This window comes from Tinamus guttatus, unplaced genomic scaffold (assembly GCF_059628265.1).
Source record: "Tinamus guttatus ecotype Peru unplaced genomic scaffold, ASM5962826v1 Tinamus_guttatus_pri_ptg000459l, whole genome shotgun sequence".
NCBI classification, from domain to species: domain Eukaryota; kingdom Metazoa; phylum Chordata; class Aves; order Tinamiformes; family Tinamidae; genus Tinamus; species Tinamus guttatus.
This window is the reverse complement of record NW_028288993.1, coordinates 108574-164651: the sequence shown is the minus strand read 5'-3', so window position 1 is coordinate 164651 and position 56078 is coordinate 108574. Positions and strand designations below refer to the sequence as shown.

Genomic DNA, 56078 nt, shown 5'->3' with positions numbered 1-56078 from the left:
AGCCCAGCAGCCCGAATCCGAGCAGGGGGTGCCAGCCTGGGAACCCCGGTGCAGGGGTCCAGGCTGGAGGGCGTCGCGAGGCAGCAGCTGCTGCTCCTGCCACCGCCAATGCTGGCCAGTGACAGCGTGAGCAGAGCAGAGGCTGCTGCTCCTGGGGTGGGGGCCGGGCACAGGGTGAGGAGGGGGCGTTGTGTCCCTGTCCCCCACAGCCCACAGCTGTCTCAGCCATTTGGGTGCCACTCGGCTCCCAGTGCAGGGACACACGGAGCTGCCAGCGACAGCGGGCGCCTGGCGGCAGGGCAGGCTCTGGGGCTGCAGGCCGGGAAAGCCGCTGCAGGGGGTTGCGTTTAGGGAAGCATCTCCTGTCCCACCGCTGCCGGCCTGTGCGGAAAGGCCCTGGGGGGCAGAGTGTCCCAGCCAGGACAGGGCAGGGGGTCCCGGCCTTTCCTGGAGGGCCAGGAGAGATGGGGAGACACATCCCGGGCACCAGGGGCAGGAGCAGAGCTGCTCTGCTGGACACCAACGCGCAGCAACCAGCAGGCAGCCGAGGGACACGTGGCCCTGCTCTCACCGCTGGGCTCCATGCCCAGGGGACACCGAGGGAACCCGCTGTGGCCTTGTGCAGCTCAGGGGCACCCACCCGCCACGGCCCTGGCAGCAGGAGCAGCCTCCAGGCCTCGCAAGGGCCACCATAGGCCCCGTGGGCAGCAGGGACCTGCAGGTGCTGCCAGCACAGCTGCAGGACACGGCGCTCGCGCCGCAGCCTCCCCTCATGGCACACACAGAGAACACACAACACAGGTTTCCAGAATTGAACTTTTATTGTATGCAGGGGCAGCTCACAAGCGGCAGCTGCTCCCTCGGGGAGCATCCAGCCTGGAGCCTTAGCGGATGCTCCCTGTTTCACAGAGGTCAGACCACTCCGAGGGAGGGTTTCGAATCCCTGGAGTGGCCGAGCTCCTGCCGGGAACTGGCCAGGGCACGGGTGACACAGAGCCGCAGGACGGAGCTGGTGTCAGCGCTCAAGAATAGGCTGCGTGGCCTGAAAGGGCCCCGAGGAGCCTGGGAACAGGCCGTGCTCATGCTGCAGAGGAAGGCAAAAAACCCCTGGGCACCAGGGCCAATGTGTGCCAGGGGAAAATTCCTTCCTGACCCCAAAGCTGGCGATCGGCTGCTCCCTGAGCATGCGAGCACGGCCGCCTCCCGGCCACGGCTGGCAGGGTTCCCCCGCCAGCGACACCAGCGCTGCCCGCCCTGGCTGCTCCCCTCCGGCCTCCTGGCCGCATCACGGCCCTGGCCACGCTCCAGCTCCAGGCACTTGGGCTCCTCGCAGCTCCTCTCAAAGGGAGCCCCAAGGAGCTTCCAGAGCCCTCCCCAAGTAGCTCCGCCTTCCCAAGGAGGCCGCCATCCCTAGCAGGCCTTGGGCCTCTCCCTCTTGGACACCCCCATGGTTTACGCCACTGGAAGGGAGTCTCCATCCCTTGGGAGAGCTCCCTTCCACCCCCCACACCCACTGAACCCCCTCCCTGGGGCATCCTTGGAAAAGCGGAGCTTTCCCTCCCCACAAATTCCCTCCCTCCCCACAAATTCCCCGTTACCAGTTGTTAGCAGGATGACGTTGTCCACGAGGCCGTTCTCTTCACAGGAAGCCTCCTGGGATTTCTCCCAGGCAGCAACCTGACTTCCCGCGTGGATCCTGGTCCCAAGGAGGCTGATGATGACACTGCTGTCAGTGGTGCAGCTCCACCGCAGAAAGCTCTTGCCGTTGGATGCACCCAGGACTTACCGTGGAGATCCATGGAGTTGGATTTGCTTCTGCTGGGAGCAGCTCCATGCCCAGCAGCTGGCCAGGGCTCCCGCCTGGCTGGGGCCGGCACCACGTTACCTGGGAGAAAATTCCAGAGGTATCAGGTGCTCCTCCCCTGCCAGCCCCTCAAATCCCACCCGCCTCTCCCCGCTACACCTGGCCCAGGGGCCAGCCCGCGCCCTCCTGGCTCTGTCCAGGGCCTGCCCTGTGCGTGGCCCGAGACAGGCACGGGAGTGCAGCGAGCGCTGCCTTTTATCCTGTCCCGCCGTGATGTCACTGTGACAGTGCTGTGACATCGGGCTCCGGGATTCTTGTGGCTACGTCACCGGGGCCACCTGGAAACAAGCGTCAACAGAGAATTATGGAGTCATAATGGTTGAAAAGGACCTTCAAGATCGAGTCCAACTGTAAATCCTTCTACAACATCCTGCTAAGCCATGTCCCTAAGTGCCTCATCCACACGTTTATGTAACACTGCTAGGGATGGTGACTCCACCACTGCCCCGGGCAGCTGATCCCAATGCTTCACCACTCCTTCCGTGTGGAAATTTGTGCTAATGTCTAAGCTGAACCTCCCTTGGCCCAACCTGAGGCCGTTTCCTCTTGTCGTAGCCATAGTTATTCCGGAGGAGAGAGCGACCCCGCCTCACTGCAGCCTCCCTTCAGGTAGCTGCAGTGCGATAAGGGCTCCGCGGAGCCTCCTCTTCTGCCCTCTGAACAACCGCAGCTCCCTCAGCCGCTCCTCAGGAGCTCTGTGCTCCAGCCCTGCTCCAGCCTCGCTGCCCTCCTTTGGACTCACTCCAGCAGCTCCGTGTCCTTCTTAGAGCGAGGCCCAACACTCAACACAGGATTCGAGGGGCGGCCTCACCAACGCCGAGCACAGGGGGCCGATCCCTTCCCTGCTCCTGCTGGCTGCTCTGTTCCTGACACCTGCAGGAGGCCCTTGGCTTTCCTGGCCGCCTGGGCTCCCTGCTGGCTCCTGCTCAGCCGCTCTCGACCAGCACCCCCAGGTCCTTCTCTGCCGCGCAGCTCTGCAGCCGCTCTGCCCCAGACCTGTAGCACCGCATGGCCTTGTTGGGACCCAAGTGCAGGACCTCGGCCCTTGGCCTTCTTGAACCTCCTATAATCGGCCTCCACTCATCGATCCAGCCTGCCCAGATCCCTCTCTAGAGCCTTCCTACCCTCGAGCAGATCAACCCTTCCTGCCAGCTTGGTGTTGTCTGCTGAGGGGGCACCCGATGTCCTCATCCAGATCATCCATAGAAATATTAAAGAGGATGGGCCCCAACAGTGACCTGTGGGGAACACCCCTCGTGAGCGGTCGCCAGCGGGATTTAACCCCATTCGCCACCACTCCCTGGGCCCAGCCACCCAGACAGTTCCTCACCCAGCAAAGGGAACCCCTGTCCAAACCATGGGCTGCCGGCTTCTCCAGGAGAAGGCAACAGGAGACGGTGTCAAAGGCCTTCCTGCAGCCTAAGGAGAGAACATCCACAGCCCTTCCCTCATGCACTGGGCGGGTCACTTGGTCGTAGCAGGCGATCAAGGAGGCAGGACCTGCCTTTCCTGAGCCCAGGTTGGCTGTGCCTGATCCCCTGGTTACCCAGCACATGCCGTGCGATTACCCGTGGGGCAGGGAGGCCACACGCTGGCCCCTCTCAAGCCTCTACTCTGGGTGAGCTGTCCAGTGCCCTTTGGCCCCTCTCTGACAGCAGCTTGTCCCCTCCTTTCGTGCTGAGCGGTGAGAAAGTAAAGGAGATGGAAAAACCCTTCCACAAGCAGCTCTCCTCCTTCCTGCCCATTGGACTTTCCCTCTGAAGCCTCTGGGGACAGCTCAGAGATCTCGTGGGTTTTTGTCATCCCAGAGCTAAGGGGCCCACTTATAAAGGCCTCAACAGGCTCCCGTGGGCTCATAAGGGCTCGTAGAAGCACTTAAGGGCCTCTACGGTCTCGTAAGGCCTTGCACAGGCCCATTCAAACTTGAAAAGGCCACCAAAGGCTCCTGTGGTCTAGTACGTGCTCTTTAAAGGTCCTGACGTCCTCCTGCAGGGCCGCATGGGCCTGTACAAGCTTGTAAGGGCCTTGACAGGCTTCTGTGGGCTCTCCTGGGCTCCTACAAGCTTATAAAGGCCACCATGGGCTCCTGCGCACACAAGGGAGCCCATACAAGCCTATATAGGCATCTAGGGGCCCTGTGGAACATGCAGCCTCGCAAAGGACCTCCGTGTGCTCCTGCGGGCTCGCAAGACCCCTTACACCTCTCTACAGCCTTGTAAGGACTCACATAGTCCTATAAGAACTTGCAAAGGCCTTGAGAGGCTCCTGCAGACCAGTAGCCAGGCTGGCAACGGGCAGGAGAAGGGGCCAGCAGCACATGCAGGGGGACGAGGAGGTAGGAGAGCTGTGGGGGTGCAGAGCACCCCTCAGAGGACAGTGCAGGAGGACGCCCACTCCTCTGCACGCGGGGCCCTGGGGCAGGTGCTGATGGGAGACGCAGGCTCCGGCCCCAGTGATTTTATTCCCTGGCATCTTGGTGCCACCCAGATCACAGCCCACACTGGGGCTGCCTCTCCCCAGCTCCTGCTTCCGCATCCCCCTTCTGTGCCCCAGTGGAGCTGAGTGCTTTCCCGCCACCCTCGGAGGTGCCCAGGCTGCTCCGGCAGTATGGGCTAATGCCTGGCCTTGGAGCAGGGCCAGTGTCCCCATGTGCACCATGAGACAGCCCCAGCTCTGGGCTGCTGGGGCAGCCTTGGTGCCCTCCACCCTTGTGCCGAGCTGTGCAGGGCTTCGGGTCAGCTGCTGCCTGGAGGCCCCTTGTCTTCCTGCTCCCTGCCCCCGCTGCCCTGCCTGGCACAGAGCCATGGGGTGGAGCCACTGCCGGAATCGAAACCTGCAAGCTTCAGGAGCTGGCAGAGCCGTGAAGCAGCTGGGAGGTACTGTCCCATCTGCAGCCGCGGCCATGGAGCTCTACAACACCCCGTCATGGCAGCTGGACAAGTTCATCCAGGAGGAGCTGCAGCCGGACAGCGCCTTCCTGGAGCAGCTGAGCGTGGCGGTGCACACCATCTGCGAGTTCCTGCGGGAGACGTGCTTCACGGGGATGCCTCCGCCCCGAACGCGGGTCCTGAAGGTCATCAAGGTGAGTGGGGCTTCTGGATGCCCTGGGTCCTCCCTGCCCCAGCCTCAGGCAGGGCAGATTCCTTGTTGGACACTCAGGGGCCATGCGCTGTGCAGCACGGGGTTGATGGAGGTTCCCCCAGCCCTGCAAAGGGCTCTTCTCGGCGCTTCCACTGCTACTCGGCATCTGTGTCTTAGCCCAGATGCTTGCCCAGCCCCTCACTGCTATGAGGAAAAGGGGGATTGGGCACTTGTTTCCCTGCTGACCCAGGCTGTGAGAGCCCAGAGTGCACCCGGCTGCTGTGCAGCTCAGGGCCTGGGGGTCCACAGCAATGCCAGCCCTGGGACCGCTCCCAGCAGGGAGGAAGATCTTTCCAAGTGTCCTTTGGGGCTGCTTCTTTGCTAGAAATCTGTTTCCTTCAAGGAGAATAGCCAGACTGTGCGAGGACGCATCAGGTGGGTGCTCTGCAGCAGAAGGACCCGCGTCACTTGTTTTCATGGCCTGAAAGACTGCTCAGGCACAGGGCATCTGCAGAGCTGTAGGCAGGGGCTACCAGATAGGGCTGATGATGGGACAGTGTCAGTGTTTCAGGGTTTCAAGACGAATGTTTTCCAGGGAGTCATATGCAGAATTGTTTCCTAACACAGTGTGCGGGAACTAGAGGCCTGTCAGCTTCATCTCAGTATCAGGGAAGGTTATAGAGCAGATCATCTGGGGGGCCATCACAGGATGTGTGCTGGGTAACCAGGGGATCAGGCACATCTGACATGGGCTCAGAAAAGGCAGGTCCTGCCTCATCAACCTGATCTCCTGCTGTGACCAAGTGACCCGCCCAGTGCATGAGGGAAGGGCTGTGGACGTGCTCTCCCTAGGCTGCAGGAAGGCCTTTGACACCGTCTCCCGTTGCCTTCTCCTGGAGAAGCCGGCAGCCCATGGCTTGGACAGGGGTTCCCTTTCCTGGTTGAGGAACTGTCTGGGTGGCTGGGCCCAGGGAGCGGTGGCGAATGGGGTTAAATCCCGCTGGCGACCGCTCACGAGGGATGTTCCCCACGGGTCACTGTTGGGGCCCATCCTCTTTAATATCTCTATGGATGATCTGGATGAGGACATCGAGTGCCCCCTCAGCAAACGACACCAAGCTGGGAGGAAGAGTTGATCTGCTCGAGGAAAGGAAGGCTCTAGAGAGGGATCTGGGCAGGCTGGATTGATGAGTGGAGGCCGATTGTAGGAGGTTCAAGAAGGCCAAGGGCCGAGGTCCTGCACTTGGGTCCCAACAAGGCCATGCGGCGCTACAGGTCTGGGGCAGAGCGGCTGCAGAGCTGCGCGGCAGAGAAGGACCTGGGGGTGCTGGTCGAGAGCGGCTGAGCAGGAGCCAGCAGGGAGCCCAGGCGGCCAGGAAAGCCAAGGGCCTCCTGCAGGTGTCAGGAACAGAGCAGCCAGCAGGAGCAGGGAAGGGATCGGCCCCCTGTGCTCGGCGTTGGTGAGGCCGCCCCTCGAATCCTGTGTTCAGTGTTGGGCCTCGCTCCAAGAAGGACATGGAGCTGCTGGAGCGAGTCCAAAGGAGGGCAGCAAGGCTGGAGCAGGGCTGGAGCACAGAGCTCCTGAGGAGCGGCTGAGGGAGCTGCGGGTGTTCAGAGGGCAGAAGAGGAGGCTCTGCGGAGCCCTTATCGCTCTGCAGCTACCTGGAAGGAGGCTGCAGTGAGGCGGGTTTGGTCTCTCCTCCGGAATAACTATGGCTACGACAAGAGGAAACGGCCTCACGTTGCGCCAGGGGAGGTTCAGCTTAGACATTAGCACAGATTTCCACACAGAAGGAGTGGTGAAGCATTGGGACCAGCTGCCCAGGGCGTTGGTGGAGTCACCAGCGCTGGCAGTGTGCCATGAACGTGTGGATGAGGCACCTGGAGACATGGTTTAGCAGGATGCTGTAGAAAGGCTTATGGTTGGATTGGATGATCTTGAAGGTCTTTTCCAACCATAATGATTCCATGATTCTCTATCATGCTGGAGAGTCTGGAGATGGGTGTCTTTCAGCCTGGCAGAAGCTGTGGCAGGAGCCAGAGCTGGGGAAGTTCACAAGGGCTTTTCTGCTGCAGAGGACACTGACTCTGGAGCAGGAGCCCAGAGCCTGGCTCACTCTGAGGCTGGGAATCAGAGGGCACATGTGATGTTTGGGGTCCCTCTATGTGCCCAGGCTTGACCCACAGGGCTTGCCCACGCCTGCCAACTCCAATGGAGACCATGGACAAGGAGACAGTGGGCAGCCAGCAGGAGCTCTCCTGTTCTCTGCAGGGTGGATCTGCAGGCAAAGGCACAGCCCTCCGAAACAGCTCTGACGCGGACCTTGTGATGTTTCTCAGCTGCTTCAAGAACTATGAGGACCAGGAGAAAAACCGGGCCGAGATCATCCGTGAGATCCAGAGGAGGCTGCTGCAATGCCAGCAGCAGGAGCGCTTTGAGGTGGAGTTTGAAGTGAATCGTTGGCCAAATCCCCGCGTGCTGAGCTTCCAGCTGAGATCCAAGAGACTCCCCGAGTCTGTCGACTTCGACGTGCTGCCGGCCTACGATGCGCTACGTAGGCTCTGCTGCCCTGCCTGGCTGCCACTCTGCCGGGCGCCTCTGAGCCAGGGGGCCCTGCCAGCCCGCGCCTGCAGGAGGGCTGCCGGGCTGGTGGTGCCCCGCACCCTGTCCCCAGCCCACACCCTGCACCCCTGCGTCTTCCCGCTCTGCTTCTCTCTTGCAGACCACGTTGTCAGGGGCTACAAGACCGACCCCATGGTCTACATCCGGCTTTTCGAGCAGTGCACGCGGGGAGGGGAGTTCTCCACCTGCTTCACGGAGCTGCAGCGGGACTTCATCAGCAAGTGCCCCACCAAGGTGAAGAGCCTGATCCGCCTGGTGAAGCACTGGTACAAGAAGGTGAGCGGGATTAGGCTTCCCAGGGCTGCTGGGGGGCACCTGGAAAGCCGAGATTCTCCCCCAGGGTTGGAGGGAGCTGGAAGGGGCTGGGGATGGAGGGCAAGAGCTGCTGAAAATGGCTGCCAGGACTTGCACGAGGCTGATGAGCTCTGCGAGCTGCCCGCGGGTGGACTCACCTCTCTGCCCTGTGCGCCTCAGTATGTTCGTAAACACAAGCTGATGCTGTGCCATGGGGAGACCCTGCCGCCGCAGTACGCCCTGGAGCTGCTGACGGTATACGCCTGGGAGCAGGGTAGTGGGGAAACCAAGTTCAGCATGGCCGAGGCCTTCCGCACCGTGCTGGACCTGCTCCAGCACTACGAGCATCTCTGCATCTACTGGACCATCAACTACGACTTCGAGGACATCACTCTGAGCTACTACCTCTCAAGACAACTCAGGAAAAGCAGGTGGGTCCGCCTGGCCGTTTGCATGGCCATGCTCAGCTCAGCACTCCTGGAGCCACCGCTTCTTGTGCACATGCCCACGTGGCCTTGTCCCCACATGTCCCTGCTCCAGCAGGGCTCCACAGCCCCCGTGTGCTGCCTGGGTCAGGGCTGCAGCCTCTGGGCTTGGGCTGAGGGCAACGGGGCCTCCCTGCTCGCGCAGGGCACAGGGTCCATGGCGGTGCCAGGAAGGGCCCTGTCCCAGCTGGGCCATGTCAGAGGCCACACTGAGCCCTGCGCGTCTCCTGCCACCACAGACCTGTGATCCTCGACCCGGCCGACCCGACCAATGCGGTGGGCGCAGGGAGCCGCTGGGACCTGGTGGCCGCGGAGGCTAAAATCTGCTGCACGCAGTGGTGCTGCTTGGATGTCCACGGGAGGCCTGTGCAGCCCTGGGATGTGCCGGTGAGGCCGCAGCCCAAAATGCCAGGGAATAACATGGGGCTCAGAGCACATGAGGACAGGGTGGGGGCCTCTCAGGCCCTGGGTGCTGCCCCTGCTCTTGCCCCTGCTCTCCCCTCTTGCCCCTCCTTTGGCGGGCGCTGAGAGGACAGTCCCATTGCTGCCGCTCTGCCGTCACCCCTGCAGCTCCTCCCTGCCGGCTCCTCGCGGGCACACGGGTATGCGCGGGGGGCAGAGCCACCCACGGCTGCTCTGCGCATCCCCCGGGCTGCGATGGCGGCAGTGCGTCTGGGGCTGCGCTGGGTGCCCCGGCCAGGGAGCTCCCTGCTCACTCTGTGCGTCTGGCCTTGTTGCAGCTGGAGCAAGTGCCCTGGCAAAGCCAGGGTGTCCACACAGCCCCTGCCAGGATCCTGCCTGAAGGTGTGCTTAGGCAGACGTGGACACCAGGGCCGGAGCCAGCACCTGCCATCAGCACTTTCCCCGGGGCCCCGCATGCAGAGGAGCGGGCGTCCTTCTGCACTGTCCTCTGAGAGGCTGCTCTGCACCCCCACAGCTCTCCCACCTCCTCGTCCCCCTGCACGAGCTGCTGGCCCCTTCTCCTGCCTATCGCCAGCCTGGCTCCTGCCCGGCCACTTAGCTCTGGGATAATAAAGGCCCCTGGGATCTCGGAGCCGTCTCCAGAGGTTGCTGGCTCTCCAGGAGATACTTTGATTCTGCGTCAGGAAGAGGGAAACACAAATGGGGAGGAAGGAGGAGAGCTGCTTATGGGTTTTCTTCTCAACACTCTCACGGGCAGGGGGTCCTGGCCTTTCCCGGAGGCCTTGGGGAGACGGTGCTGCTCACAGGCACAGCAGGAGCTTGTGTGCCTCGACCTGCCGTGGGGCCAGCCTGGCCACTCTGAACTGGGGAGCAGCGGGAGGAATGGGGAGACACATCCCGGGCACCAGGGGCAGGAGCAGAGCTGCTCTGCTGGACACCAACGCACAGGGACCAGCAGGCAGCCGAGGGACACGTGGCTCTGCTCCCATCCCTGGGCTCCGTGCCCAGGGGACACCAAGGGAACCCGCTGTGGCCTTGTGCAGCTCAGGGGCACCCACCCGCCACAGCCCTGGCAGCAGGAGCAGCCTCCAGGCCTCGCAAGGGCCACCATAGGCCCCGTGGGCAGCAGGGACCTGCAGGTGCTGCCAGCACAGCTGCAGGACACGGCGCTCACGCCGCAGCCTCCCCTCATGGCACACACAGAGAACACACAACACAGGTTTCCAGAATTGAACTTTTATTGTATGCAGGGGCAGCTCACAAGCGGCAGCTGCTCCCTCGGGGAGCATCCAGCCTGGAGCCTTAGCGGATGCTCCCTGTTTCACAGAGGTCAGACCACTCCGAGGGAGGGTTTCTAATCTCTGGAGTGGCCGAGCTCCCGCCGGGAACTGGCCAGGGCCCGGGTGACACAGAGCCGCAGGACGGAGCTGGTGTCAGCGCTCAAGAACAGGCTGCGTGGCCTGAAAGGGCCCCGAGGAGCCTGGGAACGGGCCGTGCTCAATGCTGCAGAGGAAGGCAAAAAAACCCTGGGCACCAGGGCCAATGTGTGCCAGGGGAAAATTCCTTCCTGACCCCAAAGCTGGCGATCGGCTGCTCCCTGAGCATGCGAGCACGGCCGCCTCCCGGCCACGGCTGGCAGGGTTCCCCCGCCAGCGACACCAGCGCTGCCCGCCCTGGCTGCTCCCCTCCGGCCTCCTGGCCGCATCACGGCCCTGGCCACGCTCCAGCTCCAGGCACTTGGGCTCCTGGCAGCTCCTCGCAAAGGGAGCCCCAAGGAGCTTCCAGAGCCCTCCCCAAGTAGCTCCGCCTTCCCAAGGAGGCCGCCATCCCTAGCAGGCCCTTGGCCTTTCCCACCCGTCACCCCCATGTCTTACACCACTGGAATGGAGTCTCATCCTTTGGGAGAGCTCCCTTCCACCCCCCACACCCACGGAACCCCCTTCCCTGGGGGCATCCTTGGAAAAGCGGAGCTTTCCCTCCCCACAAATTCCCTCCCTCCCCACAAATTTCCCTGTTACCAGGTGTTAGCAGGATGATGTCCATGAGGCCGTTCTCTTCACAGGAAGCCTCCTGGGATTTCTCCCAGGCAGCAACCTGACTTCCCACGTGGGTCCTTGTCCCAAGGAGGCTGATGATGACACTGCTCTCAGTGGTGCAGCTCCACTGCAGAAAGCTCTTGCCATTGGGATGCACCCAGGACTTACCGTGGAGATCCATGGCGTTGGATTTGCTTCTGCTGGGAGCAGTTCCATGCCCAGCAGCTGGCCAGGGCTCCCGCCTGGCTGGGGCCGGCACTGCGTTACCTGGAAGAAAATTCCAGAGGTATCAGGTGCTCCTCCCCTGCCAGCCCCTCAAATCCCACCCGCCTCTCCCCGCTACACCTGGCCCAGAGGCCAGCCCGCGCCCTCCTGGCTCTGTCCAGGGCCTGCCCTGTGCGTGGCCCGAGACAGGCACGGGAGTGCAGCGAGCGCTGCCTTTTATCCTGTCCCGGCCGTGATGTCACTGTGACAGTGCTGTGACATCGGGCTCCGGGATTCTTGTGGCTGCGTTGCCAGGGCCGCCTGGAAACAAGCGTCAAGAGAGAACTATGGAGTCATAATGGTTGGAAAAGATCTTCAAGATCGAATCCAACCATAAACGCTTCCACACAAGAGGCTCCAGAGAGAAAGTCCAATGGGCAGGAAGGAGAAGAGCTGCTTGTGGAAGGGTTTTTCCATCTCCTTTACTTTCTCACTGCTCAGCACAAAAGGAGGGGTCCAGCTGCTGTCAGAGAGGGGCCGAGGGGCACTGGGCAGGTCAGCCAGGGCAGGAGCGTGAGAGGGGCCAGTGTGTGGCCTCCCTGCCCCACAGGCGATCATGCATTGGGACCGGCTGCCCAGGGCAATGGTGGAGTCACCATCCCTAGCAGAGTTTCATAAACGTGTGAATGAGGCACTTAGGGACATGGTTTAGCAGGATGATGTAGAAGGATTTAGAGTTGGACTCGATCTTGAAGGTCTTTTCCAACCATTATGACTCCATAATTCTCTGTTGACGCTGTTTCCAGGCGGCCCCCGGCAACGCAGCCGCAAGAATCCCGGAGCCCGATGTCACAGCACTGTCACAGTGACATCACGGCCGGGACAGGATAAAAGGCAGCGCTCGCTGCACTCCCGTGCCTGTCTCGGGCCACGCACAGTGCAGGCCCTGGACAGAGCCAGGAGGGCGCGGGCTGGCCTCTGGGCCAGGGGTAGCGGGGAGAGGCGGGTGGGATTTGAGGGGCTGGCAGGGGAGGAGCACCTGCTAGCTCTGGAATTTTCTTCCAGGCAACACAGTGCCGGCCCCAGCCAGGCGGGAGCCCTGGCCAGCTGCTGGGCAGAAGCAAATCCAACGCCATGGATCTCCACGGTAAGTCCTGGGTGCATTCCAATGGCAAGAGCTTTCTGCAGTGGAGCTGCACGACTGACAGCAGGGTCATCATCAGCCTCCTTGGGACAAGGACCCACGTGGGAAGTCAGGTTGCTGCCTGGGAGAAATCCCAGGAGGCTTCCTGTGAAGAGAACGGCCTCATGGACCACGTCATCCTGATAATACACGGTAACAGGGAAATTGTGGGGAGGGAAGGAGGGAATTTGTGGGGAGGGAAAGCTCCGCTTTTCCAAGGATGCCCCAGGGAGGGGGTTCAGTGGGTGTGGGGGGTGGAAGGGAGCTCTCCCAAGGGATGAGACTCCCTCCCAGTGGCGTAAACCATGGGGGTGTCCAAGAGGGAGAGGCCGAGGGCCTGCTTGGGATGGCGGCCTCCTTGGGAAGGCGGAGCTACTTGGGGAGGGCTCTGGAAGCTCCTTGGGGCTCCCTTTGCGAGGAGCTGCCAGGAGCCCAAGTGCCTGGAGCTGGAGCGTGGCCAGGGCCATGATGCGGCCAGGAGGCCGGAGGGGAGCAGCCAGGGCGGGCAGCGCTGGTGTCGCTGGCGGGGGAACCCTGCCAGCCGTGGCCGGGAGGCGGCCGTGCTCGCATGCTCAGGGAGCAGCCGATCGCCAGCTTTGGGGTCAGGAAGGAATTTTCCCCTGGCACACATTGGCCCTGGTGCCCAGGGGTTTTTCGCCTTCCTCTGCAGCATTGAGCACGGCCCGTTCCCAGGCTCCTTGGGGCCCTTTCAGGCCACGCAGCCTGTTCTTGAGCGCTGACACCAGCTCCGTCCTGCGGCTCTGTGCCACCTGGGCCCTGGCCAGTTCCCGGCAGGAGCTCGGCCACTCCAGAGATTCGAAACCCTCCCTCGGAGTGGTCTGACCTCTGCGAAATAGGGAGCATCCGCTAAGGCTCCAGGCTGGATGCTCCCCGAGGGAGCAGCTGCCGCTTGTGAGCTGCCCCTGCATACAATAAAAGTTCAATTCTGGAAACCTGTGTTGTGTGTTCTCTGTGTGTGCCACGAGGGGAGGCTGCGGCGCGAGCGCCGTGTCCTGCAGCTGCGCTGGCAGCACCTGCAGGTCCCTGCTGCCCACGGGGCCTATGGTGGCCCTTGCGAGGCCTGGAGGCTGCTCCTGCTGCCAGGGCTGTGGCGGGTGGGTGCCCCTGAGCTGCACAAGGCCACAGCAGGTGCCCTCGGTGTCCCCTGGGCACGGAGCCCAGGGATGGGAGCAGGGCCACGTGTCCCTCGGCTGCCTGCTGGTCCCTGCGCGTTGGTGTCCAGCAGAGCAGCTCTGCTCCTGCCCCTGGTGCCCGGGATGTGTCTCCCCATCTCTCCTGGCCCTCCAGGAAAGGCCGGGACCCCCTGCCCTGTCCTGCCCGGGACACTCTGCTCCCCAGGGCCTTTCCGCACAGGCCGGCAGCGGTGGGACAGGAGACGCTTCCCTAAATGCAACCCCCTGCAGCGGCTTTCCCGGCCTGCAGCCCCAGAGCCTGCCCTGCCGCCAGGCGCCCGCTGTCGCTGGCAGCTCCGTGTGTCCCTGCACTGGGAGCCGAGTGGCGCCCCAACGGCTGAGACAGCTGTGGGCTGTGGGGGACAGGGACACAGCGCCCCCTCCTCACCCCGTGCCCGGCCCCCACCCCAGGAGCAGCAGCCTCTGCTCTGCTCATGCTGTCAACGGCCAGCGGTGGTGGTGGCAGGAGCAGCAGCTGCTGCCTTGAGACGCCCTCCAGCCTGGACCCCTGCACCGGGGTTCCCAGGCTGGCACCCCCTGCTCGGATTCGGGCTGCTGGGCTTTGGCCCTGCCTGGTCGCCCCAGGATCTTCTCGTGGCCTTGTTGGCTGGACACTCCTGTCCTGCTGTCTGCACCTGCTCGTGCCTCCACCAGCCACGCTGGAGCAAATGTCATGAGCCCAGGGCTACCGGACACGCAAGAATTGTCTCTTAGCTGCTCCAACCCCCATCCTGTGACCATGAGCCCTGCACACAGCTCTGCCACTGCTTGCTTGCTCCTGTGCCCTCATCGCCCCTTTCCCCTCCCCTCTAACATGGGAACCAGCCGTCCTGCGCCTGCTCCCCAGCCCTTCTTGCCACCCACATCCCCTCCTGCATTAAGTCTGGTCCCCAGTCCTACCCTAGACAGGCACCTCTGAGCAACTCGAGTCCAAGACCTGTTTGGTCTTTGTCTACAGGCCACTGAGCCCTAGGAAAATGTCCACCAACCGGGTCTCTTTGGTGCTTGGGGTCCTCACATCTGCCTCTCTGCTGATCCAGGGCCTCTCAGACACTGCTGGGTGACAGCACGGGTTTGGACACATCTCTGCCGCACGCTGCATCGCAGCCCTCATTCCTGCTTCTCCATCCCCAGCCAGAGTTCAGGAGCTGTCCCCAGATACACGGTGTGTCACTGTGCATAGTGTGAGCATCTGGACATACAGCAGCTGTGTACTTCTCCATCCCTGAGCAGCCACAAAGGTTTTCCGCTATAGGGATTACAAGGAACCCCAACACCACCACTCTGACTGTATTTTTGCAGAGTGGATTTGAGTTACGAATGTCATCTGGGTCTTCGCTCTGTTTTTTTATTAATGCTTCCTAAAAGCAAACAGGCCCAGCTGTGCCTGTAGCACAAATGCAAAAGAGGCAGATGATCATTGTCCCCTGGCTGCCTGGAGAACCGGTGACACCAAGCACAGAAGTGGTGAATGGCCCCAGGGAAGTCATCCCAAGGCCATGGGTGCTGGTGGCTGCCCTGGCAGCCGACTTCATTGGCATGCAACGAAAGCAGCATTGGGAGTGCTGTGAAGAGCCAAACAAAAACAAGGCACCAGCCAGACAGCACTAACCCTTTCCTTGGGTGTCCCGCAGTGACAGAGCTCTGAAAGGATGGACAAATTCATTTTAACTCAGCGCTTTTCTTGGCTGGATTTGGTTTCCATTTCCCTCTGTCACTTACAAACCTTGGGCCTGCAGTAACCATCCTTGATGAAAACTCAGCGCCCAGAAATCATCTTCAGTCGGGGACAAGGAAGGGCCAGACAAGTCCTAATTCCCACCACAGAGTCCCATGTATCAGCATTGTCTCCTTGCCCCAGGTTCACTCCAGCCACGGCTGTTCTGTATTACGGACACCCTGAGTCACTTTTCACCCCCAGAGACACCCCTCGCCTATTCCTGCCACCACTAAATACTAAACCTCTTCTCCTGGGACTCCGCCATGCGACTGTTCCTCAGGTTCGTCCTCTGCTGAAATTGTTCCCACACTGGCCAGTTTGATGCTGGCCAGCAGCACAAGGGACACGCACCACGGGCGCTCGGCACTTTGTGGCTTGCAGTGATGGGGACTGAAAGAAACTGTGGGGACCTTCAGGTTGGCTGACGTGTTGTGCCAGCGCTGGCTTTCGAGCCTCACACAGCTCTCGGGGCTGCGGGATGCGGTTCTCCACCCCAGCTAGCAAATTGCAAGCAGAGGGGCTGGGGAAGAGGAGCTCCGAGGGTATTTTGATCTGCACTTAAGGGTCAGGGTCATGAAGTCATAAGACTTCAGGATCATGAAGGTATCTGTTTCGGTTAGAAACAAGAAGTAGCAAGTTCTAAATTAAACCCACAGAAACAACAAAAATAAAAGAGCAGGCAAGTGAGGCAGTGACAAAGACCAGAGCTCTCTGTCCTCCCTTGCCAGGTCATTAAATGAACCACCTCACAGCACCTGGGTCCATGGGTGCTTCAGCCTCCTGGAAGCACCCAGCCCTGCTTCTCGCCAACGGGAACAGCAACAGCCCCGTCCACCGGACCAGAGCAAGGGAAACCTCCTTGGTCTGAAGGCACCAGCTTAGCTCTAGAGAAATCCCTCAGTGCCCAAGGCCTCAGGGATTTGGCTACTCCTTTCGCCAAAACCAGGGCAACTGGCTTTCATGGGGTGTATATGGGGTTCAAGAAGGAAAGCCTCAGGTCTTGTTTCAAAGAAGCAAAGTTTGTTCAAGTTTGCCCTGATCTGACGGCCCCTTTACTGAGCTCTCCGAGGATGCGGACACAACAGGGATGTTTGTGGCCCAGGACAGACACATGACAGCCCTGTCACCAGGAGGGCCCCCAAGGGCTGTTGTGCTCCGAATGGAGGCAGCCACACACATGATTGGCATGGACTCTGCCCATGCCGGGAGCAGTGCAGACATGCATGCTATGACCCATTCACCTTTTCCCATGGATTAATCATTCACCGAGCACCCTAGGACACCTCCTGCTGCAGGAACCCCCAGATCCACATCGGGGACAGCTGTATAAGCCTACAGTTAGACAAGAGACAAGTAATGTTAAGATGTTAAACAATTCTCAAGCGTGCAGTAATTTGTCTCTGCTAAGCTGTTTTGGTCCCACATAGAAAGGTGGAAATACCACCATGAAATTTGTCTTTGACATCAAAAGGAAGGAGAACGTGTCTTCCAGAAAGCAGGAATTGCTCCAGCACTGTGACCCTTTCTGCTCCCTGGTTTTCCTGGCTGCACAATTTCTGCTGAGTCTGTATCCACAGGAGCACAAGGGGGTCCTCCGTTGTGAGCTGTAGCCTCCAGTGATGTTGGTCAACACCAGTCATGCTGACTCATCGCTTTTCCAGCCTCCCTCTGGAAGCGGTGTGATCCACGTCAGCCAGGACTCCTGTTTGCGGACCCGCTTCCGTCTGGGCAGTTCCCAGGACTTAAAGGAAGCCGTCTTCCAGGGCAGTAAAACCACACCTACCTGCATAACATTGCTGAGATTTGTCTAGGGGTTAAGAGAAAGCAGAAAAATTAACATTTGCCAGGATTTCAAGGCAGTGCAGAGCACCAAGTAATCCCATGCAGTCTTCTTCCCCATGACTGTCCTAGAGGGCTGGTTGCACCACAGCCCTGTGGAGGAGGCAAATACATGGCAAGTGCTCCATGTGTGCACACCTTGCTGGTCCAGGCCTGCCTGCAGGGACAGTGGCCTTGAGGAGGTCTCAGCTTGCAGGACAACAGGGCAGTATCACTGCGATAGAGACCCAGAGGAGGGAAGATGCAGGAGAAACCACTCTCCCCGGATTGCTGTCACCTCCACAGATGACAGCAGAGCCTAAGCAATCTCCGCACCCAAGACCGCACTGAAAACGGCTGATGGAGCCAGCCTAGCTTCTCTTTAAAGAGTCTGGACACTCCAAGAGAGAGAATAACCCCCCCTTTTTAATCCCTTCACCCATGAGTCTGCATTAGAAAGAAAATGTATCCAAGAAAGCTATCCCTTTCTTTAAAGGGTCCTTCTTCACATGCTCCATCCCAAGGGCTGCCAAAGGTGTCACTGCATGAACAACTTGGTTCAAAGAAGGAAAAAGGATGAGCAGCACCTGCGAGAGCTTCCATAGAGGAGAGGCAAGAGGAGCAGGTACTTCTCAGTCTGAGAAAGGGAGGAGTGAGGAGGAGGAAGAGAATATCTGTAACAGCAGAAATGAGAGGGAGCACGAGGCGGTCGCTGTCACGTGGCGGTCAGGGTGGCTTTGCTGGCAGGATGCTCCCCTCTGGTGCGCAGCAGGACCTGGATGTGGCTGCAGGTGCTGAGGCCCCCTGGGATGCCGGGTCCTGGCATGGAAAGCCAAGGGGAGCAGCTCCGGTGCTGGAGGGGGAGGCAGAGAGACCAGGCACAGCGTAGGCTGGGGCTCCAGGTGACCTCGTCACAACATCCCGAGGGTCTGGAGGCCACGGGGGTGGACCTGGTGCAGATGCAGAGCAGGGCCCCAGCGCAAGCACAGCCGGAGCAGCCAGCACCGGCCTTGGGAGCCCAGGCAGCGCCGCAGGACAAGGCCGGCCGGGTTGGCGGGTGCCCAGCGCCTGCTCCCACGCAGCCCGCGGACAGCGAGCGGCGAGGCAGAGCCTCTGGACCTGGCATCAGCTGGCAACTAACTGCATTACCAGCTAGTCCCTGCACGAGGAGCCCCAACATCTCCCAGCTCCCTGAGCCAGGAGAAGGAATTGGCTCCCCACAAGGGGCTGTGGGGAGGTGGGGGACACGGACCTCGCTCCACACTGCAGCCGCCCCAGCTGCCGCCAGTCCCATTGGGGCAGGCGTTCTGCAGAGCCGTGGAGGAGCTTCCTCCTCCATGCTGCAAGTCGCGTAGCGTGGGGGGGCCCATCCTGCACGGGGAGGGCAATTGGCAGCATCCACAGCCACGCCACTGGGGCCAAGTCTCCTCTAGGTCTGCAAGCTGGTTGAATACATACATGCATACAGATATACATATATATATGTATGTATACACATACTATGAGCTACAACACAGATAGGAAATACAAGAAACGTCTCTTCTAGCAGGCATTGCTCATTCCAGCTCTTCTTTTGACTTCTGGTCTCCACAAGAGATTCACTCTTACAAAGATCTCGTTTTCCTCCTCTGCCTTTCATCTCCAACTCTCTGGAGTGCAGAATGTCTCTTACCACAGGCCAGGACAGGACGTGGCCACCACGATTCGTTCATCCCTTCATCTTCCTTGCATCTGCATCAAGCCTGTGGAAAGCAGAGACTTGCCAAGATCTGAAAGCGCTAGGGGTGTTTCTGTACCTGCAACTATAGATACCCCCTCACAAGGACCGATATTGCATGTTGGTCATTAAAGGGGTGTGGACCGATGTCTCCCTAGCAGAAATACCAGCACATCCCCCTGCCTGGAAAGGGGCGAAGCAGAGCCGCCCACCCCGGCGGGACGTGTTGTCCCCGCTGTGTACACAGGCTCGCGCCGCCGGGCCCGTGCGGCCACCCCGCTCGCCAGGGCAAAGGGCAGCGCATGGGGACAGCCTGCTCGGAGGCACCACGGCTCCAGCGTCCACCCCCAGGCCACGAGTCAGCCCCACAGGATGCAGCACCCCGGCACCGGCTCTGGTCCTGCAGGTGCGAAGGGAGGACGAACAAGAGCCAGCATTACCCAAGGAGAGGGACAGAGGGGAAGGATAAGATCCCTCTTTGCCTCCTCTTCTCTGGGATGAACAGGGCCAGCTCCAGCCCCAGCCATATCGATATGGGGCTTCGCTCCAATGTGTTGATGTCCTTCTTGTGCTGGGGAGGCCCAACCTGGAGTGGGGATGCAGAATAGAGGGGCAAAAAAGCAGATCACTTGCCCTAGCCCAGCACTTCACCACTTCTAGCCCAGCCCAGGACAAGGTGGCCCCTGTCACCACGAGCCCCCGCTGCTGCCTGCACCTCCCCAGCCGGGCCGGTGGGAAGGATGGGGAGGCCTCCAGAGCTGGGCGCTGCCTCCATGGCTGGCATGCAAGCGTCCCCAGCCCGGCCTCGCTGCTGCGGCGCTGGCCTCGGCAGTGACCTTGGACCACGTCAGCGGCGTGGGGGGCACAAGATGCTGCAGCTCTGCCAGTCCCGGCCATCGGCCCCGCATCCACCCAGCAGCACCAGCCCTCGCGGCCAGCACCCACTGAGCAGGGGGCCCGTGGGGTGCCTGGGTGGGGGCACAGGGCCAGCCATGCACACAAACACGCATGTGCACACGAACACGCATGTGCACACGTACACAGACACGCATGTGCACGCACATACACACAAACACGCGTGCGCCCCGGGCTGCTAGAGGAGGGGTGAAGGCCGGAGCACCAGTCACCCGTCCCTGCTTATCCCTCGTTATCTCCCAGACAAACCCAAACTGGGGCCAGGCAGAGCACAGGGGCCCTGACGGGCTCACGCCGTGGCAGCCAAGGCTGGGCCGTGCTGTCCCTTGGGCTCTCCATGCCAGGATGGGGCTGGGGCAGCCCAGGAAGCACCCAGGGCTGCAGTGCTGGGAGCTGGTTGGGTCTGGGACAGCCCAGGCTATGGGGCAGCACCCGGGAGGGCACTGCAGGGTGCTGGGTGGATGGAGCAGGGCAGTGCCCCGCACCCAAGGATGCACTGCAGAGTGTTGAATGTGGCTGGGGCAGCCCAGGCAGCAGGAAGCACCCAAGGGTGCAGCGCAGAGTGTTGGGAGGTTGGGGCTGTGTAGCCCTGCAGTGAGGCAGCAAAAAGGGGTGCAGGGCTGGGTGCTAGATGGGCTGGGGTAGCCCACGCTATGCAGCAGCACCCAGGGGTGCAGGGCTGCTGCCAGGAGGACGGGGCTGGTCCCAAGGCTGGAAGCGGCCCCGCCAGGTGCCACGGCAGCGGGGGGACCTTTGCAACACCTCAGGCAATGCCAAGGGCAGCACAGCAGCCATGTCACAGCCGCCCCATGGACTCTGCACTCGCCAGCACGTTGGCCTCAGCCCCTGCCATCAGGGAAGCCCTGTCCCGATAAGATAAGGCCCTGTCGCCTGCCCTCGGCTGCCCTGCCGGGCACAGAGCCTGCCGGGCTCTGCACCAACTTCCACGGAGCATCCCCAAACCTGGAAGCCGCTGGGGACTGCCACAAGGGGGTGGCTTGTCCAGCTTCTCTTTCTGGACTTGTGCCCAGCTGCCCCTGGGCTGGCAGAGGGGAAGCAGGAACCCCTCCGGGCTGCGGCTCCCGCGGAGCCGGCGCGGGGCACCCAGGTCCGCATGGCAGCGCCCGGAGGGGACCGCACGCAGATGCCCGGGTACGGGGCTGGCTCGCCCAGCGCCAAGGCCACCCGGGGGGCGGGAGGGGTCCCTGTCCCCGTCCCCCTCGCCCCGCGGGGAGGAGGAGGGAGCGGCGGGAACGTCCCCGCAGGGTCACGCCGGGTCCCACGCGCGGCGGGGGCGGGGCGGCGGGCGCGGGTTAAAGGCGGGCGCGGGCGCGAGCGCGGGGCGGGCGCGATGCGGGCGCTGCTGTACGCGGCCGCGCTGCTGCTGCCGCCGCTGCTCGGCGCCCCCGGCGGGGCGGCGTGGCCCGGCGGAGCCCTCTGCCCGCGGCGGCGGGCGGGCCCCGGCGGCGCCCGCTACGTGGCCTTCCTGAGCGGCGGCCCGGGGCCCGCGGCGCTCGTGGAGAGCGCGTGGGGCCCGCGGGGGGGGCTGCGCGCCTGCTGGGCACGGCGCGACCCGCGCCTCGCCCGCGCCTTCCGCGCCGCCTGCGCGCAGCGCCCGCCCCGCGGGGACAGCGGGGACAGCGGGGACAGCGGGGACAGCGGCGCCGCCGGGGCCGCGCTGCGCAGGGAGCTCGCGGCTCTCTGGAGGCACCGCGGCGTCTGCCGCGACCCCGGCGGGCGCGGGGCCCGGCGGCGGCGGCGCGGCTGGACGGTGCCGGGCACGCTGTGGTGCGGAGCGGGCGACTCGGCGGGGAGCCCCGCGGAGCTGGGTACGGCCCGGGGGAGCGGGGCTGCGGGGAGCGGGCGGCTCGGCGGGGCGGCCATGCTCACGGCCGCTGCCCGCAGGTCTCTTCCGCGGCCCCGACCGCTGCTGCCGGGAGCACGACCAGTGCGAGGCGCAGATTGCGGCGCTGGAGTTCAACTACGGCATCCGCAACTACCGCCTGCACACCGTGTCCCACTGCGACTGCGACAGCAGGTGTGGCGGTGGCAGGAGCCCCCCTGGTCCCGTCTAGTCCCCCCTGTCCTGCCCCGCCGTGCCGCTCACCCACCCCCACCGCAGGTTCCGCCGCTGCCTCCTGGACCTCAACGACACCATCTCCAACCTCATCGGCGTCACCTTCTTCGACCTCCTCGAGGTGCCGTGTTTCGTGCTGGAGCCGAGCGAGGCGTGTGTGCAGTGGCACTGGTGGGGAGGGTGAGTGTGGGGGAGCCGGTGCTGTGCCCAGAGCCCGTGTCCCTGTCTCTGGCATCACCGGGGCAGCTGAGCCCCCCAGCACAGCCCCTCATGCCCTATGGGCTCCCCAGGTGCCAGCGTTATGGGATGGTGCCCTTGGCCAGGATGGTGCAGCCGCATCAGTACCATGCAGGTCCCCTATCACCACTGGAGGAGGAGGGGACGAACGGTGCCACCAGGCAGCCCCTGCGCGAGGGCAGGGGGCAGCCCCCCAGGCTAGGCCACAAGCAGCTCCGACAGAGGCTGGGACAAAATCCGCAGCTCCGCCAGGTGCCGAGCGCTGGGCAGAAGCAGAGACTCGTGGTGCCACCGCAGCAGGGCGCCGAGGCCCCGACTCCCGCATCTCGCAGAGGGGAGGCTGAGCCCACAACCGGGTCCCTGCCGGCAGCAAGGCCTCCCGCAGCGGTGGCCATGCGGGAGCAGGACTCTGAAGGAAGGCAGGAGCTGGGAGCAGCGCGGGAAGGGGGTATGGGCTCCGCACAGCCCAACTGCACGGCTGCTTGTGAAGGAGACAGTGCCGGACCCAGCGCAGCCACAGAGACACGTGGAGCAACCACGGTGCCGCCCCCACAGCAGGGTGAGTTGCAGCCGGGGACACACGCAGGGAAGTGAGGGGGTTTGGCAAGATGGGATGGGGCCGCCCGTGCCTGCGAGGGGCTGCGTGCTGGAGGGGCCCCTCGCCGCTTCCCCGCAGGCCATGGGCAGCCGTGCAGATGCTTCAAGCGCCTGGACAAGTGCGAGCAGCAGGTTGCGCCCCGCGAGCTCAAGTACACACTGCACAATGCAGACACCCGCACCCTCTTCCACTGCAACTGCACGCGCAGGTGGGTGTCCTGGGCACAAGGCGGCGCAAGCTCCACACAGCGGCCCTGGCCCTGGCCCTGGCGGTGATGGCTGGGTGCCCTCGGGCGCAGGCTGGCTCGGTGCCTGCACAGGGCTGGAGCACTCAGCGCCGCAGAGGAGGCCGTGCTGATGGAGCGCGTCAGCCCAGGCTGCTTCATCCTGGAGCCACTGGCTGCCTGCAGCCCCGCCAAGGAACCCCAGCGTGAGTAAGTGCAGGGGGATCTCTGGAGTGCAGGGGCTGCTGGGCGCTGGGGGCAAGCGTGGCGCCGTGCAGGTGCTCTGGGCATTGCTGCAGTCGGCAGCCCAATGGGCCTGGAGCTGCTCCACGCTGCTCCGGCCGCGGCTGCCCCTGGAGCCACCCACTCTGCTCACCCACAGCTGCGTGGCCACGGTCCAGGCTCTGCTCGTCCCTGCTTGGCATCTCCGCAGCGCCTTACGGCACTGGGGTTCCCTGCCCGCGGGCGCCCTGGCGAAGCAGCAGGCGCAGACAATGGAGGACAGCGGCGGGACGCTCTACCAGCGCTGCTTGCAACTGGCGTCGGAACAGAGAGGGGGAGCCCGGCTGCCTACGGCACCGCGATGATGCCAGTGTGGAGCTGCCGTGCGGTGACAACGTGCTGGGGCAGAGCCACTTAACCCCCTTCTTGAAGGCAAAGGATGGCGCTGAGCTGAGCGTGGCTGGTGCCGTGACTGCGTGGCGGCCGGGCAGGGCCGCAGCGCGCAGCCAGTGGAGGTGCTGGGGGGTGCCCGGCGCCCTCCCCCAGGAGTGAGGGCTGCGCAGGGCAAAGAGTGGGAGCACCAGGGAAGGGAGCGGGAGCACCCAGGAAAGAGCAGGAGCACCAGGGAAGGGAGCTCTGCCCCTGGGGCAGGGGAGATGCTCAAGCCCCATCCCCTTTGAGCGTTCAAGACGCAGACAGAGAAACCGGAATTACTCCCAGCTCCCAGGCTGGGAGCTCTTCCGCAGCAGGGACGAAGCAGGCAGGGAGAGTCTGGCCCCTGCCCCAGGGGCTGACACAGAGGAAGGGCCGGTTACAGCGCTGGCTCCATCCCCACCGTTGCTGGAGCAAAGCTGGGCGCTGGCAGGGGGCAGCGGTGCTGGGGTGCTGTGAGGGGCCATGCAGGGAGGGCAGAGCCCAGGTGCGCGGCACGGGGAGACACAATAAAGGCCGGCGCTGGGTGCGGAGCCGCCCCGCAGCGGGCGCCGCACGCGGGAGGGCAGCATGGTTTATTTCGTCACTCGCACTATGGCTCAGGCACAGAGGTAGCAGCGGGGACGGTGCAAGCTCGAAGCTCCTGGGGACCCCATGAGCCGTGGGGGGAGGGCCTGGTCCTGCCCTCGATGTCTGGAGTGGGGGGAGGCCAGCTCTGCCCCGGCAGGAGGGGGGTTGCTCCATTTGCCCTCAAACTCCTCAAGGGGCCTCCCCCAGTCCCTGCCAGTCCCCACCGTCCCGTCCCCTCTGTCCTCGCAGTGCTGCCTCGCAGCGCGTCCCCCCAGGGCAGCACCATGAGCCACTGCCAGCCCCTCCGAGCTGGGCCCGCAGCAGGGGACAGGAACAGAGGGGCGCTTGCTGCAATAAATAAGGGAGAGGATGGTTCAGCAGGAACATGGTGGAAAGAAGCAGGCAGCAAGCGCCCTAGCCAGGCCAGGTCCTGGAGCAGGGCTAGGGCTGTCCCGCGCCCGGCGCCAGCTCCTCGTCCCTCGGAGAGGTGCCCACGGGGTCCCCGAGGGGGCTGCTGGGGCTCGTCTTCCTGTACAGGGGGCCTTGGTCCACGCTCTCCCTGCGCAGGCCCGCAGCGGGGTCCAGTGGCTCCAAGCGCAGAGCAGGCAGCAGGCCCAGGGTCCTAGGGTCAGCCCTGGCCAGGAAGGTGTCCCCAGCGACATGCCAGAGGCCGCACTGCTCCCACGGCGTCACGTAGCTGGCGCCGCCATTCCGGCCCTCCGCCGCCAGCGCCACATCCTTGGCCCTGGCGCCGCGGGTGCCGGGCTCCTGCTTGGGCAGGGGGATGGCGGGGAGGTGGGCGACGAGGCCGCGGCGGCCTTGGGGCGAGGGGCTGCGGCTGGCGCCCCGCTCACGGCTCGCTGGCCGCAGGATGAGGCCTTGGAACTTGGCCAGGGTCGGGCTTCGGCTCCGGTGCTGCTTCATCTTGCCTGGGCTGGGGCTGCGCGATTTGGAGGCCAGCAGGACAAGGGTGCTGTCATCCTCGTCGGAGCCCTCCTCGGAGCTGCACAGCGAGATCTGCAGGGCGCCCCCCATGAGCGCTGCCGCTGCCAGGGCCTGGCTCGTCCTGCGCACAGCCCCGCTCACCTGGAAGGGCTCCGTGACGCCCACGATGCTGCTGCAGGCGCTGCTGTAGTAGCCGAGGATGTAGTCGCCCCTGCCCTGGGGCAGCGCCTCCTCCGCAAACACCACCTGCAGCCCCGAGGCAGCCCATGGGCACCAAGGCAGGCGCAGGCCCTGCAGCCCCAAACTGGTGCCCGGGACCCCCCGGGCAGCTGTGGGCAGGACCCTGGCACCAGTGCGGGCCGTGGAGGTGTCCTCCCACCACCCACGGCCCCGGGGCGCAGGGGGAGGCCAGGCCGGGGCCCGGGCGCCGCTCACCTGCGCCCACGCCTGCTTCTCCACGCTGCAGTCGTCTTCCTCGCTCCTGGCCCACACATAGGACACGTAGTCTTTAGGATGCCGAAAACCCACCTGCACAAGGGCACACGAGTGAGCTGAAGAGGACACCAGCAGCGAACCCCTCTACAGCGCTTGACCCCAGCTCGGCCCCGGGGCTAGGACACAGCCGAGCCAAACGCGAGCTAAGAGGTCGGGCTGCCTGTCCTGGGAGGTGCAGCGTGACCATGAGCCACGCACAGGGCTCGGGGGACACTTGCACCTACGTGGGGCTAGGGGGAGACCCGGGCACCCCACTCCCCCGGGTGCGTCTGGCCTCAGACCTCATGGACACCAGGGGCTGGGAGGAAGAGGAGGCCCCAGGACGCGACTGCCTTGCGGTTTGGGAGCGGGAGCTTCTCCAAGGGCAGCAGCCCATGGGGAGCCACTGCAGGGAACAGCAGGGTGCCCCACTCCCTCCAGCCCCAGAGGCACTACCTGGTAGAGGCCGATCCAGTCCCAGGAGCTGCGGTGGAAGCCGGTGGCCATCCTGTACCTGACCACCGCCTGCTCGGGCCGGCTCCACTCCTCGGCCACACAGATCTCCACAGCGGGGCTGTCCGCCTTGGAAGCAAACTGCCAGGACCACGCGGGCGTGAGCACAGCCAGCTCGACGCGCCAAGCGAGAGGCACCCGAGAGCCGCACGGCCTCCTGCAGGGCTCCCAAAGCAGGGGATCCTGCTGCCCGCCCTGGACACCCTGCTCCAAACCCGAGCAGGAGGAAGAGCCTCGAGCTCCTCCGCAGAGCCCAGCAGGGCCGCCAGGACGCACCTGCACGGCGAAGACGGCGGCCACGGGCTTGTGGTCGCTCACAGTGTACTCCATGTGGCTGCAGTAGCAGAGCTGGCTCACGGACAGGCCGCCCCGGCCCGGCGGGCACCCGGCGCCTGGGGCCTTGATCTTCCAGAGGATACGGTCCGTCCAGGCTGGCTTGCGCTTCTTGACGCTGTGGGCGCGGAGAGGCAGCTCTCGCGGGGCCGGGGCCTCCACCGCACGCCGCTCGGCACAACCCCCATCCCAGCGTGTCCTGGCCCTGCCTCCATGCCCAGCTCTCCGCAGGCATCCACAGGAACCAGCACCCATCTCGGCTCCTGCACCCGCCGCTTGCAGCCCCGCACAGCTCAAACGCGATCCCCCTACCTGCTGTCGTACTTGTTGGTGCCCACGTCAAACTTGAATGTGGGGGGGAAGTTCAGGGGTCCCTCCTGGAAGCCGCTCAGGACGGGCCAGGTGCTCTTGGCAATGTTCAGCTGAGGGCGAGAGCGAGTCAGGGGGCAACCCGGCCTCGCAGCCGGACTCCACGTGCTGCTGGAGCCCTCCCTGCGCCCAGACGGGCTGCCCCCTTGCTGCCCACCCTGCAGGGCAGGGCACTGCGGGCTGTTCTTGCCATGGGAGCAGCAGGTCTGCAGTCCCGCTGCTCTTCCAGACACGAGGAAGGGATTGCTAGTGGGTGTGCAGGAAAAACACCCCGCGGCGGTGCTGCCCCTTGCCTGGGAAGCTCTCACCCTGTGCATCCCAGAGGTGGCTGGCGACACCATCAGGACATGCCCCGTGACACACGTGGGACCTCCAGTGCATCCCTAGGGACCCACATGGCAGCACAGCAGCTCCCTGGGCTCCCACCTGGTCCTTCTCCCAGAGCTGGCTCAGGATGTTGCTGTCGATGGCGTACTTGACAAAGCGGATGTCGAGGCTCTCGATGCGAAAGTTGAGGTCCCCGAACCAGAACACGAGGCTGGGGATGGAAGGGCGGCGGGTTGGAAGGGCCCGGGCAGCAGGACAGGACACGGCAAGGCCGGGCGGGCGCCGCGGACGCTCGCGGCAGCCGCAATGTAGGTCAGCGCTCAGCCGATAGCTTGGCCGGCCGCCAGACTCGCTTAGGTACGGCCCGAGCGCCAGCCAGCAACCAGGCCACGCTTCCCCGGGCGGGAAGATGAGAGAGGACGGAAATTTCCATCGCATGGCACCTGCGCGCGAGCTGCGCGCACGCGACCGGCCCCTCAGTGGGCTCGAGCGCCAGCATGGCAGGGGCCGCCCCACGCCTGCACGTGCCACCTACCCCTCTGGTGCAGCCATTCCAGGCCACGGGGCAGCCCCATGACTCCGCAGTGTCCATCCCCGGGCTGGCCCCGGGGCCCAGAGCAGGCAGCGAGGGGGGTTACGCACTCGTGGTCCAGGATGCCGTTGGCCGCGCGCCCCTCGAACTGCTGCATGTGCAGGATGGTGGCGAAGTCCTGCTTGCGCTGCTCGGCCTTCTCCAGGTGTGCGGGCAGGTGGCAGTTGAGGAAGCAGACCATGTGGCCGAAGACGGAGAGCCGCACGCTCACGCCGCCCTTGTTGCCCTGCGCCGAGAGGAGCGCGCTGGCTCGCTGGGAACGCGGCCCCCGGCGCAGCGCCCCGCGCCGCACTCACCCAGCAGCCGCCCAGCCCCGTCCTGGTGCAGTCCGTCTGGATGTCCCGCAGGAAGGGCAGGTGCTGGTACTTGGCGAACAGGAGCAGGAACAAGCCCTGCATGCGCACTGTGCTCACCTGCAACGAACACAGGGGCTGACACACAGCCGTGCCAGGACACATGGGTCGCCCCTAGATCTCCAGGGATGTTAGGGCTTATGCAGTGCCCTAGAAGCACCTGGGGGGGCCAAACCAGCCCTAGAACCCACCTCAGGCTTGTTCCCACGTTCACCTCCCACCCTAGTGCAACACGGCAGCAGCTGCAGATGCCCTAAAGCATCACAGGTGAAGCCAAAGGCAGTAGAAAAGGGAGCAGGCTGGCAGGGGTGCTGCAGCATGCTGCTGAGCTGCCCTGCTGGCCCTCAGTTCACTTTCCCGCTGGCTACAGGTTGTCCCTCCAGTCAGTTCTGCTGCTTCCAGCCCTCCCTGGAGCTCCACAGCCCAGCTTGAGCTCCATACCAGGACAAAGGAGAAGGGGCTCAAGACGTCCATGAAGAGCTCGCTCCACTGGTCGGTGAAGAGGGCATCCTTGAGGCGCTTGTTCAACTTGGAGTTGACCTCCTGCAGCCTGGAAGGAGAGGGCAGGGACCCTGCAGGGCTGACACAGGCACAGACCTCGTGCACCCCGCACAGAAGGAGCCTGTGCCCCAGCTGGGATGAGCCCCTGCGCCAGGACGGTGCAGGGCAGCCTCCAGCACAGCTTGGGGGGACACAGCAGCAGTGTCCTTGCTGCGAGCCCAGGACAGGCCCTCCGAGCAGCAACAGTTCAGCCTCACAGGGCTAAGCAACAGCCTGAGCAACAGCCTCCACCCCAGCTGCATGAACGTGTGCCAAGAAGCCAAGTCGCAGCAGGACTCCAGCGCAGGTGCCCGACCCATCCCCGCCACTGAGCTCCCGCAGCAGCAAACAGTTTAAGGAGGCTCCTAGCCCAGCCATAGGCGAGCAGAGGGAAGGAGCCCATCCCGGAGAGGAGCAGAGCCAGGAAGCACCTTGTCCCAGCACCGAGCGCCAGGGCTCGCAGCAGGGACGGGCAGAGACATCCTGGTGGTGGGAGTCGCTCACCCCGACCAGACACCCCACGTGAGGCCGACAGGGAGCCCAGCAGGAGGGACATGTCCGAGCTCCCATTCCCCCTGTTGCCTTCCAGCCCAGCGGAGCCTCCTCTCGGCTGCATCCCGCTTGTCTGTGGAGCCGGAGAGGCTCCAAGCCAGCCCAGGCGGCCTCCAGCTGCCCTCTCCCTGGGATGAGGAGAGGCTCTCGGGCACAGGGCGAGCTCCTCCAGCTCCCGCAGGCCGGGGCAATTCCCGCAGGCTTCGCGGCCACCCGCAAGGGGCCAATTCTCCCCTTTGGCTGGGGCAGCGGCCGCTGCCAGCGCCTCGGAGCTGCCCTGCCAGCAGCCAAGTGCTTCCAGGGGCACAGAGCCAAGTCAGCTGCGAGAGACAAGATCGGTGCCCTTGAGGCTTGCACGGCACCGGCAAAAGCCAGCACGAGAAGGCTCCTCGGGGATGCCGGCCGGGGAGTTAAACCCGCTGCTGGCACGATGCCGAAGGCGGCCGCGCCGGCGGCAAGGGCAGCGCCGGGGTCCGCCGAGCGCCTCCGCGTTTCCTAGGAGGCCATTTCCGCTGCCCGGGCACTGCGGACAGCATCCCCAGTGAGAGGGGCCCTGCCCTGCGCAGCCCCCCGTACCCGATGGCGATCATGTCGGCCTCCTTCGTGGCGCCAGCCTTGAGGTGCAGCAGGGATGTCACGTCGCTGGGGGGCATGGCAGTGCCCACGTTCCAGGTGACCACTGTGATGCTAGGGGGGACAGGGGAGGACAGTGCTGACGGTCGGGCGCAGGAGGGTGCCCTGTGCCCCCCGTCCCCGCGGCCGCCCTGCAGGAACGCCCTCCCAAGAGGTGGCTGCTGCTGAGGTCAGAGGGCAGCCGGGACACCGTGTCCTTAACACACGTGTGAAGGAGACAGGTTGGGGCCTCCGAACCGCTCCAAGGCTGTGCCCTGGTGTGCGACGGCCACGCTGCCCCGGGACAACTCTGGGAACCGGGACATGGAGCCCCCATGTTTGACAGCGGGAGCCCCAAAGCCAGGCGGGCACCAGAGGCACCCAGGGAGTAGGCACACGCCGCAAAGTGGCTCCCTCCGCTCTGCCCCGGCATCACCCGTCGCCCGGGCAGCACCACGCGCGGGTCCCCCCCCCCACGGTGCCGGTGACCCGGGACACCCCCCGGGGCCCCGCTCACCGGAAGGCGCCGTCCGCTGCCGGGCCGGTCGCCCGCGCGCAGCCCTCGTCCGAGCGCGCCTTGGGGAGCGCGGGGGCGCGCGGCGCGGCGGGCGCGAACTCGCTGGAGGCGGCCTTGGGTAGCGCGCGCGGCGCCGCCTCGGCCCACGCCGAGAGCTGCCCGCTCGACTCGGCCTTGGGCAGCGCGGGGAGGGCGCCGCGCCGCGGGGACGGGCCCGGCGAGGGCGCGCGGCGCTCGGGCGCGCCCCGGCGCGCGAGGCCCGCGGCGCCCTCGGGCTGCGCGGCGCCCGGCTCGAGCTGCAGCGCGGCGCGGCCCGGCGGCGCCAGGAGCGCGGCGGGCGGGCGCGCGGCCGCGGGGGGACCCCGCTCCGCGCTGCCGCGACGCGCCCGCTCCATCGGCGGCGCCGCCGGGGCGCCCGCCCGCGCTCACGGTGCGGCGGCCGCGGCCCCCGCGCGTCCCCCTGCCGGTTCCATGGCGGCGGCGACACCCGTGATGTCACCAACCCCCTCCCGCCACCTGCGCGGCCCCTTAAAGGCGCCGCCACCCCTCGTGCACCTGCGGCCGCCCCCCCGCGGCGGCCACGCCCTCTTAGCGGTACGGGGGCGGGGCCTCGCCCTTAGCCCACGCCCCCGGCCTTGGCCACGCCCAAACGGCCGTTGGCCACGCCCCCCTCCGCGCCGTTCCCCCGGCCCTTCCGCGGGGGACGGGGCCGCTGGGGGAGGAGGGTCCGTGCGCGGCTCCCGCGAGAGCGGGCACGTGTGTCCGTGGGCACACTTGTTCGAGCGCACGCGTGTCCGTGCGCACATGTGTCCGTGTGCACCTATGTCCGTGGGGACGCGTTTCTGTGCGCACGTGTGTCACAGCGTACAGGTAGCAGTTTGCACGTGTCAGCGTGCACGCATGTCAGTGTGCATGTGTGTTACCAGGTACAGGTGTCTGTGCATATGTGTGAACGGGTGTCAGTGTGCACGGCTATCAGAGTGCACACGCAACAGGCCCCACTCACTTGGGCGCTGCTGTGTTTTAAATGGGCTTCTGTGCATGGGTGTGTGCATAAGTGAGTGTCCTGGAATCATTATGGTTGGAAAAGACCTTCAAGATCATCCAGTCCAACCATAACCCCCTCTGCACCATCCTGCTAAACCATGACCCCAAATGCAGCATCCACACGTTCATGGCACACTGCCAGCAATGGTGACTCCACCACTGCCCTGGGCAGCTGATCCCAATGCTTCACCACTCCTTCCGTGTGGAAATTTGTGCTAACGCCTAACCTGAACCTCCCCTGGCGCAACATGAGGCCGTTTCCTCTTGTCGTAGCCATAGTTATTCCGGAGAAGAGACCGACCCCGCCTCACTGCAGCCTCCTTCCAGGTAGCTGCGGAGCGATAAGGGCTCCGCGGAGCCTCCTCTTCTGCCCTCTGAACACCCGCAGCTCCCTCAGCCGCTCCTCAGGAGCTCTGTGCTCCAGCCTCGCTGCCCTCCTTTGGACTCGCTCCAGCAGCTCCGTGTCCTTCTTGGAGCGGGGCCCAAAACTGAACACAGGACTCGAGTGCCTGCGCAGCGCCGGGCGCGCGCACACACCTTTGCGCCTCCACACGCGCGTGCACGCAGCCGGCTCGGGGGTGCGCGCGCACGTGCAGGCGCGCGGCGCGTGTGCGCATGCGCGGGTACGTGCGCGCGCGCGGCGCTTGCGCGGAGGGCGACGCGCGCGGCCCGTGACGTGGCGGCGGTGGCGGGATGTGGCGGGCGGCGGCGCTGCTGCTGCTGCTGGCGGCGGCGGGGGGCGAGCCGGACCCGCTCCGTGTGCAGCCCGACCGCGAGAGGCTGCGGGGCCTGGCCCGCGGCAAGGTGGAGGTGAGCGCGGGAGTTGCCGCGCCGGGAGGTGGCGGGCGGTGGCGGGCGGTAACGGCTCTGCTCTGCCCGCAGACCTGCGGCGGGTGACGGCTGAACCGCCTGCCCGAGGTGGGTACGGGCGGCCGGGCCGAGCGGGCCCTGGCAGTGGGAGCCGGGGGCGCCCCGGGGAACGGGGTGGTGGGGGGGGGATCCTCCGGGGGGGCGGGAGGAGCTGATGAGGAGCCACCCGGGGGGGGGGCTCCCAGGACAGGGGCATTGAGGGGGAGATGCCCGAAGGAGGGGGGCAGGGGACCACCCTAGGGAGGAGGGTGCTGGGAGGGGTGTCCAAGGAGGTGGGTGCTGGCGGGGGGGGCAATGCGCTATAGAGGGGGGACGCTGGGGGGGGTGTCCCAAAGAGGGGGGCCCTGAGGGGGACGTCCCAAGGAGGGGGCGCTGGTGGGGGGTGCCAAGGAGGGGTCACTGGAGGGGGGTGTCCCAAGGAGGAGGGCCCGGGGGGGGGCAGTTTCTCAAGGAGGGGGGCCCTGATAGGGGTGTCCCAAGAAGGGGGCGCTGGTGGGGGGGTGCCAAGGAGGGGAGGGCGCTGGGCGGGGGCTGTCCCAAACAAGGAGCCCCTGGGGGGAGGTGTGTCCCAAGGAGGAGGGTGCTGGGGGGGGGATGCTCCATGGAGGGGGTTCCCAGGGAGCTGCCCCAGGAAGGGGGTGCTGGGGGGCCCAGGGGTCACTGCCCCCGGCTGAGCTGTCCTGTGCACCGGCAGGTGAAGGCCTTCGTCACCCAGGACATCCCGCTGTAGTATCCTGCGGCGCAGGGGGCTCCCGGCGGGGTGGGATGGGACAGGGCGGGCGGCCGCGGCGGGGTCCCCGGCTCCGCCGCCTCCTTAGCCCGCCCGCCAGCCACAACCTGGAGATGAAGCATCTGCCCGGCGCCGACCCCGAGCTCGTGCTCCTGAGCCACACGTACGCTGAGCTGCAGGTGAGCGGCTCCGCGGGCAGCGCCGGCGCAGCCAGGGGCGCTGTGACCCCTGGGACAGGCACCGCACACTCCTTTCCGCACAGAGAATCCCCCTGAGCGACATGACGCGGGAGGAGATCAACCAGCTGGTGCAGGAGCTGGGCTTCTACCGCAAGGAGACGCCCGAGGCACCCGTGCCCGAGCGGTTCCAGTCTGCACCCGCCGGCGCCGCGGAGCACCCCGACCTCTAGGCAGCAGGGCAATAGCTGCCGTGCACGGCGGGTGGCGGCGGGCACCAATGCGCAGGAGCGAGGGCTGCATGCCCCGCGCGGGACAGCATGAAACGCTCAGCAGAAAGCCCCGCGTGCTGAGAGTGGATGCGCTGAGTCCTGGCGGGGGGAGCGCCGCCACAGTAAAGCCCTTGCGCACCCCGCGCTGACCGTGTTGTCCTTCTCGTGGGGCGCGCGCAGGCGGTGGGGGACAGCCCTGGGTACATGGGTGCTGCCGGCAAGCAGCACAGGGAGCCCCATGGCCCCCCAGCTGCTCTGCCCGCATGGGCCCCACGCGGGCCCCGCTGTGGCGCGGTCAGAGGTGCAGAGGGGAGGGAGCAGCAGCCAGGCCGAGTTGCTGATGCTGCCCCTGCGCTTGTCCCCATCCGCAAGTGCCAAGGTGTCCCCCTTGCCCATGTCACAGCCGAGCCAGGGCGCCCCCGCTGCTCCCAGCTGGCTCCGTCCGAGGGGACGCGGCTACATCCCGCTGCCGGGCTCTAGCCACGCGAATGGCCGCAGCGCAGGGAAGCGGCCAGCGCCGCAGAGGGAGGCAGAGCCGTGGCCCTGTAGAATAAACCTTTATTGTCTGGCTGGTGCTGGTACACGTGTCAGCGCGGCGTGGGGACCGTGGCGAAGGGGCGGCGGGTGCTGAGCACACAGCGCCCAGGGCCGGGAGGGCAGCGGGGCCCGCGGCCCCCGTGGTGCCTCGGAGTCGTCCCCAGCCGCCGACGTGGCTCCCCGGGCACGTGCGCGCGGTGCCAAGCGGTGTCAGCGCGGTGCCGAGGCGGCACCGAGCAGGCGGGCAGGGCGGCCTCCGCACGCAGCGCGGCTGAGCGGGCGCAGCTGCCGCCGGCAGCCCAGGATGGAGCCCCAAGGAGGCTGCCCGCGCTGCAACCAGCTCCTTGCAAACCAATAACTTAGTAGGAGAGAGGGCAGGGGAGGAGGAGGAGAGCCCGGCAGGCAGTGTCCGGCCCTCAGCTCCGGGCGCTCGACAAGGCCCGCGCGTGGGGTTCCCCCCCTCCCCGGTGCCACCCCCTCGCGTCACTGGCTCCTGCCGCCAGCCCGGGCCGGGCGGCAGCTCCTCGCGCCAGGGCCCTGCGGGGAGAGGGGCAGTGCGGGGCGGGCGGCCGCGGGCCAGGCGGCCTCTAGCACTGGTTCTGCTGCAAGCGCAACTCGTGGCGACGCAGGTGGTTGTAGAGGGACTGCACGTAGGTGAAGACGCACTTGGAGTCCGGCTTCTTGCCCATGATCATCATGTCTTCCACCTCCACCAGGGGCACGCAGTCCACCAGCGTCCTGGGGAGACACAGCCCTTAGCAGGGATCCGCGGCCCCGGCCCCCGGCGCTCACAGAGCGCCGCTCGCTCCTGGTTCCGAGGAGAGCTCGTGGTGGCACCGCTGGGCCAACGCGCTGGCCCCAGCAGGGCTCCTGGCCCTGTCTACTGTCCCCTGTGCACGTTGGCCCCGGCCCACGGAGCGGGGCCTGCCCCGTCCTCCTCCAGCCGCTGCTGCCGCTGGGGCAAACCCCTGCCTGGACGCTGCCTTGCCCATGGGGATGGTGTCGGGGGCTGCTTGGCTGTGGGGCAGGCACGGGGGTCCCAACCACGTCTCCTGCCCCTCATGCTGCCGCCCAACTTTCCCCCCGCTTCCCCTCTGCTCTGCCAGCCTCATCCAAGTCAAGATCCCATTGGAGAGGAGTCCCAGCCGCGGTGCCGCATTCAGCGGGTACTGGCACCGCACGGCCTCGACCACCCCAGAGCCAGGACGTGGCACCTGCCACCCCCAGGTCAAGAGGCCTCGGGGCCACCCCCGTAGGGTCCCAGGTCCCCCCACACAGCCCTGGGCAAAGCAGCCGCCCGAGGGCAGCCGGGCAGCCCCAGCACCAGGGGTGACGCAGGGCACAGCTCCCGGCAGAGCCACACACGGAGCTCAGATCGGCCCGGGCCAGCAGGGCAAAGCCCCAGGGAGCCTCCACTGCGGCTACTGCAAGGGGAAGGTGCCCGCAGGCTCCTGGGTTGTGTTGGTAGTGCCAGGGCTCTGCATTGCAGCCCTGTTCCCAGGGACACGGCCTGAGCGAGGCCGGGCAGGAGCAGCTCCAGGCTGAAGCCGCACGGCAGAGCAGGCAGCGGCGGCCCAGGGCGCCTGCAGGCCGCGCCCGTGGAAGGGGCACGGAGCTGGGCAGGAAACCACCGCCCTGCAGCCTGTAGTCCCTGCCGCAGGCTGCAGAGCCCCCAGCCTGCAGGGCCCCAGTCCTGGCGTCCCGCAAAGCCCCGCGGAGGGGCCTGGCAGGGCCTGGAGGCAGCTTCAGGCCCCGGTGGGGAGTGAGAGCGGCAGCGACACAGGAGGAGGCCAGGCAAGCCCAGCAGGGCCGCCCCACGCCAGGCTCGCTGCTGCCCCTCTCCTCACACCCCACTCGCTGCCCCCAGGGCCAAGGAGGCTGCGGGACCAACGGGCTCTGCACGGGGGCGGCTCTTGCCAGCACCTGCCCCTGCCACACGGGGCTGCCCGTGGGGCCGTGCTCGGCTCACGCAACGCCTTGGTGAGCGGCCTCGTGGCCCCACTGCCCTCAGCGCCCCAGCGAGCGCCCTCAGTGCCCCGGGGAGCGGCCCCACTGCCCTCAGCGCCCCGGCGAGCGGCCGTGCCGCGCTTGGCTCTCGCAGCGCCCTGGCAAGTGGCCCCGTGGCCCCACCGCGCGCAGCGCCCCAGCAAGCGGTCCCACCGCGCTCAGCCCGGCTCACGCAGCGCCCCGGCAAGCGGCCCCGCGCCCCACCGCGCTCAGCCCGGCTCGCGTGCAGCGGCAGAGCGCCCGCAGGCAGCTCCTGTCCTTATAAAGGCACGGCGCAGGGCCGGGCGCACTGGTGCGCGCGGCGCCGGGCCCTGAGGAGGCTCCCGCGCCAGCCGCGATGCCCCTGAAGGCAGGCGCAAACACTCCAGGAGGCAGGACCCGGGCCCTGAGTCACACTTTCCAGGCTCCCCTTTCTTGCCCATATATGAGCAGGCGGCACCTCTGTGCGAGCACCGTCACCCACGCCTGACCCCGCGGCGCAGCGGCCGCGCCGCCCCCCGCCGGGGCCCTGAGGAAGGCAGCAGTGAGCACGAGCGCCAAGGCCGGGGCCTCCCGGGAGGCTGCAGGGGCCGCTCGCCCTCACCCCGCCGCAGCGGGGTCCCACTGCCGAGCACAAGCGGCACCGAAGCAGCGCCCCAGCAGCGGGTGCACCCCCGTCCTGCCGCGCAGCAGCAAGAGAGGAGGCCACGAGTGCCGCCTCTGTCCCCCGCCGCAGAGCTCCACGCTCATCCCCCCTTCCCGCCCGCAGCGTTCCCTGCCGGAGCGAGGCCGAGGCCGCTGCTCCCAACCGCTCCCCTCCATGGCCTCTCCCAGAGCCTGGACCGCCGCGACCCCATCCGCGCGCCGGGGCCTGGCAGCCACCCCCAGCCCCTCTGCCCCGGGCACGGCCAAGCTGCGGGGTGCGGGCAGGCGGGCACGCGGCAGCAGTTCGACAGGAAGGTTCTCACCATCGCTCCCAGGGGTGCAAATAGGCTACGACTTTTTGGTTTTTACCAGCCCCTTCTGGACCAGGCAGCGATAGAATTCCTGAATGTATGTGTACACACACTTCCAATCCGGCTCGCGCATCCGGATCATGTCCTCCACGTCCAGCAACTGCGGACAGTCTGCGTGCTTCCTGGGGCAGGGAAGAGAGAGGGGGAAGCAGTGACCGCAGCCCAGTCGGGGAAGGGGGGGAAGAGAGAAAACAGAGACACGTAGTCAGTGCGCGCTCCGCGGGCAGGCGCTGCGCGGCTCCCACATGCGCCGTGCGCGGTGCGGGCGGGCTGCAGGCGCGCTCGCTCCAAGGCCATTCCGTGAGACTTGGGAGGGGAGGGCTCACAAGCACAGGCGCGAGGGTAGGGCGCGGGGTGAGCAGCGTGGACAGGCGTGAGGTCCAGGGGGGAAGGACAGAACGAGACAGAGGAGGGAGTGACGTGTTCTGGCGCCGGGTGCTTGGGGGGCAGATTCCAGAGCGGAGCGGTACTCTATGGAGCCAGTATAGAGACCGGGCTGGCAGGGCAGGGCATAACCTGACCCTCCTGCCAGCTCCGCTTGGAATTGCATGGCACAGCCCTGGTGCAGGAAGCTCAGGAGAAGACGCTCACAAGAGCTGGAGGAGGAGGAAGGATGAGAGGCCACCTGGCTTCCAGGTTGGAGGGATCGATGGCGCTCTCAGTCCACGCACCGGTCCCAATTAAGGCAAAAGGTATATTAACAGGATCACCAAGACCCAGGCACACGGCCCCCCGTTCCCGCTGCTCCGCTGAACAACCACAGCACCAAGGGAGCTGGCTGGAGCTCCCAGCTCGCGCCACCGCACTGGGCACCAGCCCATGGCACCCGTGGGGACAGGGGACTCCGCAGAAACCCATGTGGCCCTGCTCAGAGGCAGCAGCCAGCCAGGCACGGGAGGAAGGAGGAGCGGACGGGAGGAGAGACAGAAGGAAGGAGAGAGGGCCCAGCCTCCAGCCCTCCAGCTGGACGCACTCCCATCTCTCAGCACCCAGGAAAACCAGAAGCAAAAGGGAAGGGGAAAAGACTCGAGAAGCTGCAACGGTGTCTGAGCCCTTCAGACCGTGAAGGAGGCACCCTGCACGTAGGGACCCGGCCCTGCATCCATCCCTCAGCTCTGGTGGGGCTGTGATCCCATGCTCAATGCACTCAGCTACAGGACAGGAGGCCCTGCACGCAGGAGGCTGCCCTGGCTTTGGGTCTCCAGCTACCCCCGGCCCAACATCTCTGCGCCACACTGGGCTGTGTCGGCCTCCTGGGGCTCGGTAAGGGGAGGCTCCACTCCCTGCAGTGTCTGCCCGGCCCCCAGCCTCAGGGCACAATGCGGGGAGGAGGCGGAGGGGCCACTGAGCCTGGGACAGAGCCGGCGCCGTGCGGGACTGGGCTCCCACCCCAGGCCTGGCATCTCCTCACCCAAGCGGCGAGAGGAAGAGCTGCCCAGGCGCGGGGCGAGGAAGGCCCGTAGCCCATCGGGTGCAGCGGGGGCATTACGTACTCTGCAGAGGAGAAGGCCACCTCGAAGTTGTGGCGGCGGTTCTGGGGCGTGAGCTGGCTGTAGTCAAAAGCCTCGGGGAAGAAGTTGTGCACCAGGGCGCAGAAGGCCATGCCGTCGCTCCAGCTGGACGAGAAGTTCTGGATGTCCACGTGCTGTGGGGCACAAGAGTTGTGTGGAGGGAGAGCAATATGCACACTGTATGATCAATATGTGCAAGTACCCGAGGGGGGGGAAGGCAGGGAGGATGGGGCCAAACTCCTCTCAGCGGTGGCCAGTGACAGGACAAAGGGTAATGGGTACAATTTAAAACACAGGCAGTTCCCTCTCCATGTGAGGAAGAACTTCTTTGCTGTGAGGGCGACAGAGCCCTGGCACAGGCTGCCCAGAGAGGCTGTGGAGGCTCCTTCTCTGGAGATCTTCCAAACCCGCCTGGATGCCATCCTGTGCCCCATGCTCTGGGTGTCCCCGCTGGAGCAGAGGGGATGGACTGGATGATCCCTAGAGGTCCCTTCCAACCTCAACCATTCTGGGATTCTGAGGGACTGGCCCAGCCTGGGCAGGGATGGGGAGAAGGGGCAGCACTCACCTCGTAGCCCCGGGTCTTGGCTCTGCACCAGTCCAGCAACATCTGCTTGATGCTGTTGGCATTGGGGACGCCAAAGCTGGTGGAGCGCTGCACGGCGGCGCGCGACACAGCAGGGTTTGCAGGGCTGTGGGGAAGAGCACCCAGCGTCACCCTGGCACGCGGCGCCCGCCCCGTCGCCCGCGGCTGGGCCCCCCTCACCTGCCGCCCTCCTTCTGCAGCTTCTCCATCATGGCCTTGCGAGCCTGCGAGGTCGACGTCTTGGGCAGGCTCTGAGCCTTCATCAGCTCCTTCTTCTTCTCGGCCTGGCGCCGCTCAAGCGCGGCCAGGCTGCTCTGTCTGGAGGCGCTCTCGTCCTCGCGGTCAAAGATGCTGGAAGAGACACGGGCAAAGCCTCAGCGCCGGCGGGGACACAGCGGGCAGAGGTGCTTGGACTCCTGGGCTCCTTCCCATCCCCAGCCCAGCAGCTCCGAGACGCATTGCTGGGTCCTCCAGCCACCCCCACCTTGTGCTGGGACCCTTGGTGACACCCCTGCGCAGAGCACCACAGCTGGGCAAGGGCATGACCAGAAGAGATTCTTTGGGCGGTCCCTGTGGGCCGGGAGCTGGGGCTCTGCCACTCACCTGCCCATCTTCTTGGAAGAGGAGCTGTAGGATGATTTGGTCTGAACAAACGTGCTGCTGCCATCTGCAAAGAGACAGCGCAGGCACGAGCGGCGTCAGGCAGGAGCAACGCGCCAAGGGCACAGCTGGCACCGAGCCAGCGGTGCCCCGAGGAAGGCAGCACAGAAAGGGAGGCACAAGCTCTTACTGTCTTGTCTCTTCACGTAACTCGACTCCATGGTTGTCGTCCGGGAAGTCTTGGAGCCATCGTCTGCAGGGGAAAGGCAGAGGGGGTCGGTTGGGGCTGGGTGCTCCGGTACCCACGCAGCCTGGCCACCAAGACGGGACCAAGGGAAGCCCCGGAGGCACGGGTGGATGGATGGGCACAGCTGTGTCCCGGCAGGTACGGGGGGACACAGAGGCATGAGCCAGCCCAGGCACCACAGCGGAGAGACCAGCGTGAAGGAGCGGAGGGGCAGAAGGGCCAGCACAGCCCTCAGTCGTGGGTAGCAGCTCCCGGCTGGAGCTGGCAGCACATGTAGGGGCTCGGAGCCCAGCAGGTGACAGGAGAGTGTCCTGAGGAGCACACAAGGCCCCTGCCAGCACAGGCTGGGAGTATGGGTGAGGTGGGAAGGGGCTAGAGCAGATTCTTTAATGCTCAGGCCTGGGGTGAGCTGTGGCAGATCCAAGAAGAGCCCTGCTCCCTCTTGACGCAGAGGGAAGGCGCTAAACCAGGGTCCTGCTGTCTCCAGGTTGCCTCCAGCTGTATCTCCGGTGTATCTGGGTGGGCTTTCTGGGTGCAGCTGCACCCACACCATTCCCTCCCTCCACAGGGAGGGCAGGACAAGGCGCTTGGGTCTTTGGGTTGGCTCCTGCCACACACTGGAGTGACATTGGAAGTACTAGGGCTCCCTGAAGACACCACAGCCAGGCCAGGCCCCAGACAGATGGGAAGGGAGCAGCAGAAACAGGGCAGAGCCTTCGAGAGAGGCTGGAGCCCGCGCGGAGCGGGAGCGCCGAGGCCCTGCCCTTACTCGACTGCACGAGGCGCTCCGTCTTGGTCACGGTGCTGCGGGCCGAGCCGTCGGCCGCCTGGCTGCTCTGCGTGGTCATGGTCTCCGTGTTGTGGCCTGCCCGCCCTGCGCCCGCCTGGCTCCGGAGCTCCTGCAGCTGCTGGTTCCGTTCCCTCTCCCGCTGGTCTGCAACACAGGCACGAGACACGGGCGCCGTTGGGTGACGGACGCCTCTGCGGGCGCAGGGAAGCCCCCGCACTCAGCAGCACCGGCACCGGCCCCGCGGGCAGCTGTTACCTCGCTTGCGCTGCCGCAGCTCCCGCATGGCAGCCCGGATCAGCCGCCGCTCCTCAAAGTCCATCGTTTGATCCAGCTGCGGGAGGACACGGAAGGTAACGTCCTCCGCTGCTTGGGCCTGCTGCCGACCCCAGCACCCCCGCGGGCGCTCTCCCTTCCCCTCGGGAGCGACCCGCTCCACATCCCGCTCCACCCCTCTGGGCACGCCGTGTTACTACCATCTTATCCAGAACATCCTCGTCCTCGATCCTGCTCAGCTCCTCAGCGCTCAGCTTGCTCCTCTTCTCTGGCTCCCTCGCTCGCGCTTTCTCCGTGCCATTGGGCAGCTCCCGTTCCCCGCTCGGTGCTGGGGGCTGCTCCTCCGCCTCCGCTTCCATCTGCAACGAGAGCCCGGCACAGCTGAGCGCCCGTTTGGCTCACACGGGGGTACCCGCCCCGCGCTTGGGTGCGTCTCACTGCGCCTGGGCAGCAGCCCCTGCTCCAGGAGCAGGACAGCCACGGTGAGCACCAGCTGCAGGGTCCCCCCGCAACCCAGCGCAGCCCCCTGGCCCCACAGTGAGGCCATGGGTGCCCAGGCGGTCCAAGCTGGGCTGTGCTGTGCCCGCTGCCTTGCAGCTGGCAAGACCAGTGTGCACCATGAGCGGTGGCAAGGGATTTGAGAGGGAATTAAGGGACTTAGCGGGAAGAAGAGCTTGTGCAGAAGCTCAGGAAGCCTTCCTGTCGTCTCCGCTCCGAAACTAGGCCGGCTCAGCGCCTGCGGGCCCACGGCCAGGGCGCCAAGTCCCTTTCAGCGCGACCCACGAGCAATGCGCGCCAGGCAGCTGGCCAGGCCCAGAATAGGACAACAAAGGGACGAGACAGGAGGTGCCCAGCGCAGGGCCGAAGCTGCCCCTCCGCACAGCTGGCTCCGGCCCGCAGCCCGACACGCGTGCAGGCACCGGCTGCCCCCGCAGCTCGGCCGGGCCCTGCACCCCACGGAGCGGCGCTGGGAACCCGGAGCCAGGTGTCACGGTGGGGGGACGCAGCGAGGCCCGCGGCCGCCCCCGCTGTGTCATGTCGTGTAAGGCGAGCACAGACAGCTGCCCCGCGTGCGGGCGGCCCCATGGGGCAGCCAGCCCTCTGGCTCTGCTCCCCCGCAACACGCAGCCGCGCAGCTGATGCCGGTGCCAGCAGCGCGCCTGCCTGTCCCCAGCTATTGCCGGCCCCGGGCTGTCCTCACGCTCTCCTTGCTCAGCCCGGGGCCGGCTCGGCCGCTCCTGGAGGATCCCAGGCAGGAGCTGGCGTCCCGCAGCGGCCTTGGGTTCCCAGCGGGGACGGGCAGGGGCAGCGCGTCCTGCCGCGGTGCCAGCCAGGCCCCCGCTGCACGCGCGCCTGCCCGCACTCACGAAACTGTCGCTCCGGGAGAGACGCGGGGGTGACGGCTGCCGTGTGCTGGAGAAGGCGGGCGGGTGGGCCACGGGGCTGCCGGGCTCCTCGGTGCCCTCGAAATGGGCGCAGGGGTCCTGCGCCTCCAAGAACAGAGCGCTGATGTCCTCGTGGGCAGGCGGTGCTGGGACGAGTGCGTCGAGGTGGCGGCGCAGGCGCGCCAGCTCGGCGCGCAGCACCACGTGCTGCTCCTGCAGGCCGCGCAGCGCGGGCGCCAGCGACTCCACGCACCGCAGGGCCTCCTCGAGGCGCGCTTGCTGCGCCCGCGCGAAGTCCTGCAGCTCCGCGCGCAGCTCCCGCAGCGCGGCCAGGCCCCGCTCGCACGCACCCGGCCCCCCGCATGGCGCCGGTGGCCGCCAGGGCTCCGCGCAGCAGAGAGCCCCTCGCAGCTGTCACGGCCCTTTATAGGGGCTCCGCGGGCACCACCCTCTGCGCTGGAGGCCGGCGCGGCGCCGCGATTATTCTTATCGCCGTACCGGGGGAGGCCCCGCTGCACAGCGCTGGCCTGGCCACGCGGGGGACAGGGAGGAAGGGCCAAGGGCTGCTGTGGCGAGTGGCAGAGCAGGGTCCTGCTGCAGCCCCACGGAGCACGGTGCCAGCCCCGGGCCGAGCGCCCAGCCCCGGTGAAACACAGCCCTCGCCGTGCGCGACTGCAGCGGCGTGCGAGGACTCCGTGCCTCGGGGCGCACCGGCATCCGTGGGGACACCCGGCTCCCCAGGATGTTTGCAGGACGAGTCTCGCCATCGGTGCCACCCGGGCCACCCCGCCAGGTGGGCGGCTCCTTCCTTGTCTGCCCACGGCCCCTGTGGGCATCGCCCAGGGCCCTGCCTGCAGCGGGACAGACCCCTACCTGTAGGGCTGAGGGCGCCTCCACCTCCTCCTCCTCCTCCCTGCCCGCTTGGCTGCGTGTCCCCAGGGCAGGCAGGTGGCTCTGAGCCCCCTGCCCGCGCACGGCAGCACCACTAATGCCTTAATGAGAGCTGACGGCCCCGGGCCGGGCCTGCCTGAGCGCATTAGTGCGCAGAGGCCGCCCGTGTGCCCGGCCCTTCCCCCTGCGCCGCCCGCGGGAGCCAGCACTGCCCCGCGGCGATCGCGGCCGCCACGCAAAGGGGGAGCGAGTGCGCGGGAGCCGCGCGCGCCTGGCCCTGCACCCCGCAGGGCGCCGCGAGCAGCACCCGCCACGACAGCTGACACTGCCAAGCGCAGCGCGCACCAGCGTGCAATTACCCTAGATGGCCAAGCACAGATAAACGCACCCAGAGCCGCCTGCAGGGCCCCATGCGGCTCCTCTCCCTCGCACTGAGCAGAGGGGCGTTTTTCTCCAGTCGGATCCAAGAACCCTCAGCCCCACCAGGTGGCCGCCCGTCTGCCCACCTCAGGAAAGGACGGGATAAAACAGGATGCTCCAGTGCCGGAGGCCTGGAAGGGGCTGTCCCATGGGCAGATCCATCCCCAGGAGTGGAAGCGCAGGGATGGGGGGCAACAGGCTTCCCCCAAGCGATCCACGAGCAGAGTGGGACCCGGGGAAGAGCCACAGCGGGCTCCCCAGTGCATCCCCAGGCACAGCCTGGTCCCCCTGATGCTCATGTGGCCGGGCACGTGAGTGCCCTGCAGAGCCGCAGGGTGAAATCCCCCCCGTCCCGGGCAGTGGGGGGACCCGGGCAGCCTAACGCGGCTGCTGCCCGCAGGCTCCATGGCGGGTGCGTGCTCACCTTGGTGACATAGCTGGTGCTGGTGGTGTAGGTGCCGGTGCCGGCGGCGCTGGGAATGGTGGTGATGCGGATGGGAGCGCTCCTCAGGCCCAGCGTGAGCTCTGCAGTGGCAGGGAGCAGCGCTCGGGGGCCGCCCCAGAGCAGGGTGCCGGGCCCCGCGCCCGCCGAGGGACGGCGCCCGCCGCCGAGCTGCCTGCCCGCCAGGCGCATCCCGCCACAAGCACGGACCAGCGCTGGGCACGGCCCGCGGCTGCTTTATGAGGGCAGCTCTGCCCCCCGCTGTCACCCCAGCCCTCCCTCTGCCACACAAGGGCACTGCTAGCAGCTCTGCTGCCGGAGCCAAGACCACCCCGGAGCAGCGGGCAGCGCCACGGGGGGCCGCTCCGGGGCATTCCGACCCAATCAGCTCCCAGTGTGAGTGGGTAGAGCCAGGACACGCACGCTGGCAGCAGCAGAGCCGGCGCAGATGGGCCTGCGAGGACACGCGGGGACCATAGGCAAGGCAAGTCTGTGGGGACAGGGCCCCAGCGCGGGGATGGGGACAGCGTTTTGGGCTGGTGGCCTCGTGCTGGGCACACAGGTGCCCTGGGCAGCCTGACGGGTTCTGCCAGCACGTGGGGGCTGCCGGGCAGGAACCCGGCCAGCACCTGCACCCGCGTTCAGCATCCTGGCCACCAGCATCCCGCTCCCATGGGTGCCCTCCTCCCTACTGCTGCCTACATGTCCCACGGGTACCCACCTCTCCCCCACCTCCTGCATGTGCCATGGGTGCCCTCCTCCCCAATGCTGTCTGCATGTCCCTTGGGTGCCTACCTCTTCCCCACCTCCTGCATGTCCCATGGGTGCCCTCCTCCCTGCTGCCTACATGTCCCATGGGTGTCCACCTTCCTGGTGTCGCCCTCCACCTGCTCCTTGGCACCTGCTGGTCCCACTGGTGCCTAGCACCCCGTTGGCTGCCTGCTAGCTGCTAGCACCCAGCACCCACCTGCCTGCCAACGTGCGTCACCCCATGGTGAAGGCCACCTCGCGAGCACCCGGCCGCGCCACCACTGCTGATGGCCACCTCGGCGGAGACACCCAATGCCCCACAGGCACCCGCTGCTCCCCCAGGGACCCACGTTCCCAGCCGGCCGCGCTGGCCCCCACCTGCCCGCTGGTTGCCGGGGGGCCCCACGACGCGGGTGGTGAGGGGTTGCATGCGCCCATCCTTGATCTCGATGGTGAAGCAGGTCTTCATGGCGTCAGCAGCGGCGGGGCGGGCGCCGGCGGGCGGCAGGGCCGGGCGCTGCTCTGCGCCCCCACGGCCGCCCCGCGCGTTTTGTGCGGGAGGCGCCGGGGGCCCCCGTGGCCGCTGGGCGGGCCCGGCCCGCCCCGCTGTGGCGCCAGCAGCAGCAACGGTGCCGCCCGCCCCTTCGGGGCCGCCCGCGCCCGCCGCCCGTCGGCCCTCACTGCGCGCGGGGGCCTCCTGCGCAGCGAAGCGGCGCGCGCGCTCCCTCACCGAGGCGGCGCCGGGCCCTGCGGAGGCAGCACGGGCGCCCTCAGCATCCGCATGCGCCCGCGGGCACCCCACGGCACCGGCACCGCGCTCCCGCTGGCCATGCGGCATCCGCGCGGTGCATGCAGCCTCCCCGGGGTCCCCGTGGTGCATGTGGCCTCCCCAGGGTCCCCCATGGTGCATGCAGCCTCCCCGTGGAGCATGCGGCCTCCCCATGGTGCATGCAGCCTCCCCAGGGCCCGCTGTGGTGCATGCAGCCTCCCCGGGTTCCCGCAGTGCATGTGGCCTCCCCAGGGTCCCCTGTGGTGCTTGCAGCTTCCCTGAGGTCCCCACGGTGCATGTGGCCTGCCCAGGGTCCCCTGTGGTGCATGCAGCCTCCCCGCGGTGCATGCAGCCTCCCTGGCATCCCCCGTGGTGCATGCAGCCACCCAAGGATCCCCCACGGTGTACGCGGCATCCCCCCAGGGCACGTGGCCTCCCGGGGTCCCCTGAGGTGCATGTGGCCTCCCGGGGTCCCCTGCGGTGCACGCGGCTGCTCATGGGGCTCCCGCGGTGCACACGGTCATCCCACGCCGCTGCAGGGCCAGGGCAGGCCATGACGCACACAGCCTCCTCGGGGACCCCCACGGCACACGCAGCCCCCACAGTGTCTGCTCGGGCACACGCAGCCCCCCGGGTGCCCCTCCAGCACCCTTAGCCAGGCTTCCTGCACCTGCAGCTGGGATGGCCCTGGAGGGCAGAGGGAGCAGCAAACCTACCCTCGTCCCTCCAGAGCGTGGCCTCGTGACCAGGGACAGCGGTCACCACGTCCCACGGGCCCTGTGCAGCCTCCCTGGGCAGCGCGGGGCACCCGCGGCAGAGCTGGCACCGCCACCCCCGCAGGGCCTCACCTCCGCGGCCAGTTGGGCGCAGCGGGGATGGCTCCTGCTGCCAGCGGTGAGAGTCGCTGTGCGCCGGGGTCCCCACGTCACGTTGGGCGCCCGCTGCCACGCGGGAGGGGACGGGGCCTTTGCAGGCACGCCAGGAAGGAGCCGGAGGGAGCAGAAGGTGAGAGCGGTGCCGGGCAGCGCTGGGAACACTCCCCACCGTGCACGTCCCCAGGGTCACCCCGCATGGCCAGCAGCATCCCTGGGCTGCCCTCACTGTGTGGGGCAGGGGGAAAGCGCAAGACGGCGCATGGGCAGCGAACAGGCAGCGGAGCCTGGTGCCAAGGTGGCGGCTGGGTGGCAGAGACGGGTGTCACATCAGCTGGGAGTGGGGAGGGGGCTCCACGCGCTGGCTCCCAGGCCAAGGTCCCTGGGGACAGCCCTGTGCCCACGGCCATGGCCGGGCACAGGGGAACTGGGGCACCCGCTGGAGGCTGCAACTTGCCCAGGCCGCTGCCACTCGCCCCAGGGGACACGGTTGGGCGCAGGGACGGCAGCTCCCAGGCAGGAGCCTCTGCAGGAGAAGGGACGGACGTTGCCGGGAGGGCAGCCAGGGGCCGCGGGGGCTGCCCGCCGTGCAGGCAGGCGAGGAGGGACGCGGCAGTGCGGGGCGCCCGGCCAGGCCGCCGCAGCCAGGGGCTGGGGCAGTGCGGTGCGCAGCTCCCAGCCTTATTGGGATGAAGAATGCAAAAGGCTGGAGTTTGGTGTGTGCACGGATTCCCTTTCATGGCCCGGCAGCAGGGCAGGAGCTGGGGGACTTGTAAACACGGAGCCCGGCACCCCGCTCTGCCGGCCCGGGTGGCCAGGGCGGACAGCGCCGCGGCCGGGGAGGGCAGCCCGGGCACCGGCCACAAAAGCCTAGGCCGGACCCTCCCACCGCTCCATCCCGCTCGGCCGCCCACGCGGACACAAGTCCCATCCCCAGGACGCCAGCTTTGCCCTCGCTCTGTTTACCCTGCTGGGGACGTCCCCCACGCGGGGCTGCAGGGACACGGGGCTGCTCTGCCCGCTCAGCAGCAGCAGGCGGCACCAGCCCACAGCACCGGCAGGGCGCCGGGGCCGGCCCAGGCTGAGCCGGCAGCGGGGCCATCCCGAGGGCTCCGCGCGCCGCCCTGGCTCCTTGCCCAGGGCTGCTCTTACCTGCCAGCTTCTGCGCAGGAGGGTCTCCTGGCTGCGCCTGCCCCCTCACGCACATGACAAACTGCAGGGAGGGACGGGGACAGTGCAGTGAGCGGGGAGACCGGCCACACTCCGCACCCAGCCAGGGTGCAGGGCCTCGAGAGTGGCCAGCACAAGCCCTCCCTGAGCAGCCCTGGAGCTGCAGGACCCCCAGGCCACCGTCGCCGTGGCCAGAACTCTGCGGGCGCTCCGGCTGCCCGCTGGCTGCGGGCACGCGGACCCGCTGCTCCCGCGCAGCCGCACTGCGGGTGTCTGTACCTGGCTGGGCTGGCCGAGGGTGCAGGGCGGCCCCGCCGGCGGCTGCTCCGGGCAGGAGCTCTCCCGGCCGCCACGCGGAGCATCCGGCTGCTCCGGCCCGGGGTCTCCTGCGGCACGCGGGCGCTCTGGGCTCTTTTCCTCCCAGGATGTTTGGAAGTGCAGGCCAGCCGGAGCTGCGGGCTCGGAGCGGGGCTGTGCCGGCTCCTTGGGCTCCGGTCCTGCGTCAGGACAGGCCTCGGGGACCTGGTGGAGATCTAGGAGCACAAGGGTCCCCGAGGCGGCATCTACAGGAGAGGGAACAAGCTCCTTGGAGGGAAAGCCTTGGAGCTGCTCGCCCAGCGCTCCCCTCCCGGCGCCCCAGGCAGACGCCCTGCAGTCCCCTCTGTCCTCCCAGCCCTCCCGCAGCACCTTGTCGCGCTCCCCGGCTCTGCTGCAGCCTGGGAAAGCGGGATGGACCCGCACTCACCCTGGGCCACGGGTGCTCCGGGCATGCTCTGCGGCTGGCAGCGCGGCGCCGGGCTCTCCGCGGGAACGGGCTCCTGCTCCGCTGCGTCGCCTCGTGCGGGCTCCTGGGGGCGCGGGCAGTGAGAGCCAGGCCAGCACCACGGGGGCCTACGCCATGTGGGCCGGCCAGACACCCCCAGGCACCAGGCGCATCCTGAAGCACCGCTGCCCGGACTGGGAGGTGGTGCCGCCGGGGCGGCCTCTCCTCGCGCTCCGCAGCTCCAGGCTCAGGGCAGCCAGCGGGATGCGGGGCTCCTGCCCACGGAGCCCTGAGCAGCACGGGAGCTGCTGTGGCAGGAGGAGGCCCAGGCACTGCCTTTGCCCAGCCCGGCGCTCACATCCACCTGTGCCCCCAGGCAGCCCATTTACCACGCTGGTGCCAGGAGCAGGTGGCAAAGACAGTCCCTGCGCAGTGACCGCTGCTTGCCAAGCCCCAAGGAGGCCGCGAGGGCCCCACGGTGCAGGGGAGCACCGAGCGCCAGCCTGTGTCGGCCTGGCCCTGCTGGGGCCACCAGGGAGGGCACAAGGGGCCCCTAGGCTTCCTCTGCCCACGTCCCGTCACAGCACGCTGATGCCCACAGCCTCCTCTCCAAGGGGAGCAAGGGGTCCCGGCAGGAGCCCTGGAGCAGCACGAGCTCCAGCCGCTGCGGTGGCAAGTGCGGAGGTGATGAGGAGACGGGTACTTTTCCACAGGGGAAAGCCAGGTCACCACCAGGGCAGGGTGCCTATTTTAGGGATGCTGCCCCAGGCTTCGGAGGAGCAGATGAGCCAGAGAGGCACGGAGGGCTGCTCGGCAATTACCTGCGAGCCCTGCATAGCCCAGCGGGGAGGCACAGGGGGGTGAAGTAGGGCCACTTGTCCCCCAACAAGCCCCTCGCTGTGGCCCAGGGGAGGCAGAGGGCAAGGGGAGGCAGGTCCTGCCCGGCCGGAGAGCGGCTCCTCCAAGCCCCAGCCAAGGGGCAGGCGGCACCGGGAGCGCGAGCAGCGGCCCCGAGCAGGGCAGGGACATGGCCCCAGGGAGCCACCACAGAGCCCTGTGCCAGCAAGCGCATCCCGCCCTGGCTGCTCCGTGCAGACCCTTCCACCCCCTCGCCCAGCACAAGGGCAGGTACCACCGGCACGGGGCAGCACATCCAGGCAAGGCTTGGACAAGGAGCCAAGCGGAGGAGAGGGACGGCCTGCAGCAAAGGCCCGCGAGCAGCCACTCACCAGGTGTCCGGCTGCTGCCGGCTCCGGAGCAGCCGGCGTGTCGGCATCATCCCCGAGGCTCCCCTCTGCACCCCCGGCCAGGCCAGGCACCTCGTCCTCGCCCCGCCGGCTGCTCTCCCCGCTGCCAGTGCCGCCTCCGTGGCTGTTTGCGGCGGGCTTGGCGGCGCCGTGCTCCCGGCTCCCAGGCAGGGCTGTCCGCGCGTTCTCCCCGCTCCGGCCACTCTCCGTGTGGGCAGCCAGCGCCGGCGGCTCCGCGTCGTTCCTGCGGCTGCTCTGCGCACTCCCCGCCAGCGCCGCAGCTGGGGGCAAGGGGCGAAGGCCGTTCGCGCAGAGCCGACCACGGCCCCGCAGCACTGGCCGGGACGCGGGGGGCTCCTTACCCTCGATTTCCTCAGCTCGCAGCTTGCGGATGGCCGCGCGGATCAGCTTGCGCTCCTCGTACTCGCTGGCTCCCCGCAGCTGCCAGGGAGAGAGCCAGCTGGGACACGAGCTGAACGTCCCCGTCCCGCGCACGCAGGAGCAGCACGAGGCGTCCCACGGGTGCCAGGGTCCGCACGCTGTCCCCCAGCAGGAGTCTCCCTTTGGGCACTGGCCAGGCAAGGGGACACTTACCAGCTTGGTCAGCTCCTCCACATCGGAGATGGTCTCGAGTTGTTGGGATAACGAGGCCAGGGCCTTCTGCTGCTCCTCCTCCAGCTGCTGCGACCTGAAGGGGCCAAGGAGAGCGGCTCGCCGGGACCCAGACCCTGGCATGCCGGGCTCCTCCTGGCATACATCGACATGCGCCCAGGCCGGAGCAGGGGCCCGGCACCCACGACAGGGCGCAGCGTGCTTGGACGCGCTCCCGGCAGGGGGGCCGTGTGCTCACCGCAGCCAGTTCTCCTTGTTGTCCTGCCTGTGGCTGCCGCGCTCTGAGCGGAAGCGCTTGGACGCCAGCGCCTCCTCGTCCCGCTCCAGCTCCTGCCGCTGCAGCTCCCTGATGGCCGAGCGGATGCGGCGCCGCTCGGCCAGGTCCAGCGTCACCTCCAGCTGCAAGCAGAAGAGGAGAGGGGGTTCTGCACCGCTGCAGCACCCACACCGGACCCTTGCCCGGCCCCTGAGGCCGCCCTCCACATGGATGCCGGGCCGGGCTGCCTACGCGCGGCACAAAGGGGCCCTCTGTGCCGCTCTGCCCACCCGTGCCCTCATCCCCCCGGCAGGCAGGATCCTGGCGCTCCATCGATGGGGCGGCCACAACGGCCGCTGGTGCTGCCAGACGGTTCTCGGGGCCATCCCAGAGCGACATCCCCCGCCTCAACGCCCCCAGCCCCGCGAACGTGGCCCGTGCATGCACCCGAGGGCGCTGCCAGGACAGGCCGAGCCACTGGGGCGCCCAAGGGGCCATTTCTCAGGGAACTCATTAAAAATAAAACACCACAACCCAGGGCAGCTGCCGCGTGCGGGGAGACGGGCAGGCTGCAGCAGCAGCCCCGCAGCTCCCGTCCCTGCACGGCGACCGAGCGGGGAGCAAGGGAAGGTCCCACTCGCACTGAGCCGGGCACGGAGGGAAGGTCCTGCTCGCATCCAGCTGGGTGGGAGGGAAGGTCCCACTCGCACCGAGCCGGGCATAGGGGGAAGGTCCCGCTCACACCAAGCCCGGCGCCATTGGGAGTGGGAGCCTCTCCGGAGCGCAGGCCAGGCCAGACCCGTCGCCCCCGGCTCGGAGGGCTCTGCCTGCAGGGAAGCAGCCAGGAATGGGTTCTGCTTCCCCAGGCCCGCTGCAGCAGCACGCCGGGTCTCAGCCCCATGCCCAGGCCCACGGCGTCGCCGGAGCGGGGGCCCTTCAAAGCGCCTGTGTCCACAGGCGCTTCCGAGTACCCTGTGACGTCCCCCCGCCACAGCCCCTATCGCACCGGCCGCAGCCGCTTGTCGCATCCTGTGGCCCTTGGAGCATCTTCCTGCCCAGCAGAAAGAGCCTGGGGGGCTGTGTCCCCGCTGCAGCAGCTCTTTTGAAGTGGGGCTTCCCCCCAAACAGTGGAGCTGGGAAAGCCGGGGGGGAAAGAGGGAGGAGGAGGAGGAAGGAAGGAAACAGCTGGGGAGGCTCCAGACCGGAAACCAAGCGCTCGCCTTTCCCATCCACAATCCTGCTCTGGGGAAGCTCCTGCAAAGAGGGGCTGCGGGTGGCAGGACGGGGACATGGGGACAGGGGAAGGAAGGAGCTAGGCAGCTCCCGCAGGCTCCGCTTCTTGATGCAGGATGCCCGGCTCCAGCGCATGAGGGTCTGCGGGGAGCCGGGAAGAGCTGCCGGCCCAAGCCCCCGACAGCCTCTCTTAAAGGGAGAGAGAGGCCTGGGGCGCTTGGAGGACGAGGAGGAAGGGCGGTGGGTCAGGCTCTCCCGCAGCTGCGGCTTGCGGGCAGACAAGCGCTGCGGAGCCGCTCGGCGGGAGGCCGGGACCCCGCGGGGCGGCCGTCGCGGGGGCACGTGGCAGGGCAGCCGCGGGGCCCGTGGCCTCGTCCCCCGCCAGGGCCACCGCGGCGGAGCCCACGTCAGCACGGGGCCGGGCCGAGGGGAATGAGCGGCTCTGAAGGCGCCGTGGCCACACGGGGCGGGAAATGCGCCGGAAACCACAGCTGGAGCCGGGCTGGGAATGGGGCCGAAGGGCCCACACTGCGGGCGCCCACACCGCGCGGCTCTGTGCGCGAGTGCTGACAATGCCACGGCGGACCCACGGGAGCACTGGCCCCGTCTGGGCGTCCGCCCAGCTCCTCCGGGACGGTCGTCACCAGCGCGGTGCCCGCGCGGCTCCTGGCAGGGCACCCATGGGCGCAACGACGCATTTAGAGCCTGGCCACAGGGGAGCCCTGCCCTGGGGACAGGAGCCAGGCACGTTCCCACGACGGCTCCTCGTCCCAGCATTTCCTGGGAAGAGCTGTCCCACCTGGGCTGGCAAACGGAGGGGACAGCTGGGGGACAGGGGACACGAGGGGGACACAACAGCTCCTCGGGGCAGCCAGGAGGCTGGGCAGGACAAGAGCCCAGACCTGGGAGGCCCCTGGCTCGCGTCCTGCCCTAGGGCTCCCCTGTGCCAGCTCAGCGGGATGGGAGCTGTCCCAAGCACGTGGGGTGGCCAGGGCTACCGGGACCCCCGCAGAGCCCCAGCCCCAGCGCCACCCTCCATGGTCTCACTCCAGGGAAGAGGAGGACGGGAGCGGAGCGGAGGAGCAGGGAGGAAGCAGGGGGAGCGGCAGCAGTTTTCCCTTATATGGGCTAATCCTCTTCCAGCTGCGCGGAGCCAAAAGGCGGCACGGGAGAAAAAAAAAAAGGGGGAGAAAAAGAAATAAACAGCTCCAAGCCCTCGGCGGCCTCGCGTTGTTTCGGAGCGGCTCCCCAGCCAGCCCCACTGGGGGCAGATCTGAGCCCTGGGTGCAGGCAGGGCAGGGGGGTCCACGCCAGCCCCCCACGTGCCCCCATGTAGGCAGGAGTGGAGGGGACGGGTGAGAGCCCAAGCACCAGGGAGGGGGAAGGCTCGAAGTGGGACCCGCACAGGGCTGCTTTCCCCTCCAGCAGCACAACCTGCCGTTTCAGGAGCCGCCGGCCCGGCCCCTGTGGCCGGGAAGCACAGGGCACCTGGACAAGCCAAGGAAGCCGCCAGCCCGGGCAGAGCAGGCAGGAAGGCCTGGACACGACCCAGCGCACCAGGACCCTGTGGCATCGGGCACTGCCCAGCCCAGGGCTCCCCATCAGCCCTGGGCCGGGGGTGGGAGCGGCAGAGCCAGGCGGGCGCCAGTCTCCAGTGGCACCAGGCTGGTCTTGTGGCCGCTGCTGTCACCTCCCTGCCGCACCACGCACCCCAGCGAGCGTCACCTTGGCTCATCCCGGTCCTTCCCCACTCCTCCCACCCAGAGCAGGCTCCCCGGCTGGCCCAGTGGCAGTTCTGGGCAAACAGGACAAGCGCCGGGTGCCCCCCACCGCTGCTACTAGCCACAGAGCAGCCCTTCCGCACAGCCACAAGGAGCCCCAGGGGCTCCTCGGTGCAGCCGCAGCCCTTGTGGCCACGAGGGCGGCTGCGACCGCCACCCTGCAGGCCCTGTCCCGGGACCCAGCGGGCACCACGCACTGACGCGGGCGCAGGGGTGGCCCTGGCTCTGCGTCCCCCTGCTGCCTGGTGCAGCAGCATCCCACTGCTCCCTATCTAAGCCCCCGTGCTCCCCCGTGACCACACGGGCCCCAGGGCTGCAAGCTGCGCCTGGCGCATCCGGACGCTCCGGCCGGCACGTCCCGCACTCCGCTCCACCGGGCTCACGGCGCCCCGACTCTTTCCTGTTCCCACCAGCCAGGCTTCCCCAGCTGACTCAGCTTCCTGCCGTTAACCATTCCCAGCGTCATTCCCAGCGCCCGCCACTGTTTACAGCCAGCCCAGCCTCCGGGGCAGCCAAGCAGAACTCGCGCGGAGGGGACCCGCCGGGGCTGCCCGGGGGCAGGGCAGTGCTCAGGGCAGCGCCGGGCGCTCTGCGGGGGGCTCCCCCGTCCCGCAGAGGCTGAACTGAGCCTCAAGGAAGGTCGCGGCCGGACACCCCGGGTCCCGCTCGGCCGAGTCAGGTCCCAGTGACCCTGGCCGGGCCGGGGAGCCGCAAGGCCGGGACGCGGCCCCCAGGCGCTCCCACGAGCGGCTGAGCCATCCTGCCCCGTCCACGGGCTACGCGGGCAAAGCAGCTCCCGCAGGCGCCCCGCAGTCCCGCCGGGGCTCGACGGCAGCGGGATGCAGAGCGGGGAAGGGCTCCGCTCCCGACCCCGGTCCCGATCCAGTCCTGGACGAAGCGGAAGCCGAGAGCCGAGCCCAGGGAGCACGAGGCGAGCGGGCGGCACCCGCGGCAGGCAGGTAACGGGGCGGGGCGCAGGGGGCACCCAGCGCCGGGCGGGCGATGCCCGGGCCGATGCTGGCGGGCAGCGGGAAGGCCCCGCTCCCTCCATCCCTCGGCGGGGGCGCCCCGGCCCGGCGGCCCCCCCGGCGCTGCCGGTGCTCATGCCACGCTGGCGCGGGGGCCGGCCCGGCCACTCACCAGCTTCCGCAGCGCCGCCTCGTCCATGGCCAGCAGGTTCTCCTGGGACATCGCGCGCTCCGCCGGGGCTCGGCGCGGGGCCCCGCGAGCGGCGCCGCCGCCGGGCGCGAGCAGCGGCCCGCGGAGCGCGGAGCCGCCCCGGGGGGCTCGGCGGGCGCCACAACAAAGCGCGCCCGGGGCTCCGCTCCGCCGGCCGAACCCGCGCCCCGATCCCGATCCCGATCCCGATCCCGATCCGTCCCGCCCCGGCAGTACCGCGGCGCCGCGCGCGCCGCACACCCCGTCCCGCGCGCGGCCCCGCACCGCCCAAGCGCGCGCCGCTCCCATTGGCTCCCACGTGCGGGCCCCGCCCCGGCCCCGCCCCCGGCCCCGCCCCGCCGCCAGGCCCGAGGCCGCGGCGATGGGCGCGGGCTCCGTGGGTGCCGGTACCCCTCGTCCAACCACCCCCCGCGGGGCTCCCGGGGCCGCGCGGGACCCGCCGCGGGCGCCCAGGGCCGAGCGGTGCCGTGGGGCGCCCGGCTGCCCCGCGCCCCCCCGCTGCGGCGGCTCCGCGTATCCCACGCGCCGGCCCTGCGGTGTAGAAGAGGCCGCTGACACATTCCTGCCCCACGCAGCCTGCTCTGTTTTGGTGCCAGCTTTTTGCACCCCCCGCCCCCCCCAATTTGGGGTGTCCACACCCCTCTCAACCCTTCCTTGCTGCCGGCAGGGCTGAGGGGTCCCCTGGCACGGGGGGACATTTCCCTCCCTAGGGCAGGGGTCCACGCTGTTCCCCCTCCTCCGTGTGGAACCGCTTCCAGGAGTGCCGTCCCCAGCCCGGCCCTGCCCCCGGCGGAGGTCAGGGAGGCTCTCGCGTCTCCGCTGCAGAGCAAGGTGGGGACACATCCCTGGCACCTCCTGCGTGCCGCATCCTCCCGACGTGGCATCCCTGGGGTGTGATCCTGCAGGATGGGGTGGGTTCTGCCTCCTCCAGGAGCAGTTTTCCGGGATCAGGGTCACGGGCCCTTATGTGGCCCTACATCCTCACCCATGGGAACTGCTTGCAGTAGCCTCCGGCCTTCTTGGGCCTCTGCCCTCGGAGCCATCCCGCCAGAGCGTGGCTTGGCCCCTGGCCCAGTGCTCGCAGCGCTACCCCTGCGCGACGGGTAGAGTTTCGGGGCCGCTCAGTGTCCCCAGCCTGGGTGACAGTAACTCGAGCCCGACAGCCCTGGGAGGATTTCCTGCCGCCACCGGCCTGGCCCTCAGTTCTCCTTGGCAATGCCTTCTCGGAATCAGCCCAGCTCAGTCCGGACCCCGCGTGAGCCTGAAGCAAGGCCAAGACCCGGCGCCAGGGCAGAGGCTGGGTCCCGTCGAGGCCAAAATCCCTCCTGGGCTTGCAGCAAGCGCGGTCGGAGCGCAGCCACGTGGCAGCGGCATGGACAGAGCCGGCGCAGCCACCCGAAGCGCCACACGCTGTCAACTCCTGCCTTGCCGGATGGGGTTGAAGCCCAGCCGCTTCTCCAGGCGTTTCAGGCCACCTCTGCCGCAGGGGAAGGACCAGGGTCCCCCCGGAAGGGATTCGGCAGAGGCTCCGAGGCCCCTTGGGTCCCTCTGGCGCTGCAAGTGATGCTAGGGAGCAGTAAGGTGGCCTCACAGCCGGGTGCAGGGAGCCCTGCCTGCCGCAGACA

General features: G+C 67.3%; 5 protein-coding genes across 5 annotated transcripts; 3 read left to right on the top strand and 2 right to left on the bottom strand.

Moving 5' to 3' along the window:
• The first annotated feature begins 4765 nt into the window (after positions 1 to 4765).
• On the top strand, positions 4766 to 9368 carry OAS1 (2'-5'-oligoadenylate synthetase 1). Its single transcript, XM_088532245.1, has 6 exons — positions 4766 to 4946; positions 7218 to 7500; positions 7669 to 7844; positions 8043 to 8293; positions 8587 to 8734; positions 9285 to 9368. Exons 1-6 carry the CDS (start codon positions 4767 to 4769, stop codon positions 9366 to 9368), a joined length of 1122 nt encoding a protein of 373 aa, XP_088388371.1. The 5' UTR covers position 4766.
• A 2776-nt stretch (positions 9369 to 12144) lies between these two features.
• On the top strand, positions 12145 to 23278 carry PLA2G3 (phospholipase A2 group III). Its single transcript, XM_088532244.1, has 9 exons — positions 12145 to 12346; positions 13838 to 13872; positions 20965 to 21385; positions 21462 to 21594; positions 21679 to 21813; positions 21924 to 22429; positions 22547 to 22676; positions 22767 to 22901; positions 23074 to 23278. Exons 1-9 carry the CDS (start codon positions 12145 to 12147, stop codon positions 23276 to 23278), a joined length of 1902 nt encoding a protein of 633 aa, XP_088388370.1.
• Positions 23279 to 24356: 1078 nt separating this feature from the next.
• Positions 24357 to 30104, bottom strand: INPP5J (inositol polyphosphate-5-phosphatase J). The gene is made up of 12 exons (XM_088532243.1): positions 30043 to 30104; positions 29490 to 29600; positions 28263 to 28371; positions 27765 to 27881; positions 27519 to 27694; positions 26976 to 27087; positions 26493 to 26602; positions 26124 to 26298; positions 25791 to 25928; positions 25296 to 25388; positions 25002 to 25106; positions 24357 to 24932 (listed from the first exon to the last, which is right to left on the bottom strand). Exons 2-12 carry the CDS (start codon positions 29564 to 29566, stop codon positions 24357 to 24359), a joined length of 1788 nt encoding a protein of 595 aa, XP_088388369.1. The 5' UTR covers positions 29567 to 29600; positions 30043 to 30104.
• A 1678-nt stretch (positions 30105 to 31782) lies between these two features.
• SELENOM (selenoprotein M) lies at positions 31783 to 33098 on the top strand. The gene is made up of 4 exons (XM_088532242.1): positions 31783 to 32007; positions 32654 to 32688; positions 32790 to 32868; positions 32952 to 33098. Exons 1-4 carry the CDS (start codon positions 31783 to 31785, stop codon positions 33096 to 33098), a joined length of 486 nt encoding a protein of 161 aa, XP_088388368.1.
• A 1161-nt stretch (positions 33099 to 34259) lies between these two features.
• On the bottom strand, positions 34260 to 54522 carry SMTN (smoothelin). Its single transcript, XM_088532241.1, has 19 exons — positions 54415 to 54522; positions 50243 to 50403; positions 49987 to 50080; positions 49755 to 49833; positions 49375 to 49673; positions 47365 to 47425; positions 46189 to 46305; positions 44950 to 45318; positions 43804 to 43904; positions 42051 to 42167; positions 40884 to 41042; positions 40666 to 40741; positions 40390 to 40554; positions 39564 to 39626; positions 39377 to 39440; positions 38954 to 39124; positions 38756 to 38879; positions 38170 to 38321; positions 34260 to 34412 (listed from the first exon to the last, which is right to left on the bottom strand). Exons 1-19 carry the CDS (start codon positions 54463 to 54465, stop codon positions 34262 to 34264), a joined length of 2574 nt encoding a protein of 857 aa, XP_088388367.1. The 5' UTR covers positions 54466 to 54522; the 3' UTR covers positions 34260 to 34261.
• Positions 54523 to 56078: the final 1556 nt, after the last annotated feature.

What these genes read in the sequence shown, in the direction of transcription:
- INPP5J (XM_088532243.1), bottom strand. Translation starts at nt 29,566, where the DNA reads ATGCCCCCCAGCGACGTGACATCCCTGCTGCACCTCAAGGCTGGCGCC. An exon ending in AGCTCTGGGAGAAGGACCAG is followed by an intron (nt 26,603 to 26,975) that starts GTGGGAGCCCAG and finishes TCTCGCCCTCAG; the next exon opens with CTGAACATTGCCAAGAGCAC. An exon ending in AGAAGCAGGCGTGGGCGCAG is followed by an intron (nt 25,107 to 25,295) that starts GTGAGCGGCGCC and finishes TCGGGGCTGCAG; the next exon opens with GTGGTGTTTGCGGAGGAGGC.
- OAS1 (XM_088532245.1), top strand. Translation starts at nt 4,767, where the DNA reads ATGGAGCTCTACAACACCCCGTCATGGCAGCTGGACAAGTTCATCCAG. An exon ending in GGGTCCTGAAGGTCATCAAG is followed by an intron (nt 4,947 to 7,217) that starts GTGAGTGGGGCT and finishes TGTTCTCTGCAG; the next exon opens with GGTGGATCTGCAGGCAAAGG. An exon ending in AGACAACTCAGGAAAAGCAG is followed by an intron (nt 8,294 to 8,586) that starts GTGGGTCCGCCT and finishes CTGCCACCACAG; the next exon opens with ACCTGTGATCCTCGACCCGG.
- PLA2G3 (XM_088532244.1), top strand. Translation starts at nt 12,145, where the DNA reads ATGGATCTCCACGGTAAGTCCTGGGTGCATTCCAATGGCAAGAGCTTT. An exon ending in GAGCAGCAGCTGCTGCCTTG is followed by an intron (nt 13,873 to 20,964) that starts AGACGCCCTCCA and finishes CTCGGCGCCCCC; the next exon opens with GGCGGGGCGGCGTGGCCCGG. An exon ending in CACTGCAACTGCACGCGCAG is followed by an intron (nt 22,677 to 22,766) that starts GTGGGTGTCCTG and finishes CCTCGGGCGCAG; the next exon opens with GCTGGCTCGGTGCCTGCACA.
- SMTN (XM_088532241.1), bottom strand. Translation starts at nt 54,465, where the DNA reads ATGTCCCAGGAGAACCTGCTGGCCATGGACGAGGCGGCGCTGCGGAAG. An exon ending in AACAAGGAGAACTGGCTGCG is followed by an intron (nt 50,081 to 50,242) that starts GTGAGCACACGG and finishes TGGCCCCTTCAG; the next exon opens with GTCGCAGCAGCTGGAGGAGG. An exon ending in AGGATGTTCTGGATAAGATG is followed by an intron (nt 40,742 to 40,883) that starts GTAGTAACACGG and finishes GTCCTCCCGCAG; the next exon opens with CTGGATCAAACGATGGACTT.